A 54,855-nucleotide genomic window follows, 5' to 3' on the forward strand; every position below is an offset into this window, starting at 1 on the left:
ATCAAATCAATCCAGCCACAACGAAAGTGGCTGGACCATCCTCCTGTGATGACCGTAGCCCCGCGTAATAGGTGATCCGGTACTAGTGTCCGCACCAACTCCCCCCAGGTGGAAAGAAGTCGACCTCGATGAATGTGGCTCCGTGTAGCTCTGGTAATACTCTAAAAGGTCCGGATAAATATACTGGAGCTCCTCCCGTGTAATCCAAGTCGAATTAGACTTCGGTCGTCCTCGCCAACGAACCAAGAAGCGTTGAATGCTTCCATCACTGGATAAAATGGTTGCTCGTCTAAAATGACATCAATGAGTTCTTTTTGTGCTGGTGGGAGAGGCAAAGGAGATGGGGATGATATGGAATCAGGAATAGGGGAAGCAGTGGGCTCGAGAGAGGGTTCAACGAAAGAGTCATTAGGGATGGATGGAGGACCCTTGTAAGCAACCAAATCTTCAATATTAAAAGTAGAGCTAATACCAAAATCAGATGGAAAATCAATAACATAGGCATTTGTGCCCACCGGTGCAATACCCGAAATGGCCCAGCACTATGAGCTTGCAGTTTCTTAACGGTTCCATGCGGAAACTGCTCCGGCCGAGTACATACCATAACATAGTCTCCAGGTTGGAATTCCTTATTTCGCCTATGGGAATCAGCTTGTAGTTTATAATGAGCATTACTAGCATGGATGCGCTTTTGAATTTCTTGATGTAACTCATGAATGTGTTGTGCAAATGTATGTGCAGACTCATAAATCATAACATATGGTGATATAGGTAAAAGATCTAAAGGTTTTCTAGCTTCGTAACCATGCACGACCTTAAATGGACTCATGCCTATGGACCTATTGACCGAATTATTGTATGCAAACTATGCGACAGGAAGAACGGAATCCCAAGTATGAGTATGTTCACCCACAAGGCACTGTAGGAGGTTACCAAGATTTCGGTTGACCACTTCTGTTTGGCCGTCAATTTGTGGATGATAAACAGTGAAAAATTTGAGTTTCGTACCAACCGAGTGCTATAAAGTTTTTCAGAAGTAACTTATAAAACTTACATCCCGGTCGGATATGATGGTTTTTGGGAGGTCATAGAGTTTGACAATCTCATCAAAGAAGAGTTTGGCTACTTTAGAAGCATCTGAGGTTTTAGAACAAGAAACAAAATGTGCCATTTTTGAAAAACGGTCCATGACTACAAGAATAGAACCGTGTTTTCTGACGGTACGGGGAAGTTCAAGCACAAAGTCCAAACTAATATCATGCCAAGGACGATCGGAAACCGGTAAAGGGGTATATAGGCCAGTGTTCTGTTTTTGGTGTTTGGCTAACTAGCAAGTTCGACATTGCCCAATGATTTTAGCAACGTCCCATTTTAGACTAGGCCAGAAGAATTGACATTCCACCTCTTCGATGGTCTTATCCCGACCGAAATGCCCCGAAAGGCCACCTGCATGTACTTTCCATACCAAGAAATCTTACTAATGTTTGTGGGATACAGAGCTTTGTTGCCTTAAACAAATAGCCATCTTGAAGGTGAAACCCATCGATCGAGGGTCCTCGTCCATCAGCGAGGGCATTGTAGATATCCCCAAAATCAGGGCAAGATAAGTAGTCCTCTATGAGTCTGTTGAAGCTCGTGATATGCACAGATATGGTCGAGAGTAGGGTCACTCGACGGCTTAGTGTGTTAGCAGCAGTGTTGGAGGCACCTGATGTGTATTTGAGGACAAAAGTGTATTCTTAGAGGAACTCAACCCATTTGGCATGCCTAGCATTCAGTTTCTTTTGGGAATGAAGGTAGCAAAGAGCTTTATGATCAGAGTAAAGGACGAATTCATTGGGTAGCAGATAATGGCGTCAATACCGGAGAGCTTGGACTACAGCATAAATTTTTTTGTCATAGGTGGAATATTTATGTTTAGCCTCGTTTAACTTCTCACTAAAGTATGCTACGAGTTGGCGTTCTTGGCTAAGCACTCCACCCATACCAAGGCCGGATGCATCACACTCCACTTCAAAAGCCTTACCAAAGTCTGGTAGGTGCATAACTAACGTCTCCGTCATCATCCTCTTGATGTCGTGAAACGCTTTAGCAGCAGCGCTAGTCCAATGAAAATCGTCCTTTTTGAGGCAATCAGTGATAGGGGACATAAATGTGCTAAACCCCTTAATAAAGCGACGGTAGAATGTGGCCAGCCCATAAAAACTGCAAACCTTATTGAGGGTTTTGGGCTTGGGCCATTTGACTATCGCAGTGACCTTATCAAGGTCAGCAGACAAGCCCTCCAAGAAGACAATGTAACCCAAGAAGTTGACATGAGAAGTAAAAAATGAACACTTCTTAAGATTAGCATACAGTTTTGCATCTCGCAGGGTTGTGCATACCTATCGCAAATAATCGAAGTGTTGCTCCCTTGAGTGGTTGTAGATGAGGATGTCATCAAAGTACACAACTAAAAATTTATCCATGAAAGGTCGCATTACTCGTGTCATTACCCGTATAAAAGTACTAGGAGCATTCGAGAGGCCAAAAGGCATGACCAACCATTCATATAGGCCATCTTTTTTTAAAAACCGTTTTCCACTTATCACCTGGGCAGATTCGAATTTGATGGTATCCACTTTTTAAATCAATTTTGGAGAAGATCGTGGCGCCTGCCATCATATTCAACATATCATCGAGTCGAGGGATGGGAAAACGGTATTTGATCATGATTCAGTTGATGACCCGACTGTCGACACACATCCTCCATGAGCCATCTTTCTTTGGAGTGAGGAGGGCAGGTACGACAGAAGGACTTAAGCTTTCACGAATGAACCCTTCTCGTATTAGCTCGTTAATTTGCCTTTGCAGCTCAGCATGCTCTGAGGCATTTATTCGATAGTGGGATAGATTAGGCAGAGTAGCTCCCGGAACCAAATCAATGGCATGTTGTATGTCCCGCAAAGGTGGTAAATGATCCGGGAGGTCCTGAGGGAAAACTTTTGGGAACTCCTTAAGGATAGAATGGCCTTCAGATGGTAACTCGCTTGACGTATTCAGATGGTTTTCTAGGGCAAGTAAAGCGAACACCGTGGAATCGCTCAGGACTTTCCTTTCAAATTCAGAGGGGCTCAGGATATGGAGTTCCTTGCTCTTTGGCTCATTCTTCTTCTTACTCTTGTCAAACGTCTTGGGCCTCAAGGGATTAAGTTTAATCCTTTTGCCCTCGAATATAAATGAACAAGAATTAGAACGACCATAGATGGTAACATCAAGGTCAAACAGCCAAGGTCTTCCCAATATTAGGTGACCCACATCCATTGGGATTACGTCACACTAGATAGTGTCTTTATAAGAAAGAATTTGAATTAGTACAAGACATCTTTCTTTGATTTGGATAGAAGATGTATCAATCCAGGAGACCTTGTAAGGTTGGGTCTGAGAAACTGAAGTCAAACCCAAACGGGAGACAATGTTTGAAGATATTGCATTAATACAACTCTCGCTATCAATGATAACCTTATAGTCCTTGTCACCGCACTTAATATAAGTCTGGAAGATCGAAGTTCTTCTCCAGTCATCATGTTCAGTAGGTTGGGCGAGAGCACATCGCACTACATATATAGCGGACTGATCAGGTTCGGTCACAACTGTTGGATTCGTGGTCCGGATACATCCTAAATTGTTGGGACGTTCATCATGGTCATCATCGACGTCTTGGATGTCATCTAAATTCGGTTCATATATTTGTTCTTCCAAATCGTCTGTTGCACTCTCGTGTTCTTGCACCTCAATAACAAGGGATTTATTCGCACATTGTGAGGCGGCATGTCCAAAATCCTGGCAGTTAAAACATTGAATTCTGGAAGTTGGCTTGGGGGACTCACCAAGAATGCCCTTGCCCTTAGTGTCTCGGCTAGGGGTAGGGGTGGAGGAAACAGGTCTAGAAGGCGTGGACCCAAGCGAAGGTCGGGATTCTGAAGGAGGAGCACTGGAGGGTGGCCCTCAAGAGTCAGAACGTCGAGCATATATAGGCCTCGTTACCTGCTCATAATTCTGGACGAATGTGTAGGTCTGGTCGAGGGTGGATATTTCTCGAAGGACGAGTTCTTTTCTAAGCTCATCATTAAAACCTCGTCGAAATCTGCTTAGGACCATCCATTCATTTTCTTCCACATTATATTGCATCATAAATTCGTCAAACTGGGCGATGTAATCACTAGCAGATCGATCATCTTGTCGCAAATTATTCCATCGGTCGAGAAGATCATCTTGGTAGCTTAAGGGTAGATATTTTTCTTCAAGTTTTTCTTTCATCTCTACCCAATCAGTTATTGCAGGTTGATGTCTCCTAGCTAGCAATTGTTCGGTGCTTTGCTAGAAAAGTTTTGCTCGATCGATGAGCTTCATCCTGGCAAACCGGACCTTCTTGTCCTCAGATAAATTGTTCCACTCAAAGAAGTGGTACATTTCGTGCAACTAGTCTGAGAAGATCTTTGGGTCAAGGCGACCATCAAAGGTGGGGGCCTCAACTCGAATACCTTTCATCACATCGTCATCATGATCACGAGGCTGTCTAGGTTCCATATTATGTCGATGACCTCAGTCAGCAGTAGGGAAGGTGCCCGATCACCTAGGGCAAGTGTAGGCATGTTGAAGGCCTAGTAAAGGTATATGGTCAAAATTAACCTGCCGAACAGAGCCGTGGGGTTCTAGGATTTTCTCGAAATCTAGACCTGGAAAGTGGGTGATGCTATCTTCTTTGGATTCAATGAGTCTCCGTAGGGAGGACTCAACCGACTCGAGGCGGGCATCGGTTTGGGTAGACTTAGTGGTTAAGTCTTCGACGGCCTTCAGTAGGGCTTTGATGCGGGCATCCATGATAGACTGGGTGTCAGAATGCGGGATGACATGACCACTACGAATGTGCATATGATGAATGAACTCAATTAAATGCTATCCTATCAAAGGAGGACAATAATGATGTGAGGCAGACCTAATGCATGCAAGGACGATTAAAATACAATGTGTATGCTCAATATAACACAAGACTATACTCTAGCAGAGAAATATTTCAAACTGGGAATCAGTAAGAGACGCAAGCCAACAAGTAGCTGCAGTCAAGTAGTACAGGTATGCAGTGGGTTATCAGGTGTCACGGAGCCTCGTAAGCCTCCCAACGAAGGTTTAGCTCTACAATTAATAATAAAGAGGGCTACTACTAGGGTTATGGTGTGTTTTTGTGGGGGTATGTGAAAGCGTGTATTTCAGATGTTCGAGGCGTAGCACCAAGCACAAAAACAACTATTAAATGCCGAATTAAAGTAAGCAAACTAAATTTTTAGAAGAGGACAAACCTGATTCGGTGGAGGGCGACGATCCGAGTGCGGCAAGCCAGCTCGCCAATCGGTGCAAATCTAGTTCGATCACGGCAAGTCTGTAGGCGAATCAGCAAACCGTGGGGTCTGACTGGCCTGCTGGCCTGCGAACCATGGGAGGGAAGGGGTGCAGCGCAGGCTTGTATAATCGGCCTGCTGGGCCATGGCCCAAAGGGAGGAGGGAGAAATGGTATGGCTTCTAAAGAAGAAGGGCTGGCAGTAGTGGGCTCTGCAGTAGCGGCTCAGACTTGTGGGCTTGGGCCGTGATGAGGAAGTCGGGGTGGGCAACAGTTGCAATGCGGTCCTATAGGCTTGGGCTCGTGATGAGGGAAGGCAGGGCACGCGGGCTTGGGTCTGAGACTCGGGCGGGATGGGCTAGAGGGAAGGGGGGAAAGGGGTTGGCCATAAAGAAATGTCGTTAACCCACTAGCCGGCGCGAGCCGGGCTAGTGGGCTAACGGGTTAGAAATTATCATTGCTTGCTAGAAATGCCCCTACTTTTTTCGTTGAAACCCATAAATGGCCATAGCCTTCATGTAAATGAGCTATAAATGACCAACTAATATATTGAACAAAAAATATTATTATATGAATTATTTATTAAAAAATATTATGAAACCGGCTAGTGGGTTAACAGGTTAGAAATTATCATTGCTTGCTAGAAATGCCCCTACTTTTTTCGTTGAAACCCATAAATGGCCATAGCCTTCATGTAAATGAGCTATAAATGACCAACTAATATATTGAACAAAAAAATATTATTATATGAATTATTTATTAAAAAATATTATTAAAATTTTGACAATATTACCATATATAATTATTTCTAGCAATCTTTTCTGGTGTCAATTTTTAGATTAATTTTCTACCAATGAAACATGGTATTGTTTCCTCCTATAATCATTTTTTAGATAAATGATTCACAGAAATTGTTAGAGCGGGAAAGTGACTGCGTCCCAACTAGAGGTATTGTCCGTTTTGGGGAAGTACGTACGTAGGAAGGAAAGGGGTGGCCCCTCCTATCCTTTCCGCTACTCTTCCAATATGGGACTAAAGTCCCAGGTCCCCCATCCGCCCCCCAACACTACCCCCCAGCGGAAAGGATTCGTGCGGGAAAGTTTTGGTGGGGCGTTTCCTCTAGCGCCATCTGTTAGAGCGAGAAAGTGATGAAAGTACGTACGTATCGCGCGTCGGATGTTGTGTGCATCTCTTAATGGGTAATATTTTTCCTCACGGCTTTGTCTTTCTTAAAAGGGCCATCTGGAAGAAAAGGGGTGGCTCCTCCTTATAAGATACAATTCTTTCCGCTATTCTTCCAATGTGGGACTAAAGTTCCAGGTCCCCCATCCGCCCCCAACAAAAATCATTGGATTACAAACCAAAAGAACCTTGAAAAGGAGTTGACAAACATATTTTAGGGAAGTAATGAAAGTATCTCTTTTCTTATATTTTATGAAAAAAATTTCTACAATCAAACTGCCAGCTTTGTTAGTCAACTCTCGTAGATAGATTTGAAAATATAATTATTTTTTTCCTCGTTACACCGTTTTAGACAACTTCCGTAGTCGCCCATCCTTTAATTATACCCTCTCGAGCTCAAGTCTCCATCTCCTCGGACTTGCCTGCCTTTTTTGTAATTTTTATTTAAAAATTATTTAATCATTTATTTTATAAAAAAAATCAGATGCTTTTGAAAGCAATACATATTTCTAGGAACCATGCATGTCATTTTATAAAATAATTAATTTAATCATGTATTAATAAACTATCAACTAAGTCATTTTTATACAACACTTATATTTTTCCTAAAACTTATTTTTTACTTATCACTTATTTTTTCCAGACCTTCGTCCGTCCGCTAACCTCGGTGGTCCCAGACACAGGTTGATAACTAGCCTCGCCTATTCTACGCGGTAGAGCAATTCTTTCAATGGTTTGAACTAGTCTTCCAGCGACGACCTGGAAGTCTCCTGCCGGAGTGTGAACGCATTCCGCCATAAATAAGAATCTCCGCGAGGAGTCAGATTCCATCCTCCAAATATTCAATAACCCCCAGACGAAGCTTCCCCCGGACGCCTTCTCCTCCCCCCTGCCGGTCTTTTTGGGGAGGCGAAGTTGCTGCGCTTCGCCAAGAACTCAAAGGTGAGGTTGCCATCTAGTGGAGAACCGTAACGCCCCCTTGGGTTTTTCTTTATCTTTAAAACTAACTACTACTTCTTGTGTTCTCTGGATTGATGGGGAATTGAAGGAGTTGATAGAGAGTCCCGCATCACATATCCTTGTTTTAGATTGTTAGCAGGTTGGTGGTCTTAGTACCGAGTATCGACTGTTTGTGGCCACGAATCTTGTGGTTAGAGAAATGAATTTTGTGATCGTATTTTCTGTCAAGAAAGCATCATTCTGGGGATTTTTATTGTTTTTTGGTGGAGTGCATCTGTTCTGGGCCTGAATTAGACGATAAATCTTGTTTGGGTTTTTCTTTTCTTTGATTTAGGCATGTTATTTGGATAATTTATTGGCATTAAAGTGTTTTTTCAGAGGATCTTATGGATTTCTGATGCAACATTTCTGCTGTGGGATGAACATTTTTAACCATTTTATCTCGATTCTTTATATCTTTCTCTTGCCAAAGAAAAGAAAAACCCAAACAAGATTTATCGTCTAATTCAGGCCCAGAACAGATGCACAACACCAAAAAACAATAAAGATCCCCAGAATGATGCTTTCTTGACAGAAAATACGATCAAAAAATTCATTTCTCTAAAACTTTTTTTAACCATTTTATCTCGATTCTTTATATCTTTCTCTTGCCAAAGAGAACACCTTTTTTTTAATGAAAAAAATGTTGGTCTTTGGTTCAACATATCTGTTCCGTGCATGAGCACTCCTGTACTGAATTTTATCCTCGGTGCTGTATAATTTCTTCATGTTGTTTAAAACGGCACATTCATGCAATAATGCAGGTTGGGTGCAATTGGATGCTGTGGATTATCTGTTTATGTCTTCTTATATATTCTCTTAGTCGATCATGTTATAGATGTAATCTGTAAGTGGTACTTTTGACCTTATCTGGATTACTAGTAAGTATATAAGCGAACCCACCAGCCAGGTGGTACGAGTGGTCTCGTGCGAATTTTGATAAGGAGACATTTGGCTAGGTGGTATATGTGGGCCAATGGCCAAGTGGTATGAGAGGATTCTGAGATATGAGCAGCCTAACTTGCACCAGCAACCAGGATAATTAGTGCACCATTAGAATTATCAATGAGGATATAAGTGGCCTCACTTGCATTTGCAATGAGAATATATGAGTGGCCTCGAGGGTATGTGTGAAACTTTATAAGATAATATGAAACGATATGAAATATCAGAATTTGATATATAATGTGTTTGACCGCTTTCTTCTTTACGGAAGGACTTCAATTTCTGGCATTTTCATTATCAAAGTGATTCAATAAACCTTCATATGAACTTTCGAAAAATATATGACTTGTGATCTGACATTGGTTTTTTGAACTCTTCTCAGCAATCGTGTGCTTTGACTTGTCCACTACAATTGTGTTTTCTTATTGAAACTTTTGATTTCATATTAGTTCAATGAATCGACACTTGGATATTCAGTTATTATTTGATTTGTATTATGATTTAAGAGTATGTGTTTTTTACTTAAATTCTTGATCATTATAGAAGTTTACTTGTCGAGCTTTATAGCTCAATGTTTTAAAATTGGACCGGACAGCGAACTGGCAAGTTATTTGGTTCCCAAGTTTATCGATCAGACCAGTCCAATCGGTGACATCAGCAGACGTCATTATGACGCCATAATTATATTTTATTTTTCAAAAAATTCTAAAAAATAGGAAACATAGGAGGGGAGAGTAGGAGGGTCTCAATGAATTCCCAATTCCCAGTTCAAGCTATTCATTTCTCCCCCCTCCTCTCTCTCTTTGTAAATCTGTTCTTTCTAAAATGGAGAGTGAGAGGAAACAATACTGATCAAAAACCTCTTTCGCCCATCCTTCCACCATCTGCATGTGGTTTGGCATTGTCTCTGTCATCTTACTTTTCTCTCTTTTTCTAAGATGAACTCTCCCAAAAGGTAGTTAGCCAGGCGATGAGAAGTACTCTCTGTGGTTCTTTTAAAGTGGATGCGTTTTCTACAATTTATATAGAAAAAATTCCACCTATTCCCTTCTAAAAGTCAGGGGTGCATATGATTCCTTTAAACCAAGAGCAAGAGGAGATGGATGGTCACCTCATGAACAAAAGGGGAGAGATTAGCTCGAAACCTCTGAAATCTTCAATGATCATTTGGCAGATCTCTTTGTCTCCTGCTACATCGTCTCTAAGCTGTCTGTCTCACCTATTCTTGGATTTAATAAGAGATAAGAGAGGGGGCAGAGATGGCAACATTTGATAAAGAAAATTTAAGAAAAAGCGAGGGAGGTCGTGATGTAGCCACGCCTAGAGTGAGAGATTTTTATCGGGGGAACCTCGCCGGTCGCCGCCCTCCCTCCCCACCTCAGCTACATCGCTCGCTTCTGACTTCCTATCCTCTCCAGCTCCACTGCCTCCTCCCTCCTCTCCTTCTCCGCCACTCCCCTTGTCCACTGTGATCACCACTTGCTTTGCCGCCACTGCAGCTTCTTCTGTTGCTAGCGCCACACCCATTTTCTCCCCGCCACCCTCAGTTGCCTCCATGGCTGTAGCACTAGCTATTGGAGATCGACTATGGGGGTTTAGGGGGTATCGTGGTCGAGGAAAAGACTGGAGCAGCAAACCCCCAAAAAAAATTCAAACATGTGAGAAACATATCGGACCGGCCGGTCTGACAGTCCGTCCTGTTCTCTTGGGTTCAACCAAGTTTTGACTACTTTTAAATATCCTTTGCACCTGACTGGACAGGTGACTAGTTTTAGATTCAACCGGTTGAACCGGCCAGCCTGGTCTGGTTTAAAAAACATTGTTATAGCTCACCTTGTCTTTCATACATATATTTTTTCTAAGTGATTTGTGAGAGCCTTGATGGACCTATTTAGGGAGGTGGAGTCAATATTTACAAGTTGATATTCCGATCTACTAATTTTCAAGGCGACACTAGGAACATAGTTTTGGTGTTGCATTAACATCATTGAAGGTATAGAGTTCTGTGTAATAGAATATGTCTGATTTTTTAACTGGATTTTAGTCGAAGTTTATTATTTATGATAAACTTTAGTCATGATCATGTGATTTCTTTGGGGTTGATTTAGTTTGAATGTTTTTTAAAAACCCCTCTCCATCAACCATGGATTATGGTTCTAACCGGTCAAATCAGGAATCTCATGATAGTTTCCCTACTCCTTTCCATGTTAGAACTCATCACTAGCAATTAAATAAGGAACTTAAATCAAAATCTCCCTTTCTGCCTTTAAATATCATATGCGAAGGGTATTGGTGCAAATGGATTGACTTGCATATTGGTTCACTAGCCACCACTTGTGACTATAATTATTCTGTGTGTTTGCTACCATCAACTCGTTCTGAGTTTTTCTACTATTGTGATCAATTGGTGTTTAAACACATTGGATATGTCCCTTGTCTTAATTTAGTAGAGTCCTGGTCATTGCTTGCTGCCATATTTTTCATTATTAGAAGTCATCAGCCATCGAATCTAAGATACGTGTCTTCTTGAAATTACTTAGTACGGAAGGATAATTCTATGAAATAATCCTCTTTGCCTTGGGTAAAACTTTTGAATTAACTATAGCGACCTTGATGATTGGAAACATTCATAGTATTACTGCTGATTGGAAAATAAGTCTCTGTTATTATCCTTAACATTGCTTATGTAGAATCTAACATCCTTAAAGATGATTCACATTTCAAAGCCTTATTGAATAATAAATATGTTGATTTACCAAAAAACTGATGAAGAAATCATAATTCCTTAACACCTAAGAATACTATGATACCAAACTTCCTCAAAATAGTGAGACATTCATATTGCTTTTGAGCCCTGTAATATGTTGTTTGCGATATTTAGATAGGGCAATGACCCTTGGGCTGTATATGTCTTATCAATGGTTTTCTGACAATATATAATAATAATAAGAACCTTGATAAGCAATGGTATTTACTCCATGCTGCCTCAGGTCAAGACAGTAGGATGAGTAGAAAAAGAAGAGGAGAAAGGAGAGAACAAAGAACAGAGAGAGGAAGTGAGAAAAAGCAAATGGAAATAAATTGAGAACAGGAAAGAGGTCTAAGGCTGTAATCCAGGTCCTAATCCCTTTTCAATTACAATATTTAGATTATACGCCATAAACTGAATCAAAGATGAAAGTACCTCTAAGTGGGGTTGATCATCTAGGCACCTCTTACAAATAAGGCTCAGTAAACAAGGCCAAAGCTCATAAACTAAGTTGCAATAAAGGAATGACATGCTCTTAAAGCTTCAACGTGAGATATAACAATTTTACATATAAGATTTTAACCTACTCTTGTTTATTGGATGCATTATTTATATGCTCTCTGTTGCAGGTCTACATCTTGTATAAATGGCTGACCAAGACAAAGATCATATCCCCATGCTATCAAAAGATATCGAGCTACAGAAAATCACTGCCAGGAGTGCATCAATGTCCATGCCCCCAAATGTGTCCTATGAAAGTGAAGATACTTTTATATCTCATACTGGTCCTTTGCGCATCCAAAGGACGACACAATTTGCACCTACAAGTGGTCCTTTATGTGGCAAGCAGAAGGTAGATGAGGTTCCTTGGCTTAAACATGGCAAGCAACACGCTAAAATACATGCAGTCATGCCAGCAGTAATGGGTCAAAATGGCTGGTCAGACAATAACCATCATACAAAAAATGAGCACTTGTTGAAGTCGGGGCCTCTTGGGTTATGCAATGACCCTGACTGCACTGATTGTCCTGCAGCTTATAAAACCAAAAGGAGTTATTATAAAAACTCGGTTTCTCTTGATAGTAAGGTGGTTTTTCCCCTTTATCAACATTTGTTTTAGTTTCTTTTTAGTTGTTTTTTGTTTCACTGATCTCGTGAAGTCATTATGGTACTTGAATAATACTCAACATTTACATTGCTAGTATGTATTACTAAGATATATGCATGTAGATGTACATACATACAGATATAGATATATGCATTTATATGTACATGTACACACATACATATATATACACACACATATGCCGTTTCTGTATTATAATAATGCCTCAAGAGTCAGGGCATGTCTATACTGCCAACTTGAGTTTTTATATGTACCTGTGCCCAAAAAAGAGACAAATATAAGCGACAAAAACCTACAATAACTTGGCTCCATGTAACTACTTGTTAAACATTTATTTCAAATGCCAACTTTCTAAGAAAACAATATAAATCGTAATTGGCAGTAAGTTTTAAATGAAGATGACAAGAACTACCTCATATTAACTTTTTTGCATGATGAAGCTTGCTGATGGATGTTGCCTTCTTATCTGAAATATGAAAGAGAATGCTCACAGAAAATAGGAAGTTGTATATATATGCACTTGAATGGAGTATGTTATAGAGATTAAAAGGTATCTTTTACATGCTATGGAAGAATGGTAGCTATTTTAGACAGAACATTGATGAGTTTTTGAAGAACATAACTACCAGCAACATAAATTAGTTTTTCTTTTGTTAGCATGTAGGTTTTCCATTACCATGGCCTAAATGCAGGAGTTGTGATAAGCTGTAATTTTTATATCTGTTATAAATGGAATGATAACTAATATTCAAGTTAAGCTCCCATTATAAGAACTATCTGTGAAGGATTATTGCTAACAACAAGTGTGAATCACATCAAGTGCTATTTTAGAATCAATAAAGAATTTTATAAAATAAGTATCAATAACTTAATTCAACAAATAAAAAACATGCACAATGGTTTGAGTTGGAATTTGTGTGGAAATATGGTTTCATTTAAATAAATGCAACTTTCATAAAACTTTTCAAGAACAGCAACTAAAACCATCAGGGCCTTCCCAGCAAGATAGGATAGGTTATTGAGCACACTTCAAAAATTAAGGATGTTTCAAGAAACTATTTGACACCATTAATATGATGGTAATTAACCTGATGTAAGCCCTCCCAGTGCTCCCACAAATTCTACAAAATTGTATGTGACTATTGGTTGGTGGATAATGCTTCCTGGTCTATCAACTTTGATGTTTAAGGTTTCAAATCTTCAAACGATTATTTTCTTTTATGTTAATTTGATCCATCGAATTAAGCCTCTACAAGACCAACCTTTTTTACTCTTTTTTTATAAGATGGTTGATGGATTGGCAAATTTAAAGAAAAATTGTGTTGGAGACTAACGTTTGCCACGACAAGTTCATCGCAGTAGGCTGACAGTTTGGTTTTACCACAAGCGTGGCATACGTATGGAAATGATGTTATCAGTAAATGTTAGTAAGGGTCTAACTGGTTAACCTTCTAAAATCATATCTCCAAAGAACTAGAGTAGGGTTTCGAGTCAACACGAGTTTTAGGTTTTTGCCTGCACCCATGTACGAAGAGTGTTGTAATCTATATTATCTGGACACTCCATTCCTAAGATGTATGGGAGTATCGACGCTTCTAGACACAGACATGGCATGACCCAACACAACATGGTCGGACACTCCAGTTTGAAGTGTTCTGCTAATGTCAGCAAAAAGTATCGAATGATTTGCATTTTTTAAGAGTATCATGTAGGTGACTTAGTTTAAGTGCTGGACACTTTAAATGAAGTATACTTAAGTGTTTTTTGGACATTTGAAGCGAAGTGCCCTTATATTCTTATATAAAACTATAAATATTATTTGCACATTTAAAGCAAAGTGTAATTATATTTTTAATATAAAGTTATTACAGTTGTATGAACAAATTTAAATGTATCTATCTATCATGTCAAGCTTCTCTCTCTCTCTCTCTCTCTCTCTTTTTCGAATAAGCATCAAAACATGCAAACACGTGTCTATAAGTATGCACACACACATATATGTATGCAATGTAATAGTTTTTTTTTGGACACTTGATGCGAAGTTCCCTTATATTTTTATATAAAACTATAATTATTACATGCACATTTAAAGCAAAGTGTAATTATATTTTTAATATAAAGTTATTGCAGTTATATGAACATTTTAAGCTAACTGTCGTTATGTTTCAAATTTAAATGTATCTATCTATCATGTCAAGCTTCTCTCTCTATCTTCTCTCTCTCTCTCTCTTTTTTGAATAAGCATGCAAACACGTGTCTATACGTATACACACAGATATATATGTATGTTATGTAATAGTTGTCCGCACCACACATACAGACATATGTATATATATATATATATATATATAATTGTATATATATATATATATATAATTGTACATATATATATATATAAATGTGTGTGTATATATGTACATACATTATACACACACACACGTATATGTGCATATATAAATGCACATACTCTCACACACAAACACATATATACATATATATACATATATGTATACATATATGTATACATATATGTATACATACATATATGTATACATATATGTATACATACATATATATTCATATGTACATATACATACATATATATTCATATATTCATATATACATATATATATATATATATATATTATGTGTGTGTATATATATATGTATGTATATATTCATATATATGAGTGTACACACACACACACACCATGTACTTAGATATTTGGCAGCCTGGTCATGGTATTCTGGTTAGTTTATGACAACCAGCTTTTAGGACTCGAAGCAGATCTCTAGTTGGACTAAAACAAAAAATAATTGAGGGGGCAATTTTTGTGCTTGCTTTGTGGGGTTTTAAAGGCAATATTCTAGAAACCTACTATTGCACAAATTGATTTGGACCTCAGGGGCCATTACATAGGGCACATATATCGATAGCCACTGATCCCATCAATTGTAGATGCAAGGAGACAACTTGCTTACAAAAGACGAGTTCAATTACCTTCACAATGTTATTGAAAGATGGCAAAATAATCAATAAAGTCCATTAGTGGTTATCACACAGCCTTTCATCTTTGGAATTAATATTTGCCTTGTCCCTAAGATGAGTTTTGTTTGCAAGGAACCTGAGAGATCATCTTCACAGAGAGACAAAATTTTTAATATGCATTAAAATAATTCAAAATTCAACAGGTAGCTCTAGCTCCATGAAATTTATGATTCGGTTGCTTACGTAGAGAGTTTCCTTAATATGCATGTTGGTTTTAAAATACTAGAAAGTTATGTTGATTATGATAAAATTTTAGGCATATTGGTGTGGTGCATGGTATGCCGTACCATACCTGACGGTACCGGGTGTACCGTACTGTACCGGTTCGGTATCCATACCGGTACGGGTGGCGTACCGACTCTCGGTATGCCAAAAAAATTCCGTACCGTACTGACACTATACCAGTGTGGCACCGATACGGGATCCGATATTGGTACGGCGAACCTTACCGTGGTGGGAACATATCCATATGTAGAGGCTTCACAAAGTCTAAGTAATGATGCCTTTGTGGTTAAAGATTTTGAAGCTCCTTAAAGCAAAATTCCATACCTCTTACTTCAACAATGTCCACTACAAATACTACATCAACTTGAAGTCAGATGATATTGGTTCGAGGATTACATGAGGATGCTTTATTTACTGCATCCTAGTACAATGTAGTTGAAGCTCATTAACTAAGCACTTGACTCTAAAAGCTTAAGCTGTTAAGCAAGGTTTTAAGTAATGACCCATACAGGCCGGTATGGGGCATATTGTATTGACTTGGTATCATATTGGTATGGTATTAGGGCTTGGCATACATCTACATTGACATGGTATTGGTATTGTAGCAACTCCAGCACTTTACCATGTTTTGGTATGGGGCCATACTATACTGACCCGTACCATACTGGTAAGGTATGGTATATGACACGATACAAGAGTTAAAACCATGTTAGGGAATGGGACAACAATTTATATCAGGCCAAAGTCCCCATTCAAGTGGAGTCGAGATTATGCACATGGAGATGTAAATGAATCGAGACATGAGACAAGTAGAGATGGCAGCTAGATTGAATGAACAATCCTCATGGACGGGATTTTAATCCATGACCACGGCTTTGATACCGTCTTAGGCTCTTAGCTAACCATTTGACTGCCTTAAGCTCGCAAGGAATAGGACAACTATGTATATCAAGCATAATAGCTCAAACTTAGTTTTTCTTTTGGTTTCTTTTGAATAAAGGAAACATGCCATATCAAGTCATTTAGTTTCAGTAGAGCGGAAATTGTTTTAAGCAATTCAATAAATATGGGACATTATGGTTGCTCCTGAAGTAAGCACCATAACTGACATTGTCTAAAAGCCAAAAATAGGAAAGGAAGAATAAAACAAACCAAGGAACCAATCTAGTGAAAGCTGTGGACTGTTTGGCAATGGAGAAATCAAGGCTAATCTTGTTCTTTTGTTTATAGCATCCAATTGTCTTCATCAACTGTTATGACTAGCAACATTGGTGACTTTTTGAAGACTGTTGGTTGTATGCAACAACATTTCTGTTGGCAGCAAATCAATGTTTCAATTTTCAAAAATTGAGAGTGTGAAAATTACTACTCAAACTGCCTGTGGGAGGAAGTGATTTGTGGAACTGAGATAACACAACAATGTTGCATTTTAAGGAAATGTGAGAATGATACAAGTACATGTTATTATGATAGACACTAGACAGTGATGCAATTTGTAGGACTTAAGGCCATAATTATCATAAATAGACTAGATCTAGTAGTTGGGCCAGAAATCCAGCGATCCGGGCCTAGGGTCCAGTTCGGTTCTGTAACTGACCTGCGTTTGAACCACTGAAACCTGCTAGATCTGCTCAGGTTTTGCTCAACTGGCTTGATCTATTGGATTCAAGTAACCAGGGTACTCCATTTTTTTCCACAGAAAATCTCACAGTATATGTTGGGAGGGGACGTTTGAACCCTTTTTCGGCATGAGGTTTGAAGCCTTGATTACTTATTAATGTAACTACTCTCATAACCAACGAGACACAGAATGAGTTTGTTTTATATCATGATATAACTTATAATAAACTTATGTATCTGTCAATACAAGCTAAATAACATGCTGGACCTTGTGAACTATAGAATGTGTCGGTACATTGTGTTCCTTTGGTCAATTATCAATTTTTTTTTATCTTTTGATCAAAAAAGAATTAAATGTAATCATTCCAATCTTTTTGATGGTTTCAAATTTTTAGTATTTAAAATAAAAAAATATCAAATACTTTTTATGTATATATCTCACATAATATCTAAGAAAAAAGGTTTCCTAGTGCACAAGGCTCCTAGCCTCCTACCACTATGGAGTTTGGGGAGGGTCAGATGTACATAGCCTTACCCTTGCGTGTGGAGAGGCTATTTCTATGTTTCAAACTAGTGACACCGAAGTCATAGTATAGAACTCTTACCATTGCTCCAAGGCCTGCTCTCATATTATATCTAAGTATTGTAACTAATTTTAATTATTCAAATTTTTTAATGTCTGCGAGCTGAGGTTGATCCACTATGTGACCAGTGACCAAATGACTCAACTCCTTGGTAGGATCAATGTTTAGTTCAGTTCTGCTAACTATGCTTGTGGCATATTTGTCATTTGTCGGGTTAATTTTCAAATGTTGTAGCTTAATGCAGATTTACTATTGTAATCATTATTTTGTGGAACCATTGGCTTTCAATAGATAATTTTACATTGAATGTTAAACATATACTTATATATATATATATATTTAATATATATATATTATTATTTTGTAGATATGCTTGCACCTTGGGAAATCATATAATTGTTTTAAATTCAATTATTCAATAAATTCCTAGTCATGCTGTCTATAGGCTTTATATAATCACATTAACAAAGTGTTGTATGCATTTGTCATATACTTTCTTTGAAGTACATTTTTGTTTTTTTTGTCAATGTATGCAGCTCCGTAACATTCTTTATGGGGAAGCTGATGGATGGGCAAAGAAATCAATTTCATGTCTAAGTTCATATCTTCCAATCATGAATCCGCATACGAAGGTTGTTCAGCAGTGGAACAAGTTCTTTGTTATCTCCTGCTTGATCGCAATATTTGTTGATCCATTGTTTTTCTTTGTTCTCTCTGTATGGAAGGTATGTTTGTCCTTTATACCACCTAAAAAGAAAGCAGCTATTTCCTACTAAATACTTTCCAATATATTAACTATACTGGCAATTGTTATGTTCTTGTGACTAGTGGTATTTCTGCTCTCATGATTTTATTGTCCTTCACTATAATAAACTTTTACAACTTGTGCTTTTGCTTGACACTTGTATAGTACAGTTAAAGTTCCATCAACTTTGCTTGGTATGAACTGTAAAAGCATTCACAATTTCGCACCCTGTGCCTAGTGTTAACACTAGCCTGGCATGGTGTATGTTGGTCCATGTTGGCACAATGAATTGTCACCTAAAACCCTTCCAACTGTCTTGGTTAGTTGATATAAAATTAAAACATGTATATAATTTACATTTTTTAAGAAATTAAAATTTCTCTTAAATTTTCATAACATAATGCTTATGTGCTTTTTATCCACTCAAAAATCAAAAGTTCGAATTTAATCATATAAAAAAGCTTCCTTAAGGCTTGAATTAATACTTAGAGTGCGATCGACTAAATGAAATCAGGATGAAACCTTAAAATGAGGTTTTTAACCTTATGTGTTAGCTTAGGTTGGAAGAACAGTCTGAACTGGCCAAATTGGACTCCAATCTATCAGATTTAATTGAGAGTATCAACATTCATGTCGTTTCAGATCATCCATGCCAGCTGAGATTTTAGACTTCAATTATCTTGAGAAACTTTTAATCATTTGACAAACTTACATGTTAGTAATGTTATAGAAATTAGTTGTGTAATTTTCAAAATATATGTGGCAGATGACATGCTGACTCTCATGGATGTGAGAGAAAATGATGGGTAGAGCCTAATTCATGATTATTGGACTCTTCTTGCCACCAGTGGATTGACAGATACACCAATACTTGCTTCTCAAGTTTTCATGTTTCATAATTTCAGCATCTTATTAATAGTTATTAACTTATTATTGCCGTCTAGTTTTGTTATATATGGTTTTTTGAGTCACATTGAACTTGTTACCACCAAGAATCGCTGAACCGGTACCGGTAGGCGTACCGGCCAGCCATCGGACTGGCTCGAACCGGTACCGAACTGGTACCACTGGTTCGGCCTGGTTCACGCATCCAAAAGTCCAAAAAAATTTGGCCTAGCCGGTACGGGCCGGTACTGTTTTTTAATGCCGAGCCGGACCGGTCAACGACCGGACCGGTTCGGTGCGGGCTGAACCGGCCGGTACGGGCTGGTTCAACATTCCTTGGTTACCACTAAATTCTATTATAACCTAGGCCTAGGGTGGTCAAGCATGTTTGCCATTTGAATATCAAGCAAAGGTAAAGTTATCCTCCTTTCATATCGTAGTAGTGAAGGTTTTCACCGCGCCTCTCCTCTCTTTTCGTGGCCCATGTATGAGTAAGACTAGGACTTATATCCAAATGTTCCAATGCGAGCCATTGTCCTTCCATATAGCATGTGAGGGGAGGAATTTTGGACATGTGGAATAAATTGGTGTTATGACCTTCATTTTGGTATATGTCAATTTGGTGCTAAGATGTGTCTAGCAGGTTTGAAGTCTTTGAGTCCTCTGAAAGGCTCGAACTGATGTGAAACTCTTAGGGAAGGCTAGTTATTTATGTTTACCTTATTTTGGAGCGGTCTTAGCTCCTTCAATTGCGTCAGGTTATGCCTGCAAGTGTGACTAGACAATTTTTCCCTTATCAAGTTTGGTAAACTGGTTATACGGAACCTCAATACTGAAGTGATTTTGAAATTGGACAAAAGTTCATAATGAGAGGAAGAAGGTTGGTCCATTTGGCACTTTGTACATTATTGTATCCTTAGTTTGCATGCAGTATAAAAGTTATCAATTTTTCGGCTTTCATTTCCAGGCTTCTATTTTGCCTAATTGTTGTAATCTTTTGAATGAGTCTTGATGAAACATGTATGATGCTGATAGCCTTTTGATATTTCAAATAGCTTAGGGAGTATTTGGTCATTTTGCCCTTGCAACATTGTAAGGGCAATTTTATTTACGATAGCCTTTTGGTATTTCAAATAGCTTATGGAGTATTTGGTCATTTTGCCCTTGCAACATTGTAAGGGCAATTTGGATAGTTGTGAACTTAGAATTCTTACACTCGCTTGTTCAGGAGTTGCTGAAAGTGTCTAACACCTTTACCGTTTGTAAAATGGTCAAGCTATACTTCTGAGTTCTGCAAGCTTCAAGAACTCCTAATCATTGTTGATTAGTCCTAAGCTTATTTGAGCTCGTTTTGAAGCCCACATTGTACAGGATTTTGTGGCTGACTGGTCCACTAGGCAATAGTGTTCTTTCTCAATGATTTGTTTCTTCACCATTTTCTAGATTAAAGCTTTTATTGTTATAATAGTAGTTGGCTGTCTTAATGTCACTCATCATGCTTCCTTAAGCATGTCCTTTTTTTTCTTGAGAAGTGTAGTTTTCCTTCATATTTTTGGCAAAATGTTTCTTTTTCTTGATGTGCTCTTACTTACCTTTTTCTACCGATGAATTTTTCATTTACTTGATAATAACTGTATTAAGGAAAACATTTGATTGGCCAGGGCAAATGAAAATTATGTATTATATGTTGTGCCAATGCATTTGATTGAGTATGACATGTAATGAGATATTCTAGGATTGATGATATATTGTAGAAAATTAATGCGGAAAATTATGGAGGACTTGATGTTGGCTTATGTATTATATGTTGTGTTATCTCCTTGATGTCATATCCACCTCTTGAGATAACATTATATACATTGTAGATTTTTTTCTTGGTTATCTATGAATTCACTAAGAAGACATTATAGAGTGATACTTACCTTTGTAGGATGCTCCGATCTGTCATTCTGTCAGTGTACTTTCTTGTAGAAAATGCTAATGAGAGTCATATCTGTACAAAAATTTGAAGTATGTTTTTCTTAGTTATTTTAATCTAAGATTCTTTGTTTCACATTGTAAATGTGATTATCATGACAGTCTGTGAACCCTGATCCTTTCTGTATAACTCTGTTGAATTAATTCTGGGAGTTATATTTGGCATGACTTCTATGATGTAGTTTAGTTCTCCACCTCTTACGATCTCTACATGAATATCATCTTTCTGCCTTATTTGTTTTCCAAATTTATATTTATATTCATCTTCAGTTATTTTCTCTTGAAATGCAGGAGCAGAAGTGTATGGTCCTGAACTGGTCCTTTGCAACTGCATTGGCAGTTGTAAGAAGTGTGACTGATTTCATTTACCTGTTACACATGCTTCTTCAGGTAAGCTGCATGCACATTGATGTACCACATCTATGATTTTAATTTTTAAGGGAGGGTTTCTTTATTGTTTTGTAACATGTTTGTTCATCCACCTATTAAAACTGAGTTACTTTTGGAAACTCATGCCTAGGAAGCAATGCTTCAAATTGGGATGAAGTGCCAAAAACTTCTACTTTTCAATATTAAAGCATCAATATGTTTTAGTACGATTTGGTTGACCAAGAGGCATGTTTATCCATTCCGATTAAAAACTGTCATGGCCTTGTTTGACTGGACAAAATTGTCCGCATAACGGTTTTAACTTTTAACATTTGACACACTGAAGCACATATTATTGAAAACCCTGATTGTTTCATTATCCTTGAAATCTATTTTTAGAGTTAAACAGCTAGCTTGTTCTTTAATCAAGACTCATATGAGATTCATTTTGTGAACATCAGGAGGTATACTTATATTTTCAGTACTTGTTGCAATGATGATGTTATTAGAAATAATGCATCACTTGAACAACATTTACTGTTTAGATTCTTGTTCAAGTTTTGCTATATTGTTCTTTTGGATTTTAAATTGGTCAATATAGATATTTTGAAAATATCTATATTGAAATTTTGACATCACCACAGTCATACTATAAACTATGACTTCAGTTTTGCTGTATCATAATTAGCTTTCTACTGATAAAATTTTAAGATTCAGGCATAGGCAACAGTGTAAGAGTAGTTTCGTTTCGTGGCACCCTTTCTCTGTTGAATGTTCTTTTGATCATTAAGAAATATTATTGGTATTTGACAAGCAATAGCCTCGTAATATTGAGATAGTCCTATTACTTAAATTTTCAAAAATGCTTTCTGAAACAATTTCTTATAGATCATACCCTAGTCCAACTCACCTGATTCATCAAATCATTTTCTTTTCATTCTTTACTTCCATTATTATGTATCTGTTTATTTATATGGATCTTTTATTGCAAAACCTTTCATGTATTTGATATAAGTCCTTTTTCCTGTCTTATCACAAACTAATTTACCTAAATGTTTTATCATGTATTCACTGGGCTTGGGGTGTAGATATGAAATGTAAATGCAATGGTAGAGGTGATCATGTGTCGAGATTCGAATTAATTTGAGTTGGCCTCTCCAAATCCGTGCGCCACCCAGTCAACCCACTAGCAGCTCAAATCTGATTTGCTCAATGAGAAAGGTTTTTTGCAAATAAGCAAATTGAGAATTACTGAATTAAAAACCATGAAATTACATGATGGTAACTCTGCAAATGCATAGATGCTACATTTAGTTGGTTTTCATAATTTCAATGCGTGCAATCTTTATGTGGATATATTTATCTTTATGCATATGTAATAGCCTTCATTCTGTCTGTATCCCTCCATGAACGTATAGGCGTGCACTTATATGATCCTGCATGTTTAGTGCTTGTTTAGTTGGCAAATAAAAAGACCTACCATTTTGTGATTGAACAATCTGACTGAACAATTACATAGGGGAGTGGGAGTCTGTGTGTGCATATATGCGTGTGCGTGAGAGAGAGTGTGTGTATTTGTACTAGGCAGGATCGGGGTGTGCATGGAGAGTGAGAAAGAAAAGAGTGGTGCAGGGGGATCACGTGGGATCTAGTCGAATCTGTTTTCGCCATGCATGGCCGAGGAGTCATGGGCTGAATGGCAGAGGAGTCTTGATGGGGTGAACTAGACCATGCATAATCTTGCGGCTAGGTGTTTTGCCAATTCACCCATGTTCTTAACAAGAAAATAGTAAAGCTTTAATATAGAAATATTTCATATTCCACCGAGGGCAGAAATGATAGAAACAAAGGCTCTAACTTGTGCTTTTTAACATGGTACAGACCAATAAAACTTCATACATAATAATTACATAGAATTTGCAATCCTTTAAGTGATAGAAGGTGAATTCTCCTTCTTTCTCTATCACATTAAATGTTTGGTGAGGTATCGATCCCATCAATGGCCCTTAAACTAAAGAATTTGAATGTAAACAATGTAGCTTTGAAAAGTAAATTCTATTGGAAATATATGATCATTATATGATTTTTTGACAAGCATTACAAGCAGGATCGGCAGAACCGTCCCAAACCGGGCGATATCAGTCGTATCGAGCCGTCCCGACGGCACACCGAAACGGTTCCGGCAATGGAAACAAAATCCGTTGCTGGAGAGGGAGAAGGAGAACGAAAGAGAGGAAAAGAGAGAGCGAGCGGGGGAGGGAGAGGGAGAGGGAGAGGAGGGAGGCTAGCGGAGGGTGGCGGAGGCTTGCCGATTTCACTTACAAATTTTCAATTTTTTTAGCGGCCGGACTTCTGTTTTGAATGAAACAGGAGAATGGCTGCAGCTTCCGCCTGCTGCCCGGGCGCCGGCCTCTAACGGTCCTCCGCAAGCCTCCCTCCATCTCTCCCCCTTCTCTCTTTTTTTCTCTTGTTCGCCCTCTCCTCCGCCTCCTCTACTGTGTCGGTACAAGCTCGACACGGCACAACGTGGGCCCGTACCGATCCGTGCTGCCGAGCAACCGGTCCAGTATCCGATACCGGCATAACAAACCATGATTATAAGGACTCTAAAAGCAATGGGGTTTTCCAAAATTCAGTGCTCCTTATAGTTGTCTCTCTTGCAATTCATAGACTCTGAAGCTTTTGAACCTCGAACACTTACAAGCATGTCATTTTGCATACTTTACCAGATATATATTAATGTTTATCATTGTCAAGATCCACAATCTCGGTACTGGATACTGTTTCGGTATTTTATCGATTCAGTACGGTATACTTTTATGTCGAAATAGCTCTTATCTATGTTCTCGTTTTTTCTATCGGTACGCCTTGGTACGGATTGGTATGCACCTCGGTATGGGTCTGTATGCCTCGCTGCAGGGCGATATGCCTCAGTACGGGGCTTGTACTGACTGGAAGATGTGTTTTGTATCGTTTTTTTTCGGGTACGATATGGTATGCCCCATACCTGGCGGTACGGGGCGGTACGATAGACCTTGATCATAGCTTGATCACGCCTTTTTATGGGTTAGGCAACTCATTGTTATTTCAAGATGCTTTCTTGAGGATATAGACAAAAGTCTCTAAGATTTACTTTCTATTTTAATATTTAATTCCCTTTTGCTAGTAAATTATGTATTTCAATTATTTACAATTATATATTGCTTCTTTCAAATAGCTTGGTGGATTGTCAGAATAAGGCCAGGTGTTCTGCTAGACATTTTCTGTCTAATTGGTCGAAATTGAATTTTCTGACTAAACCATATTAAACAGCAGTTATGTTGAACATATTTTCTTGAAATAGTATATTTGGTTTGAAACTCTCCTAGTTGACATATTTAATATGGTGCTTTAATATACATTTCCGATCTAGCTTTTCTATCAGGTTTAAAATGTTATCAGATACCTGTATTGGGAGCTTTGACACAATTTTGGCTCTTCTTAAATCTTCATCTTGATCCAAACCATATCTAATTTCTTTGACTAATTGTTATAGACTTATAGTTTTAGATAAGTTTACTCAATTTTTCAGATTTATAGGAATTTTTGATCATCATGGCAACTACGGCATCCAACTTCTTGTTACCATTCACTTTGCTAGCTCTAGTTGTGTTTCCATCTACTCCTAGTAGTTTACAATTGGGTGCAAGTCCTTCTAAAGGAGATTCTTCTATCATCAATTCGTGATATTTACAATTCTTCAAATAGTGCTTGGGCTGGTTTTTAACTAAGGTGGGAGGAACCGGTACCGGGCACCGTACCGGTTTTCTGGCGGGACAACTTGGTATGGGTCGTGCCGGGCCTGTACTGAGAGAGGGACCGTACAGAGAGGAAAAGAGAAAGAGCGAGCCAACGGGGGAGGGAGGGCTGGAGGAGGATGGTGGACGCTGGTGGAGGCCGGCCTTGATTTGCCGACTTCACTTAATAATCAAATTTTTTTTTAAGGCCGCGGCCACCGACCCTGTTTCGAACGGCCTCCACCGGCCTCCGCCGGCGTCTTGCCATCTCTCTCTCCCTCCCTCCCCCGCTAACTCTCTCTTTTCTTTTTCTTCTTCGGCTCCGACAACGGATTTCGGAACCGTACCGGTGAGACACCGGAATGACTCAGGACGGCACAAACTGTCCGATTCGGGACGGTTCCGCCGACCGTATTTTTAACTAGCTCTAGTGACTTTGCATGGTTCTTTTCTTAGATATTTGAACATGGATATTAGTATGTTACTTGGATGCAGTACTGAAATTCTTAGATATTTGAAAGAATCCCATTCTTAGTCCGTGTGACGTAGGGTATGATTAGAGAAACTGCTAGTTATTATTTATCCTTATAGATGTCGGTTTAGGTCAATTATCTGAATTAAAACTAGTCATCTTAAACATAAAATGCTTAAAGTGCAGTAGTTTACCGTATTGATGCATTTAATTTATCTTCTACAGTTCAGACTAGCATATGTTGCACCTGAATCCAGAGTTGTTGGTGCTGGGGATTTAGTTGATCAGCCAAAAAAAATTGCACTTCATTATCTTCATGGTTGCTTCATATTCGATGTGTTTATTGTGTTGCCACTTCCTCAGGTATGAATTTCTTTTATTTGTGATTTGTCTTTTTTTTATTTTTTAAATATTAGTGCAAATATTATTGCAAGTCTATGCACCATTAAACCACTTGAATCTTGAATATATATCTGTTTGCAGGGCCTCAAACAGAGGCCAGTTTTGGATTTTTCTCTTCATCCTTCTCCCTCTTATCTCTACTTGACCATTTGATTATAAAAATTTAAAATCAAATTTTATGACTTGAGATAATTACAAATTGTAACATAGCTAAGTCACTGATGATTGAATTGGACAAATAAATGATGATGGTCTCATTTAAAGGTCATACATGTATATTAACTACATGCCTTCAATTTTATGGACTATATGAGCCTTATAAAGTAGGATCCAACTATTATTTGTCAAAGTTCATTACATGTAAAAGGTTGGTAAGATGTGCCATGCAAGGATAAATGAGGTACTTTCAAATTTCTGGGTGTCATATAATAGCACAATATTTATTCCTACATACATTTGTAGCTTTGACTAGCATTCTGCTACACAAGTTTGACATACAAAGATTGGAAAATTGAGTAACCTTGCAATATTGTTATGTCATATCCTTCTTACACCATGGACATGCAATCAAGGATTGAAGTGTCCTAGGTGGAGTTGTCCCAATGAAGTGTGCTAGCTTAGGGACCTGATGAACTGTCGTAGGTAAAGGTGGTTTTGTTTTGGGCATGGACATTAGGACTGCCTCTTTCTATGGGTTTGTTATAATCTTATTGTGAGGATGATAATGTTATTTCGATGATTAACACAACAATTGAGGGAATATCAAATTAACAATACAGTTTAACTTGATACATCACTAAGGAATGCCACACCCTCGATACATTCACGATACATTGAGAAAATGAGATCAAGACGACTCTCAATGATTAACAACGAGATAAAATATGTAGTAGAAAATGATAGAGAGCTTTTAAATCCATTTCGGCAAAGTTTCAAGTCAAGTATACTCTTAAGGGCAAAACTGTAATTTTCATTGTTAAGGGTATGAAGCTCTATCGTGCCATACACTCAAAATTATTTGAAATATGTTCTATTGATCCTATGAACTAGTCTAACCTTAAGATGTAGGAAGTTGTGAGTTGAGTCGATCCCAAAGAGGTTTGGAGTCGACCCTGATACATATGGCATGCACTGGCACGGAGTGACACACTTGGCACAGAGTAGGAGTCGACCCCAGAAGAGGTGGAGTCGACCCTGGCACGTTTTGGGACGATCTGGCACATCCTTGCAAAAATGGCACAGATGAACAGTAACTGGGGCCGACCCCAAGAATCCTTGAGCGGACCCCAACTTGTGAACTCAAAGAAAACAACTCTCTGGAAATTACTGAGAGGGCCGACCCCAAGTTTCCTTGAGCCGACCCCAGGTGGAGCCGACCACAGGAAGACTTGAGCCGACCCCAGTGGAGCCGACCCCAGGATGAGTGTTCAAAAATCATGTCTCTGGAATCTCTGAGAGGGCTGACCCCACTGGAGCCTGGGTCGACCCCACTGTAGCATGGGTCGACCTCAAGAAAGCATGAGTCGATCCCAGTGAAAACAGTCAAAAAACAAGGTTCTGTGTTTCCTGAGAAGGCCGACCCCACTGTAGCAGGGGCCGACCCCAGAGAAGTTTGAGTTGACCCCAAGACTGATGAACAGTAACTTGAGCCAACCCCAGAAAAGCTTGGATCGACCCTAGCACGGGTGATAGCCCAACGGCTAGTTCTGCATAAGTGCTTTTTGAGCTCCCAACGGCTAGAAACGGCTAGTTTTTCAATTCAAACAGCTGGGGAGTGACTAATAGAGGTTGGGGAAGTATTTAAGAGACACTATTCATCAGAGGAAGAAATCTTTTCATATTAAAGAAGCATATTCAAGAGCAAACCCTAGAAAAGAAAGCCTTGTTCAATTGCTTCACCAAAAAGGGCCAAAAGAAAGTTGTTGAGCAGTTTCAAAAAGTCATCAATAGCTCCACCAATCCTTGTGAAGTGAAGCAAGCTTGACAAAGAAGAGAATAGCTCCTCCAAAGCGATAAACATTCTCTAAACTCTTCTTTGTAGTTTATAATTGCTTTATTTGCTCTCTTAGGAGCTTTCTTTTGTTACTTATCAATCTTGTTGTAAGGTTAGTTGGTAAGCCCGTAAAACCAACATTGTAGGTTGTTGGTGAGCCCGCAAAACCAATGTAGGTTATTGGTGATCCCGGAAAATCAAATTGTAAAGGTTTTTGGATTGTGAGCCTGAAAAATAATCCAACTGTAATCCGCGGGATTATAGTGAATTCCCAAGGGGACGCTTGGGGAGTAGACGTAGGTGCTTAGGAGAGCACCGAACCACTATATTTCTTGTGTGTTTGTATTGTGTGCCTTTCTAATTTCACTACACGTACTTAATCAACATTAGCTAAACTACCCATTCATCTATCAATTTGATTAAGGGATTAAAAATTTAGAAAACCCAATTCACCCCCCCACCCTCTTGGCTTGTCACCTAGGGCAACATATTGTCCTTTGATTTTTAGGCCGGTAGAGTTGTGAAGGAGCAACCTTTTTGGCTCTACTTAGGTGTTAAGAGAGTGTTGAATTTGGGCCCTGGATCTCTGCTATGCTTTGGATTTTGCTCTAGTTATTCAATGAAATCCCACCTTTTTATTGTCTCCCTAAAGAAATATTTGAAATTGGTGCCATGGGATCCTATCTAGATCCATCGGGTGATCCCAAAGTCTTTATGCTGCTTGAAGGAAAGCAAGTCTGCAAATCTGTAGGCTTGGCTCCTCTTTGTTGACATCTTAATTGCAAAAAGGACATCACAACCTACGCTTCGAGAATGATTTTTGTTAAGGCTTTTGAAAAGAAGTAGAAAAGAAATACTGAAGCCAATGGATCCTATACATGCAAGGAAAACTTTGATGATCGGGAAGATTATATCAACAATTCACTTGACATTGTAGATGGCACATAAATTCTGCCTTAGAGGAGAGGGAGAGGAGGTGGAAGGAGGTGAAAAGAGAAGGGAAAAGGCTAGAATGCATGAATTAGTGCGGGTAGCACATGGAGTGGATGGAGGTATTGCGAGAAGTAGAAAGGGATATGAGAGCTTGGCAAGCATCCTCGAGGCAATGGTTCTTTTGGAGAATAAAACGATTGTGAGAGCTAGGAGGGGGATATGAGACCTTAGGCAAATAAGGCTAGAGCGTCATGGCTCTTGCAGGGCATTTTTAGGAATAAAGCAAGGATTTAATTATTTTAGGTATGGACTCGTTCCAATCATGGTCTAGTATATTACAATACTTGATACAAGGGCGATACAGGTTGGTATGCCTCAACAGAAATCATTAGAAAGGGAAATGGATTTACCAAGCATGAGAGATGGTATGTGATCAATACACATCAATGCAGCATGGTGTGGTGTGGTATGCCCTGGTGTGATATGGTGCAATAGGGCAGTTAGGGCCTAGTTTGCTAAAATTGGGGCACGTCAAGATCATCTGTACTAGTCCTTGATCTGGTACAATATGGCTAGTCTGAGGGTGCTATACTAGAGTCTTAATCCTAAAAATGATCTTTTTTATTTTGGAAGCTATAGGGTTCTTTTCCCTCTCATACTTTAGGATTTTGTGGCCATAATAACCAATGGAAGCACATGGGAAGCCTAGGTGTTGCTACCTAGCTTCCCTAAAAATATTACTTGTGATCTTGAGCTCTAAGGTAGTGGGTATCTTTGTTGAGGATTTGGTCAGAAGCTAGTAAAAATGGCATGAAATATGATGCAATGAGTGTATGCTTTTGCAAGTTTTTGGTTATTTTGGCTTATCTTTAATTTGATGGGGAATATCTAGGTTAGAATCACACTTCCAATCTTCTATTGTGCCAAGTAGAATGAGATGTTACTGAAAGATGTATGGATATTGCTGGTGTAACACTCACCTTGCCCACAAAGTTACTTGTTCAGTAGTTAACCGAATTATTGGTTAGGACCTAGGGTAGTTGATTGATTACCTTAAATTGTAATTGGTAAACTTTGTTCAACTTGTTACTGTGTACGAATTGTTGTGCTTCAGAATCCTCAAAAGGGTACTGAATTATAGAAATATTACATGTTTGTGTAGAGGAGTGGGGTTAGGTGGATTGGTAGGTGTTGCAAGTTGTTACTGTTCTACATGGTTTTGGTGGATGGTCATGTTAGGTGCTTGCATTTTGTTATTCCAATCATGTATTGGGGTGGATTTCTATGGCCTTAATAGACATAGTGGGCAACCACTTGTGACTGTAAATGTAATTAAGCAAATTAAATTTTTGGTGAGCAACCACTTATGGATTCAAATTTTATCAAGCAACTTAAAATTTTGGTGCCTTTACTTGACATTGCTTCTAAGATTCCTGGACTCATCCCTTTGCCCTAATGTATCCCGTGCTAAAACGGCATGACATTGGGTACTGTATATGGGTGCCAGAGATAAGTGTAGGAGTCAAGTATGACACTAAGCAATCTGACTGTGTATTGGAAAGTCCGATGTAGGAGAGAGGAGGAGTAGGTATCTAAAAGAAAAGAGGAAAGAAGAAGAGGAGAGGATACCGGAGGATACGTACGTGGCAAGAGTGGACTAATGGTAGACTGGTTCTTGTGGATGATGTGGAGTTGTGGACTGTGGTCGGAATGCAGATGGAGAGATCCAAGGTGGAGTATATAATGGAGGAGAAACAACGGGGTAGGCATCAAGAGAGAAAGGATTAGGATTGCAATTTATTAGGCTCAGAGTGTGCAGCTCCCATGATGCCTTTTCTAAAAGAGCAAAACTAACATCTCATTCTTGGATGGATTACAATTTATTATTTAGCCCCCTATTGATTGGCATTTTATTTTAGGTACTTGGTTTTACAGCCATCTAACTTTCAGCCCTTATATGTCTATAAGCATGTATGAAAACACTTAGTTGTGTGCATATATAAGGCCAATGTGTGCCCAAGGAAAGGTATACCATGCAAGCATTGGGATTCATACTGGTTGCCCAGTGGCACGGTTTGATACGGCACCGTGTCGTTCTGTGCCGAGCCCGTATCAACTCAGTAGAGCTGGTGAGGGAGGGAGAAAGAGAAAGAGGAAAAGAGAGAGAGAGGGAGGAAGAGAGAGAGAGGCTCTCTCCTTCTTCCTCTCTCCCTCCCCCTCCCTCTTCGGTTTCTCAAACCGAGGGGAGGAACTATGCTAGACCGCCCCCGATATGGCTTTGTATGCTGCAAATCGGGTGGTACAATGAACCATGGCCCAAGGACTAAAAATTAAAACTTAAAAGCTTACTGTACAAGCACTAAAATGGTAGGAAATACAGAGATCTTCTTACTCCAACCCAAATTTTGGATCCTTTTATGTTGAGTTCCAATGTGTTAAGATTTGGTATAAGAATTATCTGATTTCTAAATACACGCCCACATTCTAACACCTGTACGAACCCATATTACATAGCATAGCATATTTTAGTGATAATAAAATTATATATATAATGAGAAAATTAGTCTAAACTTAAAATGTACTAGTGGCTCTATTACAGCTTGGTATAAAGAACAAACTTTGATAACATAACACTGAAGTAATGGAAAAATGATGCACCATTCTAAAAGTACAAATGATTTACAGTTACTTATCCTTACCTTTCTGACAGTAATTTCTTTTACTTCTATTTTTCCCTGTCATTGTAAATTGATGCCATCAAATATGAGCCTAAGCCATTATATTGAGATCGGAAACAAATTAGGTTTCAACATTGGGTTTGTTAGTTGTGCACTTTGATTTGACTTCTGTAGTTTCTCCATTGAATTTGCTCTCACAGGGATGCTTATTTTGTAATTGCTGCTGGTTCATGTCATATGTGGATTTTGTATATATCCTACAGTTTCTATGATACTTTTATGTATAACATTGATGCAGGATTGTGTTTATAGAAGCTTTCTTTTTAAAAGCATAATGCAGAAAAATGAGATTTGAATTTCAGTTTTGTAACATGCAGCAGTCCCTTGATCTTCTCATGTGTCCTTACCAAAGGTCTCTTCATTTTTATCTTTTATGCAGGTAATGATATTACTAGTCATACCAAAATATGCGGGCTCATCAGCAGCAAACTATGCAAAAAATCTTTTACGTGCCACGGTTCTTCTTCAGTATGCCCCAAGAATTGTTAGATTTCGTCCCTTGCTTGCTGGGCAGTCTGCAAGTGGCTTCATTTTTGAGTCAGCTTGGGCTAACTTCGTTATTAATCTTCTTATGTTTATGTTGGCTAGTCATGTTGTTGGTTCGTCTTGGTACCTCTTTGGGTTACAGGTGTGCAGCAATTACTTATTCCTTGGCATGGTGCATCATCTTTGTGAAACTTTATGGAAGTTTTGTATTATGTGAGGCATGGTTAGTATAGCACTTGGATAGTCCTTTGCTTAACCAAAAAAGTTGTTTTGGAAGATCATTATGAGTTCTTTTATTTATTATTCAAGGTTGTGAAGAAAGCAAACCGTAATTCAAGTAGTTAAGAGTGCTTTGCACTATTAGTTGAAGTGTTCACAATCTTATTTCATACATTAGCTGGACGTAAGAGTAATGAATGTACAATAATACCAAATGCACTAAAGACTGTTTGCAAACATAAGAAGATGCTCTTTCATCCAACTTAGAGCAAGATTCTATGGTGCTTCAGATTGATTGTTATGAGGCTAGAAATGTACAATCTTTTTGTTTATATGAACTTTTGATAGCTTTGCAACTTAAAATATGAAATAAAATATTTATTCACTATGTTTTCTTATGGATCATTTCTGTTATTGGTGTTTGAGTTGCATTAGTCAGCACAACAATACTTGGTATGTAATATATGGTTGGAGGGATGCAGCGGCATGATCAAATATAGTATGGCTAGCATTATAATCATGGATTGAAGTGCCATACCATATCAGTCCATGTTGGCTGGACCTTACCATACCGATACACCTTTCTGTACCATACTATGCCAAACTGTGGTAGTGCATCCTACTCTTGCTGTGTTGGCACAGACAGGTTTATTGATCTGAGTATGGTGCCTTACTGTCAAGGTCCATATTCTAGACTTTACACCTGCATTATACAACATCATGACATAGTCTGCACTCTGCACCAATGCTTAAGATGTTTTGCATTGGATAGGCAGAAAACTATGGTCTTGCTTATTTTAGAATTTAATGTTTATTGATGTAGAATTCATTTTTTTCCCTAGACTTTCGTCTGTCAGATAATCTTTCTTATTGTATCTAATGGAGGAGCAAGGCAACAACTATAGTAATAGTTTGAAGTTTCATTGCTCACATGCAGGGTAAAAAAAATAAAAAATATCGAAGATAATATAAATTTTAAATTATTGGGTATGCTTAGGTTCTATAATATTTAGGTTATGTATCTTGATGTGTGGACATATATATAATTCATAATGTGAAATAAACTAGCATTAAATGGGTGGTAGCACATCATCATCATCATCAAATTGGCTGAAGGGTTGAGCTTATTTTATGTGAGGTCGTCGGCCTGACTTAGACTTTAAATTCGGTGCTGATTTCCTGGTTGAGGCAAATTTAAGCTAGCGAGGGACCTGCTATAAAAGCTATATGGTAGGATAAGCCTATACAATTCCCCAAGACTTCGATAGAACCTACATAGATAGTAATCCTGATAGCTTTCATCATCATTGTCATCATCATCAAATCGGCAAAAGGATTGAGCATGTTTTATGACTGGCTATCAGCTTGACTTAGACTCTCTATTTGGTGCTGATCTCCTGGTTGAGGCAAATTTAAGCAAGAGAAGGATCTGCTATGAAAACTATCTGGCTAGGGGGAACCTCTAGAATTCCTTGTGGATAGAGCCTACATGGACAGTGCAGTGATAGCATTGGATATAAGGAACTTTTTTCATCTCAGAAGCGCAAATAATACAAAGAGCCAAATGAAAGTCTCAACATTTTCTGATGATCACATACTCCCATTAATTAATAATGACCTGAGTTTTGTTTCTTACTGGTGGATTTCTTCTCCTCTAGCTCATATCTCTTGCTTCAAAAGGGTTACGATGGGGTATCTATAAGCGTCTCCTATGACATAAGTTAACCAAAGTTTATAGTTTTCTGTCATGAGAGATGAGACTGTATACAGACTGTTTTCTTCGTACATAAAATCTCAGAAGCTTATGATCCTAAATCTTGTAACTTAAAAAAATTGTTTATTCATATAAATTATCTTATCTATCCTGCATAAGCTTGAACCAGCAAGTTTATGTTGATCTTATCCTTCTTAATCCCTTTTCCAATTAAAATGTTAATTTTTCCTGCTAATAACATCTTTGTTTGCATTGCATCTTGTAGCTTTATTTTGGTTACTGTTGCATCTACTCAATTTTTCTGTAGTGTAAAGTATGTGAGATCATGTTCTATTTCTCATGCATAACAAGAAACCTATAATTTAAGAGTATTTACATTGTGAGACAGGATCACATAAATTCTTCTTAACATGTAAATTAAGATCATAAGGTGTGAAACATGTTTGTTATCATAGGAATTGAAATACTATTACCTCTTTACAATAGCGTAACTTTGAGTTTATTCTTCAGAAGATCTAATTAGTTTCTTGTCTAGGATCAAAATTGTCACACCTAGATTTTTCATATCAAAGTAACTAGGAATGAAAGTTTTAATTTCATTTAGAACTTCCAAGTTAGTTCCATATGCTGTATTTTGCATTAGCATGACATGTATGTATTGCACAATTTTTTTTTGAATTGTTTTACTATATAGTCATTTGTCATTCTTCTGAACTTCAGAACTACATGATAAAGTTATTGCACTTCTCATGCCATAGCTTAGGGGCTTGCTTGAGTCAGTAAAATAAATCTTACTGAGCTGTAGATGGTATATTCTTGACCTTTACTGTAAAATCCTTCAAGTTGTTTCGTGCATACATATTTCTTCTTCTAAATCATCATTAAGGAACATACCCTTAGTATCTGTTTGATGTAAGCCAACTTATTTATCAAAACAAATGTTAGAGAAACCCTTCTAGAGCCTATCCTACAGAAAAGGATGTTAAGGCAATCTGTTCTCTTTTTCTAGTTAAAGCTGTTAGGAACTAATTTGGCCCTATAACTTTCTAAGGTTCCATCCAAAGTTCGAAGACTCAATTTTGTGTTATGCCAAATCAGATCAGTCTTGGTTTTAGTAGTTCTAGTTCCATTTTCAGCCATTACAGTTGGAATAATAAGAAATCCAGAAAATGTCAATTGAAACTAGAAAGGAAAAAGTAAAAATAAAAAAGTATAACAAATCAAGAAAATAAGTTAGAATTTTTTCATATGTATTGTTTAAGTTATTTCATATCAGAAAAGTTCTTCCTTTTTAAATAAAATGTTATGAGATCGTCTTTAGAATGTACCATATGATTTTGTTATTTGATGCAAATATAACACATAACAATTGAGATGCCTTTGAGACTTGAGTCACACAGTAGCCTAACTTATGCTCAAAAACTTACTTTTCACTGATTCTTATTGGAACAACCAATTCTTCCTAATAAATCTAAGCTTAATCTAAGAGAAAATGCTTCCAGTGCCTCTTGACATATTAAAAAATAAAGAAGTGGCAAATGTTATCATACTTAGTAAATACACAAAGTTATTTTGGTGTAATCAGTTAGTTTTAGCTAGAATTCGGAAACTGGTGCTGTTTACAAATCACTTTGACTGAAAATGTAAAGTTTCCGTTTCCATTTTGGATTCTAGAATGTAGTGAAATTTCAAACTATGGTTCGGTCTATGGTTTTACAGATCACTTTCTAGAAATTCATGCACAACCTATTTCCAGGTTGTACCTGTATTAATTTCTAAGTGCTTTTGGCGTGGTGTTACTTCCATAATTTATAAGAGCTTCTCTCTCAAACTTTCATATGCATTTTGTTCGATAAGACTGAGACATGAAACCTCCCCTCTTTAAGTTATCAAAAATCAACTTTTAAATCAGCATGCTCTAGTTTGGTTTATCTATGAACTTACCTTGTTTTATATGCTAGGATGCTTAATTTCTAGTTTCTTTATATTAATTTACCATGGTGTCTTCATTCAACCATTAGTCATCTGTTATATACATATGGTGATATTTGTAACTATCTTCTGGTGTAATGATGGTAATGGATAGATTTTAATTTTTGTTTTCTTTTTATTTCAGAGGGTAAATCAATGTCTAAGGGATGCCTGCTCTTCCAGTTATCCTTTTCCATCTTGTGCATCATATATAGACTGTGGACGTGGGAATATTGTTGAACAGAATGATAAAAATAGAACAAATTGGTTGAATGATTCTTATTCTAGTGATTGCTTTAACTATGGTGATGGACATTTTGTTTATGGCATTTATCAACAAGCTGTCGAATTAACAACAAAGCACAGTATTGTTACACGATATGTATATTCCTCATTCTGGGGATTTCAGGTACTCCATTCCATCTACTTGCCCTCTAAATAATACCACTATCACAATAAATTTATAAACTATTCCCTGACAATTATTTTTGAGATTACATTTCTCTTGAATGCACTATACATGCCAGACAAATATGCAATGAGTTCCTTTCTTTCATTGCTTAGAAGTCTCAATTCTTAGTTACCATCTAAATGTTGCATTCTCATTCCCCAGCAATCGGAGCAAACATTGTCACATGTTGCACATTACCCAAATAATAGTGATTTTTGCAGGCATTATAAACCTTTAAAGTTATGCTTCTATTCCTCTAGCGAGATTTTATACAAAGTCATCAGGTGAATCTCCTTATGCTGGACCATTAGTCCTAGAACTTTGCTATTCTTGGTTAATTGTCGGTTCCATAGTCCCTTTGAAGTAATTAGTGAATCATCTATATAACTTGTAGACTTAAATAACTAAATTTATACTATTTTAATCATAGAAACCTAATCATAGTTATTTAAAATTTTACAAAGTAATTTTTCACTAAATTATTTAATTAATTAATTAAAAAATATTAAGTTAAAATTGCACAAAGAAACAACTGCTTCTCTCTTGAGCAGCAGCTACTAGAAATTAGTAGGTAATCAAGTAATATAATCATACATTTTGGAGGCTCCCATTTTGATCAGTACTATTATTAAGTTTTAATGCCAAAAGTACCACTTTATAACCCCATCGCTTGCTTCAAACATAATAAGAAATTAAGGTGATAATAATTTTATAAAATAGCAATATCTTGTAGTATTATTTTTGGTCTCTCCATATGTGGGGGTAAGGCTGCGTAATCCGACCCTTCCTAGATCTGGCGGGAGCCTCATGCACTGGTCTATCTTTTTTGGTAATATTTTTTTTTATTTTGTATTTTTGAAATAGAAATTTTATTAACAAATATAGTTATTTTCAAGTGTATTTGTTTGATCACTTTGTGCAAAAAAAAGGAGTATGAATGGATGTGCATTTGTTCAGGTTATTTTTAAAACCCTTTTTGTGAATTATTTGGGAGGTCCATTTTCTCTCAAAATCATTTTGTGCCTTTTCTGGAATTTCTGTTACTCCATTGAACACATTGATGTATCTTGTTTGGACAAAAGGTTTAAATGACAAGCAAGACAATATTTTTCTAAAGATCTAATCAAATGCCCATTGGTAATATATGCAATAAGCCTTAGAATTTATTTCGTAGGATTGGCGTGCTGGAGTGTTTTTACGTGAAGCATCTATTACTAAATTTTGCTTCGAACCTCAGTTGTTTTGAGTTGTTTGACTAATAATGACCTGAGGTATGTTGACCTGTCTTGTTGAATGTTAATATATGCAATGCAACATGGGCTTGTACTAAGGTGTATTAGCAATATAATCTATTACATAATACATAGGGGTGGCAGTCGGGTTGGGTTGGATCATATACTGGTCAGGTCAAATGCGGGTCGGATCAAAAAATCCGAAACTTGAATCTGACCTAATTATTAAACAGGTAAGAATTTGAAACCTGAACCTGCCTTGTTTAATAAACAGGTAATCTGACCTAACCTGTTTAACCTGTTTAATAAATAGGTATCTCTGCTTAACCTGTTAAACTGTTAACCTGTATAACCTATATAACTTGTTAATTTATTAACTTGTTTAATAAGCAGGTAACCTGCTTAACTTGCATAGCCCAACCCGGCTTGATTTTTAAATGGGTTAAACAGGTCAAGGGGCTGAAACTTGAACCCAACCCGATTATTAAACGGTTTAAATGGGTCAACTTGTTTATGACTTAAATCTGTTTATCCCATACCCAAACTTGCTTATTGCAGGTCGAACATGGGTCGGGTCATATTTTGCCAGCCTTAATAATACACCCTCTTATGTCGTATTCGGATTTTATTACCATATATATAGTACTCCTTGGTGCAATAATGTTGCTACTTGGGGCTTTTGCCCAGCTTGAGTGTAGGATAAATGATATTATTAAAGTGAGATTCTTTGAATTCATTTTGAGTGCCTTTAGTAGCTTTAGGAATTAATCAAGAAGAAACTTTCTGGTTGGGATTGGGTCGATATAATTTCGAGATGCCTGCATACCGACACTTGATACACTATAGCATCCTGATATCCTACTGAGACTTTTTTCATTCATTTTGTTGCTTTTCATTGTTGTTTAGGTTTTTTATATGTTTATTTAGGATTAAGCAAGTTTTTTGAGCCCATGAACAGGTTTATGTGTTGGTACTGCTCTCAACACCAATTTGACGAGCGCAATGAATATATTTATTTCATATATATGAAAGATAGCATCCATAGATCACATGCGCTATCAAAATAATATAATTCATACTTCATACTTTATGTAGTAACATCAACTTCCACAAAATCATTATTGAGTTATCACTCAAATCCTTGGACCCTGATCCATACTTCATATTATAATTTCAAGATTCCAACTCCAAAATTGACCATTCACATTAAAAGGTTGACATTCATTTAAAAAAAATTGGAAAGAAATGCCCTTACCCTCATTCCTAGAGGTATTGGGAAAGTGTCTCAATTGTATCCGGGAAGTATTTGGAATACTTTTTTTATTTAAAAAAAAAGATGATTCTTAAAATAAGTATTGGATATGTAACCTAGATGTATCCATGAGTGCTGGTATTTGAGACATAATGATACAAACATGGCATGCAACTTGAAGTTTCTGTGCTTCCTAGAAGAGCGAGTTTGGAAGGAAACTTAAGGATATTTTGGAAGGATACTTAAGCAGGTCTAGTCATTGCACTGGTGGACGCTAAAAGATGGGTAACTATTTGATCATGCACAATGAAGACCAAAGAGAGGCCTGTTCAGAAGAGGTTCAGATTCATGTGCAAGGTTAGAAAAGTGAAAAAGGAAGATACATACAAAACATCTATAGAATTTGTAAGGATTTTGCATTGATGGAGGAGGTAGCCCTCGATGTAAAATTTATAGGGATGACCATTAGGGTGGTCAGTTAATACTTGCTTAATATTTTTGAATTTTAGTTTGTGAGGCTCATAGATTTGACTTGCTCGAGATGAGAGACTTTAAATTTATGTAAAGCACAGCGATATATGACATGATAACATTAAGGAAGTCCGCACTGTATAACTTCTTGTTTTGAAATATGTGATATTGCTTCCATTCATGTGAAATTGAAACTTGAAATTTTTGTTCTATTTGTATGAGCTTGAATTTTGAATGGGTAGAAATATAAACAGAAAAGCTGTAGCATTTCTCACCTTCTTTCTTACAACCTGTTAGGCTTTTCTATAAATTCTTTAATGTAATCTGTATACCTTTGTTTAAGTGTTATGTCAATGCCATAGCAAATCAGCACTTTAGCTGGTAACCAGTGTCCAATTTATTTTTAGTGGGTTTTTTTTTTCATTCAGTGTGGCTATGATTCACATAGATTTGCAACTTTGATTATTTTCCCTGTTTAGCTAGTATTTAAATGTTTATCAAAACAATCAGAAAAGCTTTGTATGCTATTTCTTGCAAATCTTATGAGCATTGTGCACATACTTTGATATATTTTTGTCTCACCTTTTAAATATTATGTTATGTCCTAGCAAATCAGTACCTTAGCTGGTAACCAAGTTCCAAGTTATTTTGTGTGGGAAGTTCTGTTCACTATGGCCATCATTGGATTGGGGCTCTTGTTATTTGCATTGCTCATTGGAAATATGCAGAACTTTCTCCAAGCCCTTGGAAGAAGGTGTGCAAATTACGTGATTATAACTCATCTTACTGAAGCTCTTTTTTAAAAAAATAATTGTTACTGATGCAATTCCTTGGTACGATTACAACCACTATTTTGCTTGTTACAAGTTGTACTATAATAAGCCCTTTGACTTGTCCCTTTTTTGGAGATTTTGTTCTCTATTACATATTACAGATAGAGATAAACAATTTTTACAACATAATATAAGCATCCATCAATTCCATCACTCTATTTATGTGTGCGTGTGTGCAATAGTATGAGTGTATTTACATAAGCAGGCCTGTGTATCTGACTTCAGTTGTCTAGTTTAGTCAGGAAAATGAAATTGGAATGTAGGTATAGATGTAAAAAGATCAACAAATACCACCATGTATTCGTGACTTATATTTTTGCCCTCTGAATATGTTTATCAAGCAGTAATGTACTGCTCATACTGCCCCATGGCGCTCTATATGTACCATACCAGCTAGGGATGGGTACATGGTGCCCCTCAGGATAGTTCTGTAGGGTGATCTTGTACCCACCCATACCCATCTTGTGCCACACGGCACGACCTCCTTTTTTTTGTGTGTGTTGGTGCTCATTCGGACTGGTTGGTGCTGACCTTGAACTGCCTTTGTACCACAGTACATACTGTACCTTCCAGTTACCAGTAAAAGTCTCACCTTGATTTTTAAATTCTTTGGGACATAAGATATATTGGATAACCAAGTGTTCTGATTTATATAGCAGATAACAAAACCTAATTTTTTTCTCATTGGATCCTTACAATTAGCATTGCAGGGAAACTTTTTCTCAGTTCCAACCTTGTAGAAGATTCTTTTCTTTTTTGGAATTTCATAAAAGCACATCAAATATTATAAAACCTGCAATGTACCTTCATTTGATTCTAGCTATTTGTTTTACAAGGAGACTTGAAATGCAACTTAGACGACGTGACGTTGAACGATGGATGAGCCATCGTCGTTTGCCAGAATATTTGAGGAGGTTTGTTACAAAAATATTATTGAATATTTGATTTCAGTTCTTGTACATCAATCGCCATAATAATTTATGAAAATATTTACTCTAACTTGGTTTCATGGAATCTATTATATACCATAGTGTATGTCTCTTTGCTGTCATCTTTTGTTTGATTGAAATGGATCTCTACATTGCAATATTATGCTTCATGATGTTTATGCCTTATCCTGGCCCTAGTTTCTGTTCGCTCTTTTTTCATCACTTGACATGAGACCACTATATTATGTTCTTGTGTTCAGTAATAAATATGACTTGAGAACACTTCATGCTAGTGTAGCTTAAGATACTTATGAGATCTATCATATTTTATCTAAGTATTTTAAATATGACAAAATGCACATGTATATTTGCATTACTAGTATAATTGTTTCTTTTGCACACGAAACACGACATTTGTAAATGAACTATTCATAATATCAAGCACTTAGTCTAAATGGTCACCCTCTTTAGAAAAAAATGGTAAATCTAAAGGGTCACCCACATATTCATTATCTTATCACTGCAAAAGGTCATCCAACATATATGTTTATTGTTTGATCTCTCTGCTAAGCATTTTGTTATTATTGAAGGTGATAAGAAGGGGATGATAAATGCTGTAAGATAGGGCTTGTACTAGATCTTGTTTTCTACTAATTAATTATTTTCCTTAAAGAAATGGTGTGCTAAATGAGATACATCAATATGATAACAACTTGTCGTTTATTATGGTAGAGAGTTTGTAGAAGGTCAGAAAGTAGTTTTAGGCATATGGTCTGCTAAACCGACCGGTACCGGTCGGTTCAGTCCGTACCGTACTGGTACCGACAGGCACCGGTACGGTACGGTTATTGAAATCGGTTCCGACCTAGAGACCGGTACATATCCATGCCGGTCGGTTCGCACCGATACATACCCGTACCGGTGCGAACTAAGCCGGTTCGCACCGGTACAGGGTGTTCTTCACAGAAGACAGCGCGTGGCTAAAGCCACGCTAAGTGCCATGCGCAGTGGCACTTTCGGAACGGCGCGTGGCTAAAGCCACGCTAAGTGCCATGCGTGGTGGCACTTTCGGAACGGTACCGGCTCGGTTCGATACCGGACCGCATCGGTACGTCAGTATGATCGGTACGGCGAATCTTGGTATAGGCATCGTTTGGAATTGCTAATGGCAGTAGAGCTTTTGGAAGAGATTTTGCTAGTGGAGCTTTTAATAAAAAGCTGTTTTCTATTTGGTAACTATATTTTTCAAAGTGCTACAGAATTTTAACATACGTTTGATAACTAAACTGAGAAAGTGCTTTTAGTATAAGAAAATGACCATAAAGAACATTTTTTAGTGCTTTCAATTTTTAAACTCTTTGTATTATCAAGACTTGTTATTATAAAGTATTCTTAATTTACAAATTATTTATTTTAAATGCTATAATATTAGAGTATTATAATATTGCAATATAATAGTATAATATTATAGGAATATAATAATTTTATATTATTAAAATATGATTTATTATGATATAATAATGATAGTAGTATTAGTATTGTAAAGCATAGCATAATATAATATAATATAACATAACATAATATAATGCAATGTCATGTAATGTATCTATTATTAGTTAATAATTATAATATAGTATTTTGATATAAAGCATTATATTTATTATTATAATTATTACATATTAATATATTAGTTCATAGTATAATGTTATTATAATGTAATATAATATTGTAATATGATGTAATAAAATATTATAATCTAATATAATATTATTATAATATAATATTGTATTCTATAGTATAATATAATACAATATAATGTATCTAATATTATTTAGTAATTATAATATAATGTTTTGATATGAAGTATTACAATTATTATTACATATTAATATATTATTACATTGTATAATATTATTATAATATATAAATGTGATATTATAATTAGAGTATAATATTATAATATTATTTTTTATTAATATAGTATAGTGTAAACTGTAAAGTATTATTAATCTATAATTTATATATTTTATTTGAATCTAAATACTATAATAGACAATGTAATTATCTTTTAAAGGGAGATTGCCAAGTAACAAAGAATATCATTATTAAAAATAGGAATTTTTGATTCTAACAAACAACATTCTTGTTTACTTAGATACAAAATACTAAGATACAAAGCATAGTATCCATGTTACAAGCATAATTTCATAAAGAAAGAGCCGCGATATGACCATGGAGAATATCCATCTCATGGTTACTTATTGTTTGACTTTGCTCCGCAGTTCTTCCTATGGTTTATCAATCTCTAAACAATCAGGATGGAATAAATCCTCCTCATTATCGTAAGACTGAAACTCGAAATCTTTAATTGCATGATTCTTAATGAAGTTATGAATGGGTATGGAAGTCACCATAATGTAAACTTGTTTGTGATAAGAAAAGCTAGGCATTGCACTCAATATTCTCCATCTACTTTTCCAACATCTAAATATCCTCTTAGTAGTAGTGCATCGTAACAAGTAATGTGCATGATTAGAGATTTCATGCATAACCCTTGATCGACTTCCATGTTGAAATTTTGGTAGATGATACCTCTCTTCTTTGATGGCTCAATATATCCCATCATATGAGGATACCCTCTATCCACCAAGAAATATTACCTGAATAAATATATATATGTTAGTATTTTACACTTATGCATCAAAGTTAAAATGTACCTGTTACAATAATTGGAGCTTTTCACTATGTATAGCCTCCAAAAAGATGTGTATCATGAGCAGTACCCTCCTATAGTCCAAATAAAAGTGAAACACATTTCACAACAAGCTATGATATTTTGCGCAGGAATCCCTTTTTGGTCAATACATGGTATTTATTTGGATGGAGAAACCTTTAGCAGCATGTGGGTGCCATTAGTTGTTCCAATAGAGTCCTTAAAGTAATGCCATCACCAACTGTCGTTATGAATTTTACTTGGAATATTCTTAAACTCTATCAATCAAGTTAATAATATCCTTGGCCATTTTTAAGATAGCATGTAAGACACGGATAAAATGCCTACTAATTGTTTCTCGTGAATGTTGAAACTTTTCTTGTACCATCCTGTTCCCAATTCCATATCACAGAATCATCAAAAACAGTCCTTAGCTCCTCAACAACAATGCTTCCAGAAGCTTTCGAACCATGTCTTTCAAGTCATTGCACAAATCATCAAATATATATTTTTTATTTTGAATTGTTTTTGACATCTATCTAGATCAAGGTTTTCTGTACCTGTCGATACCATACCGTACATGGTGTACTGTATCGTATCGGTACTGAACTGGTATGCAGTTTCATAACATACTGGCATTTGGTACACCTTGCCATTTTGTACCATACCACGTACCGACACTGTAATAGGATGGTATTGGTATGGAATCTGGTACTGAGACAGCAAACCTTGATCTGGATTGCCTTACAGAATTTCTAACACAAACTTAATCCCATCGGATAAGAGGTCCTATAAGGCTCTTTGTTAATGGACTTTGTATAATAATCAATAGTTGTACCATGAGCAATACCCTCCTATAGTCCAAATAAAAGTGAAACACGTCACAACAAGCCATGATATTTTGCGTGGGTATCACTTTTTGGTCAATATATGGTAGTTATTTAGATGGAGAAACCTTTAGCAGCATGTGGGTACTATTAGTTGCTCCAATAGAGTCCTTAAAATAATGCCACCAGCAACTATCGTTATGAATTTTACTTGAAATTTTCTTAAACTCTATCAATTAGGTTAATAATATTATTGGTCATTTTTAAGATAGCATTTAAGACACGGATAACCTTTCTTGTACCATCCTGTTCTCAATTTTATATCTCAGAATCATCAAAAACAGTCCCTAGCTCCTCAACAGCAATGCTTCTAGAAGCTTTCAAACCATGTCTTTCAATTCATTGCGCAAATCATCAAATATATATTTTTTATTCTGAATTGTTTTTGACATCTATCTAGATCAAGATTTGTCGTACTGGTTGGTACCATACCGTACCTGGTATATTGTTCCGTATCGGTACCGAACTGGTACACAGTGTTGTAACATACTGACACTTGGTATGCCTTGCCATCTTGTATTGTACCACATATCGACACTGTAATAGGATGGTATTGGTATGGGATCCGGTACTGAGACGGCGAACCTTAATCTGGATTGCCTTGTAGAATCTCTAACACAAACTTAATCCAATTGGATGAGAGGCCCTATAAGGATCTTTGTCAATGTACTCTGTATAATAATCAATAGCTGTACCATGAGTAGTACCCTCCTATAGTCCAAATAAAAGTGAAACACATTTCACAACAAGCCATGATATTTTGTGTGGATCACGCAAAGCTGGAGGAATACAATAAAGAACAAGAGAAAGGATAAGACAAATCAATTGTCAAGCTGCCATGCTTCCCAATTGATGCACCCTAGAACATCTGTTGACAATGTAGATCTTGTGTTATCAATTTGACCCAATAAATCAATTCATGATAATTGCCTCATTACAATACTAGATCAAATGCCACAGTTTATTTTCATCTGATCTAATGTCATGTGAATGCCTTGATGGTATCTGAAAACTGACTGCTGTAAAACATCCTAAGAAACAAAACTAGGTTGAGGTGGAGTAAGAGAAAAGGGACGCAACTTTCTGAATAACAGTATAAGTGAAGGATGTAAATTGGTAAAAGATTGGAGAAAGTGGCAAGTAGTTAAGAAAAGAAGGTAATATCGATGAAAGGATATTGCCATTATGCATTATCAAATAAATTGTGCACAACTAGCCATGTCACGTGGAAAATGGTTTAAAAGAGGCAGGAAATATGCAAGTAAAGAGGAAGGGGAGATCAGGGAAAATGGATGTAAGGTAATAGAGGGGTAGATATTACCCGGAACTTGAATTTGGCTGACGTGGTCACAGTTCTTTGTTTTGGAGCTTTTGGTCAGTTGGTGCTCATAGAGCATGAATTATGTTCCAGTAATCACTAGACAAGATAAGAACTCCAAAAGCACCTAAGACATTCTCTAGGTGATTGAATCTGATCATTCAATTGGTCTTCTAGAAAATTTTTTTCCTCCTGGAATGCTAATTCAAAGCTCCGACATGAAGGTTCCAAGCAATGAACTGATCTTGGTAGCATAGTAACCAGGTGAAGATATGCTACTGATTATAAGATTACAAACCAATTAAAGATGTATTGTACTTAACTTGCAAGTCTTATTTCTTGAGAAAATACACATCCTAATTTCAAGAACCTTTTACATCTATATCTCGACCTTGCATCAACTCTTTATTTTGATCTTCTGGTTGATGAGTTTTTCCATGAGGGATGAAATTTGTCGTGAAACATGAGAGTGATTTTGGGAAGGAAAACCTACCTCATTGGTTAGGCTATCTATGCTCATGCAAAGTGGGAGAGACCCATCAAGTTGCCATAGACTTGGAAATTGCCTATACAAAGAGGAAGGCAAAGTTTAGTATATCAAAAAAATGATACGGCTATGATAATGCTGTGACCACTTAGCCGACCTAATTACATATATCTGTACAGAAAACATAACAAAATTTATTGTCATTGTTCTGAGAACTTTATTACTTTATAGTAGTGATTGAAATAGGAAATATCCATTAGAATGTCTATTTAGTTATTCATGGTGAATCCACATAATATTTTATTTTATTTGAGTCCACCTTGTTTATGAATTAATTGCAGTATAATTTGGCTAACATAGTGCATGTCCATCCAGACATCATAATCATTTATTTGGATTGAACCTTAGTCATTTAGTTGTACTACTTTTATGTGTTTGTTATTGTTCAACTCTTTAATGATTTTCTGCATGTTTTTGTTATTGATTCCTGAAGTTTCTCTTTTGGTGGTGATACTAACCCAAATTACATGATGATTTAGGCAAGTAAGACAAGCGGAGAGGTTTACTTGGGCAGCTACTCGAGGTGTAAATGAAGAAGAGCTACTAGAGAATCTACCGGAGGACCTACAAAGGGAAATTCGTCGCCATTTCTTTAAATTTCTCCATAAAGTGAGTCTCCAAACATGAGATGTGACTTGTTTATGGTAGTAACAATAAGTCTATGTCACTTTGTTGATAACTAGTTCTCATTCTCATATGTCTGACTCTGACTTGTATTGTCATGGTTGACCATTCACGTGGACTACCATAAATGTCTAGGCATTTAATACAATTTCTTTGAGGAAATTTATAATATCTTGAGATGGTAATTGTAATCTTCTATGTATGTGTGGCTTATGATAATTAAAATTGTCCTTTTCTTGCTTAACAAACAACAAATATAATAAACATACTAGAGAGAGTGGAAGTTCAATTATATGATGTCTATGATTGTATCAGATGGTAGAGTGTCCACAAGCACCTTTTTGTTGTGATTAGTTTTATTATTATTTTTTAAAGAATAAGTCGGGGGAAATAACTCTCAACAGCATAATAACGTCATAAGAACATATTAATTCATTTCTCCAAACATGGAACCATGTAACTTTATTTGAAATTGTGTTTGGAAAAATTGATATGAATAGGTTAAGCACATATGTAAGTCGGCATGGTACAACTAAAACCATGTTATGCGAGGAATTAAGAAATATTAAATATAGAAATAAAAATAAAGTAAGTAAAATGAAAAATAGAAATTGAGTTATTTGATTTATAGAAAACAAAAATAAAGGTGGAAGTAAATAAAAATTATATAGTAACATCATAAGTGCTAATTGTCTGAGTAAAATATGAGAAAAGACATTATTGATAAATCTAGGGTAGTTAGATCATGTATCATTGATCATTGATTGGTGTGGCACGGAGTAAAGGGATGTAAAGTGATAAGGAATTTAAGAAACAAATTGTATGGTCAGGCCTAGCTAGGTTTCATATTTTCTTGGTCAAGTAAGGATGGCATCAAGTTTGAGTCGGAGGATTTCATTTTTGTATATTTACATTTTTTATATTTTTCTAAACTTTGAAATAGGAAGACTACTTTCCTCCATTTTTTTTAGGGTAGTATATCTCCTATATATACATAATAGGCTTATATAAAGATTTTGGACTCATATTGGGGGTTCAGATTTTACTAATCGGGTTCATGATCGGTCATGTCAGATCAAGATTAGGAATTTTGTGTGTTGGGTTGTACTACATATTTAATAGGCTTATACATAGAGATCTTAACTCTAGTTGCATTCAAATTTCATCGATCAGGTTGATTTCAAATCAGTTTTGATTGGGGATAACCCAAACAATCTCCAGTCGATTCAATATGAAGGAGAGGCGCATGTTCAAATAGGAGGAAGGATGGTTGTTCTTCTTTATTTTCAGTTTTTATTTTAATGTTTGATAGTTATTTTTAAGCAAAAGGGGGACTTAGTTTTGAGTTGGAAGAACGGCATTTTTTCTCCTATTTTCTTTGACTTCTCTTTGAATTTTGGATAGGGAGATGCATGTGAGGATGGCTGGGCAACTAGACGAAACCATATCCAACTTGGACTCAATCTTTAGTCAACTTGATCCTACCTAAACCCAAACCAGCCCAGTTCTTGGATGGGTAGCGAATGGATTCAAATGTAGGATGAAACCTCCCAACAAGTTGGATCTGGGTTAGGTGATAGCTGGACCTGACCCGACTTGGTAGCACTCCTAGAGTCATTCTCAACTCAACCTAATTCAACTCTTTTACTATAGTTGGTTCAAGTTTGTGTCTTACGCTGAGTTTGAGTTTTGCTAGTTAAGTTGTTTGTTTAGTCAAGTATGATTAGGTGCATATTTTATTGGTTGGTTTAGACTTAAGTGGCGGCAACCTGAACCAACCCCAAGTCACGCCCCTAAAGAGAAGAGGCTCAAGTTAGAATTGGATGGTTGGATTGAGGTATATATTTAATGGATTGGTATATAGAGATTTTGGACATGAGTTGGTTCAAATTTTGTTAATTAGGATACTTGTCAATTTGGGTCTGTTTAGGCTTTTCCCATAATAAGAAGAGGCTCTGGTTCGAACAGGAGGACTGTTTCTTTTTTCTCCTATCTTATTTTTGTTTCTCTTTAACGTTTGAGAGCAAGTACTAAGCACAGAAAAGGATGTCTGGTTAAACTTAGAGGAGTGGGATTTTTTACCCTATTCCCTTTGCTATTTCTCTGAATTCTAGGATAAGGAGCTTTCTTACTCCTGTCCATTTAAAGTGTAGATATCGCCTCTTTTTTTTTAATTTCCTGTCATTTATAACTTGTTCTATATCCTTAGTATCATTATGATTTAAGTTTCCATTATTTGATGGAAATGGATGATCTGGTGCAGATGAGAATTAAAATTGTATGGTTCTTCTAACAGGTTTATTAGGCCTATTTAACATCACACCTGGTAGTCGGGATTTGTTTCTACCATTATATTTGGCCCTATATAGGTTATATACATTACAAGTGAGCAATCACCGTGAGGGTTATTCTTTCCTTTGAGCATGCCATGGTGACCACCCATTTCTTCTTTCTTGGGTAGAGAAAAGAATATAGGAAAATGCTGCTTCATTAACTTTTATGATCCTTACTGAATTTGATACAAGGATGAGATCCAGATCATTTGGGGCCATTTCTATGTTCTGGGTCATGGATTATAGGATTCTTACAAATGTTTGTCCTACAAAACTGCATAAGCAAGTGAAAGTGTTAATTCCTTAACTTATTACAACGTGAAACTTCAGACATTGATGGAAAACACCCCCTATGATGAGCATATCACACTAAAGGGTGCACGTATGGGCCTATTTTCAGAAACGCTAAAACAATCCATTCCCAATTTAATTCAATCCATTTCTGGTCTCACACATACAAATGGAGGTATGCAACTCTACATCATAATGAACATGTATATTCGGCAACATACATGCACTACTACAGGCTAGTGCCTGAACTCTAGTGATCTGCTTTTAGATACCAAAAACATAATATCATGGCAGTATTTCTGGCATTAGTGACCCTATTTACATATACTAGTACTCTAACAAGATATTACTTGGTCTGAACTGTGGACTAAGATCAAATTGAAGCAAAAGATCAGTTGAATGTAGTTATACACATTAGCAAGCAAAATATAAATGCTGATTTCATGCCATTGTGGCAATTGAGTCTTCTAGTTTCTGATATCATAGTTTTGTTAAGAACCGAAGTTTTGCTGATTTGCAGGTTCGGATATTTTCCCTGATGGATGAGCCCCTCTTTGATGCTGTTTGTGAAAAATTAAGGCAAAAGTTATACATTAGAGGAAGTGATATACTTTATGTGGGAAGTCCTGTTGAAAAGATGGTTTTCATAGTGAGGGGTAAATTGGAGAGCATTGGAGCAGATGGAAATGTAGCTCCTTTATCAGAAGGAGATGTATGTGGTGAGGAGCTCCTCACATGGTATCTTGAACACTCTTCCTTGAATAGAGGTATGAATTCTACACCAGTCTCCATTGGCAAATACTGCATGGCATTCAGGAGCTCCTATCTAGGCATATAATCCAATCCTAGATTTAAGAGGTCCAATTTCAGTGCTTGTTTTGCTGGTTACCATTTTCAATTTGTTTTTGTCCTCGAGAAGCTTTTTGGTCAGCTTCCAAAGCACTTTAGGATATATTACGGACATTTATGTGAATATTTAGTGTTTCTCAAATTGGTAAAACAAACAGATAACCAGTTACTTTTAGTAGAGTGTAAAGACAAAATTCATATGCTAGGCCAAGGAGCAGGCTATTTGGAAAAAGTGAAGAAAAAAAAAATCATGTTGTATGACATAGCACGTCTTCTTCTAATGCGTGCTAACTAAATGTGTGCAAAAAATTTTCCTCTCACAGATGGTGGGAAAATCAGGTTCCCAGGACAGCTCTTGTTTTCAAACAGGACTGTTAAGTGTCTAACTAATGTTGAGGCATTCACACTACGAGCTGCTGACTTGGAAGAAGTCACTACATTGTTTTCCCGATTCCTGCGGAGCCCACGTGTGCAAGGAGCAATTAGGTAAGCATGATTGCACTATTGTCTTCGATATTGCATAACACAAATTGCGTCATCAATCTTGTCATTCATGATTAGTATTGAGTGCTTTTGAAACTCAATAGATTTCATTTTTATAGTCAACGGTAATTCACTAAAACTAATGATGTAAATTTTGGTAATTGAACAAAATAAACAATTTATAATATTAGAAATAAGAATAACCAATGAACTTTATCTCATTGAGAGGGTATAAATGAGCCTAGCTTGAGGTAGTCAGGTATTACTCAAGTCTCACTTATTTTGTAATGAAGCAGAAGTCAAGTTAGCTCATTTAATTTCGGCCAACACAAGCTGATCACAAACAGTTTGTTTCAGAGATGTATTATTCTGGTTATATTTAATTTTTGAAAATACATTCTATTTTTTATAAATCATATTAATTCAATAATAATAATTATTTTTTATATAGAAAATGATAAAAATAATTTAATATTGTATAAAATATTTTACATTCTCAAATTAAAAGTTTAATGAAGCCAAACTGAACAAGCCCAACCTAGCTCTAGCCTAGCTCATTTGCAAATCGAGCAAGCTTAATTTTGATCTGAGCACAAGCTGGCTCTCTCAAACGGCTCATTGTTTGACAGCCCTACTGTACATACATCTATTTTATATACTTATGGAAAGTATTATCTTGCTTAATTAATGTTGGAGAAAAATCTTCATGCTGAATCTGGTCCTCATTTTTTTCATCTAGTTTTTTTTTCTTTTCGATAGAAATTTTGTCTAGTGGAATTGATTGAAGCAAGGTACAGTTTGTAACTTTAGGCTTTCTAACTATCAAACATTCTCAGAGACATAAAATTTTCTTTGTAGTATGACCAATTTTGGAAAGCCTGGTCGTAGGGTTTCTGGTTTAATGTTTTCTCCAGACAAAATTGATGTCAATGCTGAACATTAGCGTGTAAGATGAGAATAGATCTTTGCAAAAGATAAAAATTTGATTTCAAGGAACAAAACCTTTCAAAAAACGTCATACATAATGCAACATGTATTTCATTAATTGAGTCAACATGGTTGTTAAGTTTTGAGGAAAACAATGTGGTTGTTATATGCACAGAAATCTTAAATAGTAGTTTTGAGGAAAACAATGTTGGTTCACTGTCATTTAGCATCAATGATGTATGTACCCGTGCTACATGGTAGCCAACACAGTACATATGTTTGCCCGTCTACATCGATATGTATTGTTACATATTGGCCCATTTCACAACTTACCATTGCCCATTTGATACCTTATCATTTTTTATGTACCATGGTGCAAGGCCTGTACAGGTCATGTACCTAACTTACTGAATTGGGAGCGGGCCTCTTAGAGAAGGTAGGGAACAAGAGTGCTAGGAAAAGATCTTGATCAAATCAAGCATTATATATTAATAAAAAAAAGTTCTTCTGTTGATTAAAAAAATGACGGATTTAAAAACCAAAAGTCAATGAATATTATAAAGTAGTCTCTTATTAAACAAAAATCAGTAAAATATCTTCTAGCAGTTAAAGTTTGTGATTACGGAAAGTGCTATGAAGAGGGTTGCTTGAGTGGCAATAAGATTTTAGAGCAATGCGACGCTTGAGGTAGAAAATTATAGCGACAGAGGAATGGACTCCATATAGATACAAGTTAATGTCCATAGTTAATTTTACATTTTTTCTCCGCCTCCTCAATCCATTATGAGCTGCTTCTCTTTATTAGTTGCTTGTTGATAAGTACATTGTGTACAACTCAAATACTTTATTTGCAGTACTGTAATGTTTTTCCCGTGAAATATTACAAATAACCAAGGATAAAATTTTCAGAATTATCTCAAGTGCTTAAGATATTCAAAATTTTCCTTCTGTCAACTTTCCCCTTTTATTGCCTGGAGTTTCTTTTAATTTATAGAGCACCATTGATAATTCCATTGTGCATTGTACTGCTATACCTGGTAATCAGAATTCTGTAAAACCATATAAATTTAGTTCTTGGAAACTCAAGAATTAAGATCATCTTGTTCCCATCAAAATATTAGGTATGAATCACCCTATTGGAGAAATATTGCTGCGACCCGCATTCAAGTAGTATGGAGATACAGGCAGAGACGTCTAAAGCGGAATGAGAGTTCCAACAATGGATCTACTCATTCTAGGTCTCATGTTTGGCGACAATGGTCATCAGATTCAGCAAAGCAGATTTCACACTTCTGAGTCTAACATGTAATCCATATATACAAGTCTTACTAAAGGACTCTTGACATCACGTCAAGGTCCTGTACTTGTGTCACCATGCTATTGCTTCAGGCAAATGATCCAATCAGTAATCAGTTTAAAGGCATCGATCATCTTCTTTCTAGGTTTATGGCTTTCCCTGAGGGTGGGTGCCTTCTTGTTAATTGTTTTACTTAAGAGGTTTAAATAGCATGTAAGTTCACTATAAGCAAATATCTAGTGTAATATGTGTGTGTATATATATAAATAAGCTGGGATTAGAGAGAGGTGGTCGATAGGATAACTATTCTTCACATTTGCCTTCGAGTCTGAAGCTATATTTTGTCCCTACGTGTTCCATAATTAAAGAACACGTGGAATGGGGGCTTGACTTACTTGAATATTGTCAAGGGTTAGTCGTATTTTATTATTTCACCATTAGAGTTCTGATCGAAGTCTGGGAATGCTTCAGGTGCATCAATTCTCTTCAAAAGAGAGGGTAGATGAGCATGTATCATTACGAAAGAGCAAAGTTAATGATACTAAGTTGCATCGAGAAGTACTAAGATGCATCGATGTGCTCTTCGTAGTCCACCTAAACATTTCTTCTTTCAAATGTGGATTAATATACTGCTGTTCTATTATCTAAACTTTTGCAAGTTGTATGCTACAACCTGCCTAAAGAGGGACATGAGAAGCTACCATGGACTGCTAACCCAACCTTTCAACCATGTTATTCTAATGATTTCAAAAGATTTATCTACTAAACAAGGCACACTTAGAATTCAAAACACTGAGCTGAAGTGTGACATGTGTCTAATTAAGGATAAATTGCTGACAATAAAGATTGATCAGACCTCAAAATATGAAAAATTTCTCCTTT

The 54,855-nt window shown here is 36.7% G+C and overlaps 1 protein-coding gene across 4 annotated transcripts; it reads left to right on the forward strand.

The window, feature by feature from the left end:
• Window positions 1-7,274: 7,274 nt before the first annotated feature.
• On the forward strand, window positions 7,275-54,286 carry LOC103706769 (putative cyclic nucleotide-gated ion channel 20, chloroplastic). 4 transcript variants are annotated; one of them, XM_088714428.2, is made up of 13 exons: window positions 7,275-7,501; window positions 11,882-12,339; window positions 18,393-18,581; window positions 21,755-21,853; window positions 26,306-26,443; window positions 32,526-32,774; window positions 36,682-36,945; window positions 40,551-40,696; window positions 41,612-41,689; window positions 47,649-47,778; window positions 50,938-51,184; window positions 51,590-51,752; window positions 53,798-54,286. In XM_088714428.2, the coding sequence occupies exons 2-13, from the start codon at window positions 11,899-11,901 to the stop codon at window positions 53,970-53,972; spliced, it is 2,319 nt and encodes a 772-aa protein (XP_088570554.2). In that variant the 5' UTR covers window positions 7,275-7,501; window positions 11,882-11,898; the 3' UTR covers window positions 53,973-54,286. The 4 variants fall into 4 exon arrangements, with proteins under 4 accessions (XP_088570554.2, XP_088570557.1, XP_088570556.2 ...); XM_088714429.2 differs by having other exon boundaries at window positions 7,490-7,658; XM_088714431.2 differs by lacking the exon at window positions 36,682-36,945 and having other exon boundaries at window positions 53,798-54,099.
• The last annotated feature ends 569 nt before the right edge of the window (window positions 54,287-54,855 follow it).

The sequence above is a fragment of the Phoenix dactylifera genome, chromosome 18, assembly GCF_051530095.1.
Source record: "Phoenix dactylifera cultivar Ajwa chromosome 18, Ajwa_hap1_PhDact_Kaust_v1.1, whole genome shotgun sequence".
Classification (NCBI taxonomy): Eukaryota; Viridiplantae; Streptophyta; class Magnoliopsida; order Arecales; family Arecaceae; genus Phoenix; species Phoenix dactylifera.

What these genes read in the sequence shown, in the direction of transcription:
- LOC103706769 (XM_088714428.2), top strand. Translation starts at nt 11,899, where the DNA reads ATGGCTGACCAAGACAAAGATCATATCCCCATGCTATCAAAAGATATC. An exon ending in TTGTTCTCTCTGTATGGAAG is followed by an intron (nt 18,582 to 21,754) that starts GTATGTTTGTCC and finishes CTTGAAATGCAG; the next exon opens with GAGCAGAAGTGTATGGTCCT. An exon ending in TTGCCAGAATATTTGAGGAG is followed by an intron (nt 41,690 to 47,648) that starts GTTTGTTACAAA and finishes ATGATGATTTAG; the next exon opens with GCAAGTAAGACAAGCGGAGA.